We start from the raw sequence: 72,089 nt of genomic DNA, 5'->3' as shown, positions 1-72,089 counted from the left end.
CCTAAATAGCTCAAAATTAACTCCAAAAGATGAAGTCTCAAGGATGAAAGAAATCAAAGAGTATTATTTGTTATGTGCATATGCAAATAGTATGATACTAAATGCTCCCCCACACTTAAACTCAACATTGTCCTCAATGTTCAAAACCGAAAATTCTGATTTCTGACGCAACAGAAAATTAAACTCGAAAACTGTACAAATGGGTATGGAACTAGGAAAAACATCCTAAACAAAAGTTGTTCGCCTATGTCTTTTCTATAACTTTTCCAAAGGTCACAGTGTTTAGATAAATGTTCTGACTTTTATGGCCTCCGGACTGACTGACATGCAATCTGAAAAAGTTCTGGAAAAATACCGAAACTCAAATGTCCAGGACTATCGCTCCAACTTAACAGACTCCGAATTAAGATTTTCTTGTTGGAAAAGAAAGGTGAGTCTGTCCCATTTAAAATTTGTGGTCAACCACTCAAATTGGACTTCGTATGAAGTCTCGAGAGCTATTTTAGTAACAAGTACGCAGTCAGAATTTTTCTGACGAGAATATTTTCGTCAAAACTTTCATTATAGATATAGGACTTTGTAAAGTGTAAGATGGGAATGCAAGATATGACATGCAAAACTAAGAAAACTAAAAATAAAAGAGATAGAAATACAAAACCGGTGGGTTGTCTCCCACTTAGCGCTTGGTTTAAAGCCATCAGCCCGACTATCTCCTTGCAAGATTCACTCCCCGTACACCAATAATATGAAAAGTTGGGGATCCTTCCACGTAACCTTTTTTGGAATTACTAGCTTCACACAAATTTTATAACGATAAACCATAAATGAAGCTATTAACCGATAGAAGTTTTCCCCACGCTTATTCTTGTCCACACTTAGAAGTATATAAAGAATATAGAATTTAGGAACTTCCACGGTTTCTTGTTCTAAAACCTGTATAACATGAGAATCTAATGTTTCTAATGGTGGATACCGAGAAACAAAGTCATTGAACAATGTTTTCGAAGCAAATACATTTAAACCGATAAAAGGTAAAGGAGAAGAATAAATATGCAAACGGTTAGACAAACCTCGCACAATCTCTTGTAGCACGGAATCCTCTTCATCCTTGAAAAACTCAAGTGAATTACTTACCTCTTGTATATCATGGTCCTCTATCAAACTTTGCAACCATTCTTCGTCCGTTTCTGCCTTAACCAAAGTCTCGACATCAACATCATCATTACAATCATTTGCAAGCTCAATTGGGTATTCCACAATATTGGTCATATCGGTCTCATTCTCAACATACTCCTCTTCATTAGACTCGAACCTTGTTGCAAGGAAATTCTGTAAAACATTAGTTTCATAATACTCATGTACCTTTTGAATAGGTGTTTGATCATTATAAAGATCAAAAGTTGAGTCAACTACACTAATGTCATCAAATATCTCCAAAGGTTGGTCATTTTCAACACAATCAACTTCGTCTTCATTTTCAGACTCACCGTCATAAGAATCGTCGTCAGCTTCCCAACCTTTATCACGACGTCGTTTAAGTTTTATACGAATTGTCCTACTAATTTTATCGACAAGCTCTTCCGAGGCTCCAACATCTTCCAACTTGTATAATTTCTGTGCAAGTTTTCTAACGTTCACGCGCTTACCATCATTGGCTACAATAGGTTCTCTTTTCCATGACTCTTCCCTTTGAATGGGTGAATGATCATAACTACGATCTAGAGTCGGGTAAGAGAAAGTGTTGCAAAAATTGGCTTGTGTGGCGTTCTCTCTATCATGATCAAGTTGGTCTAGTCTTTGTTGCATGTCTTGCAATCCATTCATAATATGCATACAACTCGAATGAAGCCAATTAGAAGTAGAATTGTCCCACCTTTGTGCTTGACTTACATACCCACTACAAGGTTGTTGTTGGTATGTATGAAAATCACCATAAGGTTCTCTAGGTTATGCATCATAGCCAATAAATTGGTTTTGATTGTATCCCATAGATGGTGGGTAATTTTCATAGTGGTGAGGTTGTTGAAAACCGAATACATTGCTCCAATATGCTCCGTCCATTGAAATTGGTACCTGAAACAAGATTCTCAACACTAGGTTAAAACCAGAAAATAAGAAAAGCTAAAACAAAAAAAATAAAAAGAAAAAGAAAATAAGAAACCAAAAACAAATGACAATTGTTGTCTCCCCGGCAGCGGCGCCAAAATTTGATCGATGTCGTATGCGTCAAAAATAAATTACACTTTCTCACTACTCAAAATATATAATATAGCAAGGGTAAGAAAGGACCGTTCCCACAGAGAGGACTAGGTTGTCAATATGTTTCGGTTTCTTAGATCAAACAATGGGGGGATTTTATGATTTTATATAAACTAAATAAATCTAAAAGTAAAGAAATAAATAAAACAAATCAAATCAAGTATGTGAAAGCATTGGTTAAGGATTTCGTTTTTATTCACTAACATGTTCTCGTATTAATAACTAGAATTGATATTTAATCTCGTGTTATCAAAATCCCTAGGATACCTTGATCGCAAGAATATCCCGTTAATATCCTCTTGTCATCAACAAACACATTAAAAGATGCGAATATGATTTCTACCACGAAAATAACCTAACGTGTAAAAACACTAATCAAGTTTAATTCCCGAGGAGCATTAAGATTCATGAAATAAGGCTAATCAATGCAATCGAACGTGGAAAGCGCACTAATCCGATTTAGCAAAGGTCATGGTTCACATATGATCATAAGGATATATCACTACAAGCTATAATCATATTTGTGCTACTTATATTCAAGGATTATCACTTTTACGTATAATAAACCCTAAACTAGCAATAGATATGATTACGAGTTCGACCAATTTACAACTTGACAAAACTAACAATCAATCATAGATGCGATATTTTTATTGAATCATAATCGATAATATGGAGACAAAACTAAATTATTGAACAAGAAACATGCTTTGCGAAATCCAACTAATCCGTAACCAATAATAAGATTTAACTCATATTCATGGAGTTCATGACAAGGAGAAAAAGAAGAGTTTCCATGTCTAAACCCTAGAAAAAAAGTAGAAGAAGAGATAGATCCCCCCATTTTACAAAACCTAATACCTTTTATAGGTTTACATTACTTGGTTTCCAAGTATTTAGTTCGGTTCAAGAACCCGGCCCGAAATAACGAAATAGCGAATCCAAATGTTCCCTTAGGCTTTCCAAGGTATTAATACACGTTTTCCACTTGCTAAGTTCACAAACCCAGTCCGCAAACTTCAAATTCCAGCAGAAATTTTCGGAATTAAAGTGTGAAACCCGTCCGCAAACTTTACTGTCTTCGGTATTTGATAAAAACTGTTTTAGACACAACTTCTTCATCCGAACTCGGAATGACCTAATTATTTTTGAATTATTTTTATCTTTCAATTCTATTCAATATGATGATGAGAAATCTTTAATTTGAATTAGTTAATATCAGTATTTGGCCTGTCTCTTGATTTTGAGCGTTTTGCTCCTTTTCGTCGCACTTCTTCCACTTCTCTTGGACTTGGGCACTTGGATACTTGGAAAACTTCTCTTCCTAACTATTTTTAGAACAATCTAGATCCTTTTTGGATGATTCACCTAATTGAGACAAATAAGAGAAAACAAGAGTAATAATACCAAAATATGCGAGAATAATAGCTAAAGCAAGTATGGAATGGACACTAAAATCATATGAATTATGCACTTATTAGAGTTAAGAGCTAAAACCCATGTCTGAATACATTACAGTTTGTGTACTTAGTGTACAAACTGTTTTGACGCAATTCAGGACCAGAAGTCCGCATACCCGTTCGCAAACTTATTCAACTGTCTAAGTCAGGGTACTTAAGTTTGCATACCTTTTCACAAACTGATTTAACTGTTGAAGTCCGGGAACCAAGTTTGCATACCCGTTCGCAAACGGTTTCAACTGAGTTCGGTCCGGAGCTAAAGTTTGCGTACCCGTATATAAACTGTCGGTTTGTGACCAATGTCCGAAACTTAATTTTGTGTACTCGTTTGCAAACTTAAGTGGTACAAGTTCTAAAATAGGTTAAGTATGATTTCATACTCATGAACATATACATTTATACATTAAGGAATAAAATCTTTGTAAACCGTGGATAAATGTTCATGAACTGATTCTTTTGAATCAATATGATTTCGCTTCAATTGTGTCTTGTATACTTCTATGAGAATATAAACAATTGAACAACTCTATGAGTAACACAATTAGATTCATGATCTAGAAGTGTTAAGATGAACAAGGTTAAGATAAAAGTGTTCATATGGATAACTTCGGTTGACTATTATTGAGCCAACTCAATATACACGTTTAGGTACGGTAACCCATATCTAAATGAAGGTATAGTTCATTTTTGTGTAACAAGCTAAATACCATCTAACGTTGGAAAGATATTAGCTTGAATCTTGAATCAGGTTTCACCTAACGATGAATATTGATTGCTTTGTTCCAAAGTTATCAAACCCTGATTTGAAGACTATATAAGGGACAACTATAGCAACTGGGAAACCTAATCCCCACACCTCTTGTATGATACTAGTTGCGACTTGAGTCGATTCTCCTTTAACCTAGTTTTGTCCTAAAACTATTACAGGTTGACTTAAAGACTTCATTGGGATTTTGAAGCCAAACCCAACTATTTTCTTTGTAGTTGCATGTTCTGATCTTACTTTGTTCTATAGTATTGAGTACTATCTTCTCTAATATTTGCTCGAGATTTATCTCCGATAGGTAAGATATAAAAAGTAGTCACAAAGATCTTAGTCTCATTCTTTGTGATTCCACAATAACTTGTTCTACTACCATATAGTTAAGTTATTGTGAGGTGATTGATATTTCTAGGATGTTCTTTGGGAATATAAGACCGGATTATCAATTGGTTCTTGTTCACCCTGATTTATCAAAAGACGAAACAAAACTTCGTAGGTATTTCTGTGGGAGACAAATTTATCTATTAAAATAAACTTTTCTGTGGGAGAGAGATTTGTTTATCAATTCTTCGACTTGGGGTGGTAGCAACTCTTATTATGGGTGAGATCAGCTAAGGGAATCAAGTGCGTATAGTCATGTTGGGATTCAAAGGCGTAAGGAACGCGACTGTAACTTAATCAGTGTGAGATTGGTTAGGGCTCAACTACATTACATTCCAAAGTTAACTTGTAGTAGGCTAGAGTCTGTAGCGTCTTAATACAGTGTGGTGTTCAAATTTGGACTAAGTCCCGGGGTTTTTCTGCATTTGCGGTTTCATCGTTAACAAAACTTCTGGTGTCTGTGTTATTTCTTTTCCGCATTATATTTTTTATATAATTGAAAATATCACAGGTTTTGCATAGTCCAATTAATTGGTAAATCCAACCTTTGGTTGTTGATTGAAATTGATTGACACTTGAACATTGGTCTTTGGTACCGTTCAAGTTGTTTCTCATAATAATCAGGCTCGCGGCTTTCTATCTGTTTGATTTGCTGATTACATTGAGAAACAAAGATATAACTCTTGGATACATTTTCATTGATTGACCTGACTGTGTAGTTGATTCTCTTGGAATTATATTGGAGTTAGTCCATACAGATTGCTTAAACGAAATATTGGATGTGGTTGTTAAACCCCCGTTTTTTCAATCTTTATCTTGAAAGAATCGAAAGAGTTGTTACCAAACAGATTTGTTGTTCTTTTAATGTTTGGAATACGATCCAAATGAATTTTTCCAGTGCGTGCACTCATCGAAGTCGAAAGCGCAAGGATATTGAGGAAACTAAGTGAACTAGGGGTAGTTGCTTAGTTTCAACTATACGAAGTTGGTTTAGATTTTGTTTTCAACTATACGAAGTTGGTTTAGATTTTGTATAGCGGCTTAATTCTGAGAGTATTAAATTCTGAACTTGGTCCCAGGGTTAACAAAATCTTGCTGTGTGATTTACTTTTGTTTTTCCGCATTTACATTGTTTATATAATTTAAAGTAAATTACACAAACATTAAGTTCAATATACTTGATAGTGATCATATAGAGTTTGGTTAAGTCCGAACCTATTATCAAGCATCACAATTTGGTAGTCGTATTATCTCGATCTCGTATCAATAGACAATCACACAAAGTCACTATTGTCTCGACTTTGTCCATAGACGATGACTTTCGGTAATAAGACTTATAGGTGGATAATTAAAAGATTATGGTGTATTTGGGTACCCTCATCTTTTCAGTGGGAAACTAACTCGTATTGTTATTTAAGTTTTCGATTGTTAATTCGATTGACTAACGGAAAAGTTAAATCTTGATTGCACCTAGTTTATTTATTTCATGGTCCTGCTCTTCAACGAAGAAATCTTCATCTTCATCGATGATTTCCTTGACGAAGGAAGATTCATTACTGGTTACAAGAGATTTGAGAAAATCACTCCTATTTTGGGAGTATATGTTTCTAAAGAAGAAAAACAAACTAAATGGTTGGGATTTAATTCCGAGAAAAACCATTATTCCTCTGATTTACTCGGATCTTATTCATACTTATATTTGTCTTATTCCATTAATCCTTCTCTTTCTCTTGTCGGATTTCTCGGAGTTGTACTTTTACGGTATGTTCTTGTTACTTTGTATTCTCTTATTTTCGATCTTAAACTCATTGTAACCTCGAATTTCTATTAATCAAAAGGTTCCTTGTTTATCAAAAAAATAAAATAAATAAAGATATAAGGTTACTCAAACTAAATCAATAGTCAATGATTTCAGATATGATCATTATTGATTGAAGATCTGAAGATAGGACTTGTGATCATCTATCGTTAATAGACTTCGTTCCGTGCGTGATTGATCATAATGGAGTCAAGTTTTTTTGTGCAGGTACATTGAAGACTGAAGATTTGAAGATAAGAAGATTTTATGATTGGTATTTTGATCTTTGTGATATATACTTATGTTGATGGTGGATCTTTGACGAAGGTGTTGATGGTGGTTTTTAGCTTAGGGTTAAAATCGTAAAAACTTATATCTGACGTGACGTTACTAGGACCACTAGCGCATTTATTGAATCATTCAACACGCCTACGTAAGAATTACTAGGGTACCTTTTTTTTTACATATGTATGTATCATGTTCCACGGTATAACCCTTAGTATTGACCGGCATCACCTTCGTACACCAAACCCTAAATTCTTACACCACCGTGCCAATGGCGAACCATGACAGCCACATATCCGCGCCAAGGCATGCCAACCATGCCAGCCGCACCACCGTGCCAATAAAAAACCATGTCATCCAAGTCTTCGCGCCAAGGAATGCCTACCATGCCAGCCGCATGTGCCAATGGCATGCCGTGCCATCCACATCTCCGCGCCAAGGCATGCCAACCATGCCAGCCGCACCACCGTGCCAATGGAAAACCATGCCATCCACGTCTGCGCCAAAGCATCCCAACCATACCAGCCGCGCGGCCGTGCCAGCCACATCTCCTTGCCAAGTCATGCCAGCCGCACCACCGTGCCAATGGCAAACCATGCCAGCCACGTCTCCGCGCCAAAGCATGCCAACCATGCCAGCCACGCCACCGTGCCAATGGCAAGCCGTGCCAGCCACATCTCCGCGCCAAGGCATGTCAACCATGCCAGCCGCACCACCGTGCCAATGGCAAACCATGCCAGCCACGTCTCCGCGCCAAGGCATGCCAACTATGCCATACGCACCACCGTGCCACAGGAAAACCATGCCAGCCACGTCTCCGCGCCAAAGCATGCCAACCATGCCATCCGCGCCACCGTGTCAATGGAAACCCATGCCAGCCACGTCTCTGCGCCAAGGCATGCCAACCATGCCATCCACACCACATGTGCCAATGGCATGCCGTGCCAGCCACCTTGCCGCGCCTAAACCATGCCATGCGAGCCTTCCCCTCACGGCTGCCAAAACGAAGGCGTACGACAATCAATGGCACCCTTCCATCTTAGATGCAAATCTTAACCGTCCAAGGTCACCCAACCAATGCATGGTAACGTTTGGCCCAACGCCAAAACCCTAGTTTTGGCCACGCCTAAACCGCGCCAAGGCATGCCGACCATGCCACATGTGCCAATGGCATGCCGTGGTAGCCACCTTGCCGCACCTAAACCGTACCATGCTGGCCTTCCTCTCACTGCTGCCAAAACGAAGGTGTGCGACAATCAACGACCACCCTTCCATCTTTGATGCAAATCTTAGCCGTCCAAGGTCATCAACCAACGCATGGTAACCTTTTTCCCAGTGCCAAAATCCTAGTTTTGACCATGCCTAAACCGTGCCAAGGCATGCCGACCATGCCACATGTGCCAACGGCATGCTGTGCCAGCCACCTTGCTGCGCCTAAACTATACCATGCCGGCCTTCCCTTCACGGCTTCCAAAATGAAGGCTTGCAACAATCGACGGCCACATTTTCATCTAAGATGCAGATCTTAGCCGTCCAAGGTTACCAGCTAACGTAGGGAAACCTTTTGGCTCGACGCCAAGCCCTAGTTTTGGTCGCGCCCAAACAATGCCAAAACCCTAGCTTTTGGCCACGCCTAAACTAGGCCATATTAAAGCCATGCCGGCCATGCTTTCATGCCACTGTCTACCAAACGAAGGGTTGAAATAATCAATAGATAACTTTCCTCTCAAGATGAAAAATCTCGACCGTCGAAGGTCACCACCGATCCGACAAGTCTCCCAAGCTCAACTTGCCAAACAACAGCAACATGATGCATGTTTTCCACGAAAACACTCGAGACATCAACACATGTCACAAACTGGGGGATGCTCATTGGGTATTGGTTTGGCAGTTTACAACGTGCCTGTTACAAGACAGTGTCATAAGGATGAGGCGGTTAGTAAATACAGGGAGTAATGGTAAAACGCTTTCTTTTATGGAACATCAATTAAAGGCGTTACCGGTTACCACCTCCTCCCATTTACTCATCTGTTTCCAGTTCTTTCGAGACCAGAGTACGTTTCACTTCGACTTGTATAAATAGGTCTTACCTATTTCCACCGAACAACAAGTTCTGGTGAGGAGCATACAACACTCAGAAAACGTTTGCTAGCTTTTCCATCTGTTAGCTTCGCACTTTCTGATGCAAGTCACAAAACAACTACTCTTCCAGGATCAACTATTCTGGTCTCAACACTCTCTTTTCTTCCCTCCCCAAAACCAACCCTTCTCCTCTTCTTTGTGACCGAAGCAAGTCTGGAACGACCATTTATTGGTTTAGTCCGGATTTGTACAGATTGATATCTTGAATCTAAAGTACTCCCTTGCAGTATATTGTTTAGGGTTTAGACTCATTTCTCACCCACACACCCGAAATTACCGAAATAACATAAACAGTTTTCACCCTCAAACAATTGGAGACCACAGTGGGAGATTGATCTTTCAGTTATAATGTCAACTTTCAATCCTCGATCTCATATTTCGACCCAGACGTCAGGACGGTAGAATCCAAACGACCCGCCCAAGGATCGACGGCTCAGTTACTAGACGACCCGGTTACCAGTCATGACACGACAAGAGATGACTGGGGACTTTCCAAAGTCACGACGGTGCTTCCCACAAAACTCGGTCTTACACCAGGTAGATTCCTTTTCATCAGGAGATCCGAAAAACCGAGTAAGTCTTGCTAGATAAAATACATGGTCTACTACTTCAAATCTTCACAAGGGAGATAAAAAACCGATAGCCATATTTTTCCCGTGTTTCATGCTTTCTACTATCACACAATATTCACAATTCCATGACTTCCCTGGGGTACTCATGCCACTTATATTGATAACCAAAAACATCAATATTCTAAAACATTTCATTCCAAATAATAATCCAAAACCCTCAGGGGTAATACTTGTCTATCAACCCAAAAATCCAGAAAATCAAAACCATAAACCAAGCGCTTTGTTTGCCTTTCAAAAAAAAAAACAGTCACCTACCCGTACGTGCCTACTTTGCATAATAATGATTACCCGTCACTGTTCATGAGGTACCCGACGTTACTACGGTGATATTCGAAGAGGAATTGTTTATGACGAAGTGTTTCTACAAGTTTATGAAAGGCATACCCACGGCTAGGGTTTACACCAGTTCAGAAGAACAATATTTCTACAGATTTATGGAAGGCATACCTATGGCTAGGGTTTGCACCAATACAAGAAAACAAGAAAACAAATTGAAAGAGAAACACTGGAGTACATAGATGGAATATTCTTTCCCACTTTATTGCTACCGCGCTACCGCTAACACCAGCACGTGAGAACAAAGATACGAGATAAAAAGGAGAGCCAACCCCTTTCATATGCATAACACTTTTGGAATTTGAATAAGGAAATGATTTCCTATTTGAGCTACTTATAGAAAGAGGAAACTGGGCCCGCAAGAACAAGTCCACGCCACGCCAATCCAGCGCCGTGCCAAGCCAACAGTCCGCGCCATGCCCAGTCGACAGTCCGTTCCATACCAAATCCAATCCAGCGTCCATGCCAAGCCTGCGTCCACGCCAAGCCAGCATCCATTCCAAGCCGATCCAGCGCTAACAACTTGCATCTTTCCAGCGCCAGCAGCTTGCATCCTTCCAGCGCTAACAACTTGCATCTTTACAACAGCTTGCATCTTTCCAGCGCCAGCAGCTTGCATCCTTCCAGCGTTTCTCTATAACGCCCAGTAGAAGGGAATCAACAATCTAATTTCATTACACGAAAATATCAGGAATGACTTCTCCAAAATCGGAGCAAAGAAAAATCAGCAACCCCCCTGAGTTCACAAAGACTCTTTTCCATGTCAGGAGATGCATGATTTCTGGGGACTTCGCCCGCAAAATCGTGCAGTCTATGATGAAACATTTATGCGAGATTCTATATTTCCCCAAGGCGCAACGTCAAGGCATATTTGCGGCCCTCAACCGCACTGCATCAGGGAAGCAGCTGTTTCCAACCAGAGAAGCCGTTCCCAGACCCCAACCTCTCCTGGAAAGCACGATTGATAGATGAAACTGGGGAATCCTAACCATTGTTCGCTTGAAGGGTGTCCAGTTTGACAGCACACTGATTAACACAGCTGCTCCGCTTCAACATCCTCCAGCAGCGACTCCGCTTCAACGATCACTCCGACAGCCGCTCCTCTTCAACGCTCGCTCCAGCAGCCGCTCCGTTTCAGCGTTCTTTCCATAAGCTTCTCTAGGATCCGAAGATGAGGCTTCAGCATTCGGCTTCTTAAGTTTCAACATCTTCTCCAAGAGCTGAAGCTGCTTCAACGACGCTTCTTCCTGCAAAGGGTTGTACCACCATGCTCCCCATGTCAAGGATCATGATGACAGCTAACCAATCTTCGTAGTCATGGAAATTTTGCTCGCTTATGCATCCATCCAATCCTTTTACTTCCACGGATGCCCGTACAACTCCAGTCAATCCTTTTACTTCCACGGATGCACATACAATTCCATCCAACCTATTTTGTTACCACGACAATGTAGTCTCTTCTGATTACATCTGCTACCAAGAATTGTATCCGCTCATTTGTTGATACCAGCAGAGCTTCACCACATCAACAATCACTACAAATATGGAAACATGTAAACCATACTTGAGGACTGAGGATATACACGGAATCCCTTCACTGTCAAATCTCAGAAGACACAGTCAACCAAAAGGCCATAGCCGCAACAAGGTCATATACTCTTCAAGGGTGCAGCGCAAGAATATCATCACCTCTCTGTCTAGAAGACGCCTTCAACACTTTACGAGTACGCGGAGGATCCCAAACCTACTCAAAGGAAAACAACTTCAGAAACTGAAGAAAAATGCGACTAAGGACTTCTCTTCGCAGTCCATCGACGACCATCAAAGACTCATGAGATAATTCCAGAGACGCGGCTGAAACATTTTCTTGAAGAAACAGAGGGAGCCATGATAAATAACATAACTCTCTCATTCCTACATCTTCGCTATACAGAATATTTCGTCCATATGATATCCTGAGCATCCCAGCGTTGCATCCAGAAGAGTACGATAAGCTTGTATCAAATCACATGGACGTGGATTCAAGGCTATGCGGTGAAAATAGGATACACATGGGGACTACCAGCATGAGACGCTTTCACTCCCCTCAACCAGGTTATTTCTGATTTCAACATCATCACTGTCAAAGTTTCACGAGCCGCAAGAATTTCTCAACACGAAGCCGTACATGTACATCGAAGACTTCAAGAACACGCCACAAAGATACATTCACATATTCATCCATGCCATCGGATCAAACCGAAGTATAACTAGGGACTTCTTACCACATCTCATTCCATAAGATAGTCCAAGATTTAGAAGATGGTTCGAAGGATGTCGCTTGGAATAAAGTCCTGGAAGACTTGATAGCAGCACATAGGCGACGGAACGTCTCCTTATTTTATCCGGGGGCGCCAGAAGTTTTCGACCATACAAGAATTCACAGCACATCATCATCACGATTATAAGGTCCAGGCACTGAACAACCTAAAGCCGAGAATGGACCGACACCGCAACCACAATCTCCAAGATTAACCCTGAAATGATCGTTGCCGAGAATATATTCTATCCATCCATCCCAAGAATGCAATGGAGTTTGGTAAATTTTGGAATCCACTGGAGAGACACTGCAGACGAAAGCGCGGACACAAACGAGCAACAGAAAACAGAAGAAGGTCAATACCTCTTTTCATACGGACGGAGTTTCTAGAGTTTTTCACAGAATAAAGTTCCCTTCTTTCTCCATGAACGGGAACAAATGACTCGGCGCGACTATGCTACCCTGGGCCCTCAACATCCCTCCTGAATTCTTCCTGAGTTTCAATGTCGGGCCGTTTTCACCTTCTAAACGAGCTCAAAACCTAAATATCCCCGCGTAAGGAGATAGGAAATTCTTTTCCGGTCATATGGAGGGGTAAACCATCAAAATCTGAGTTCGTACGAGAATTCTACAACGAATTTAGTAAGGAGCGCTAATTAGGGTTTTGGCATCCCAAACCCTGATTTCGACAAAGTTGCCAGGCGTCATCACTACCATTTGATAACCTAAGTTCCAGCGTCATCACCATCGTTTGGTAGCCGAAGTTCTGAAACCAGTTTACACCATTCTGCGGACTGAAGACAGTTTCCACCATTCCGCTGACCGAAGCCAGTTTCCTCCATTCCAAGCCGACCAAAACATGCGGCTCCCATTCCAAGTCGACAATCTACATCTCACCACTTCACGGTCTTTCCAGCAACACCACAAGTAGAATCTATGCAAGGCCGCCAATACGAGAATCACGAACTCTCCTTACCTCTCAAAAAAGGTTAGTCGGGTCTTCTTGACCATCTTTTCACGACTTGTCATTCGATTTTGTCCTCGCCTGTCACCATCTTATGCTTACCTCGCAACAATGCTCCTGTTCCGAGCTAAGCAGGGGACTTAATGTTGATGGTGATTTTAGCTTAGGGTTAAAATCGTAAAACCTTACATCTGACATGACATCACTAGGACCACTAGCGCATTTATTGAATCATTCAACACGCCTACGTAAGAATTACCAGGGTACCTTTTTTATTTACATATATATGTGTCATGTTCCACGGTAGAACCCTTAGTATTGACCGACATCACCTTCGTACACCAAACCCTAAATTCTTACACCACTGTGCCAATGGAAAACCATGCCAGCCACGTCTCCGCGCCAAGGCACGCCAACCATGCCAGCCGCATGTGCCAATGACATGTCGTGCCAGCCACATCTCCGCGCCAAGGCATGCCAACCATGCCATCCGCACCATCGTCCCAATGGCAAACCATGCCAGCCACGTCTCCGCGCCAAAGCATGCCAACTGGTGGGCCCGGGAAAGCATATAAAATTGAGTGAAATGAAACGGGCCTACAGTAATACCGCAAGTGCACGGTCGTCAGTTGTAGCTCGTGCAAGTACGGGTCGATCCACAAAGACTGGGTGTGTTTGGAGTTCTCTAGCTATTTTGGGCTCTAATTTGTTGTTGGTTAACTATGAAGCCTTTTGGGCTTTGGGCTTAGGGTACCTTTGGATTATAGGCTTGTTTGATAATGAAGTGAACTGAGCTTGGTCTCAGTTGGTCTTGAAGTGCACTAGGCTTGACCTTTGAAGTGCAATGGAATGGACTCAATTGATTTGGTCTTGGGCTTTTGGATTAAGCCCACAGTTGACTGAATTGGGCTTCTAGATTAATCCAAGACTGAACTGGGCTTTGAGCCTTAACCTAAACTGTGGCTGGGCCTTGGGCAGCAGGACAGTGGCCAAGGCAGGAGATGGAGAAACAGCAGACAGCAGGAGTGGAAGCAGACAGCTGCAGTAGCAAAGCTGGTTGAGGTAGCAGCAGCAGCAGCAGTGGAAGGGAAGCAATGCAGCTGTCAGACCAAGATAAGGCTCTAGGCCATGACACTGGCCAAGGCAGACTAGCACAAAGGCTAAGTCAAGATATCTAGCTCTAGGACCAAGCTGAGACAGGGCAAAACAGGGTCAAGGAAGTGCAACAATGCAGTGAGTTAACATGAGAGAATAAGGCATCAAGCCAAGACAATGACATAAAGAAACCATGAAGCATAGGGCAAGGCTGCAGTGCTTATGTACAAAGTAAGGTTACAGTGACAGTGGCAATGGTGTTGCATATTTACAATGTGGTAATGGCAATGACAGTAGAGAAGTGACAATGCAGCTGGAGTATTTACAAAGGCCAAAAACAATTATGAAACTAAGGTGGCATTTACAATGAATGGTGACATAGTGCTAATGTGATAGTGCAAGCCAAGTAATAACAAAACAGAGATAGTTGCAAACCAAGGCTACAAGCCAAGGGCAGTGGGGATGGTGAAGATAAGCTGACAATGAAGTAAAAAAAAAGGAAAAAAAAGCAAAGCCAAGGCAATGGCTTTAGGCATTCATCTAGAGTGGGAAGAGAACCAGCTTGCTCACAGTCACTAGTGAGCACTAGTTTCTCCCCACTGCTCAATCAACTCAATGCTCTAAGGCTCTAACCTAGCATTGACACAACAGTAAACTAATCCTAACATTTGAGAAGCTAACAGTTGACACTAAAAGTGAACTAACATTAAACACAAAACTAAATTGAAATTAGAAACAGACAGAAATCATAAGAACATAAATTAAATGAACATGGAATTAAACATGAAATAAAACAGAAATTGAAAATTAAATAAAATTGAAATTGAAATTAAAATTAACCCTAAATTGAACAGTGATGAAATTAAACCTAATTGGTCACTTGGCTAGTCCAAGAACAGTTTTCTACAACACCCCAGCTCTCAATTTATAGTTCTATACATTTTCCCCAAATTCCCCCCCCCCCCCCCAAAACAGTTGAGGCTAGGGTTAGGGATTACTCACCTAATTTTACACAACCACTCCAGTTTGATGTCGACCCATGCTTCTATTTGTCCTCCTCTACCTCTCCATGCCTTCAATTTCTCTCTAGCACACGTTAATCCATCAACCCATAACCTAGGGTTTAGGTTAGGTAATAAGTTGATGGGATAAAGGGCTAGAAGGATGGGGGAAGCTATCAATCGCGTGTAGGATGATAGGGTGGCAATGTGTGAGCTCGAGGTGGTTGTGGCAGGGCGTTTGGTGGCGCGGCAGGGAGAAGGTGGTGTTGCAGGTCTGGTTTGGTCAGGGGAGAGGAAGAAGAAGGTGGAGGTCGATATGGGTTAGGGTAGGGAGCTGTTTGGCTAGGTCATAGGGTTCGAGTATTAGTGTGTTAGGCGGGTGTATCAAGATGGGTGTACCGCGAGCTGAAGCCGCTGGATATGGAGATGGTAGGTGGATCGGACGGCTAAGAAAGAAGCAGCTTATAGCGACCGTAGGATGTAAAATACAACGAAGTCTACGGTGCGAGATTAGGTTAGGTGTTGTAGTGTTGAGCGGAATCATCGGGATTTGATGCACAGGCATAGGAGCGACCGTAGGATTCAACTGCAATCTAATCTGATGGCTTGGAATTTAGGCACTATGGTGTTTGATAGGAGCTTCAGATTTTGATGAGCGATGAAGGAGCGACCATCAGATGATGAGATGGATCCAATCCGACGGCTGAAGATGGAGGCGGTTTTGGTTATAGAAAATGGGTTTGGGTAAGGGTTTTGGGCCTTGGGTATGCCAAGCCCATATCTTCTTTAAGCACAATTCTTCCTTCTTGAGCCCATTTCTAGTCTTTTGGGCTTATGCGCACCATTCTTCGCGGCTTCCTTGTGTAATCTCTTCCGGCTTTTCACTACTTTTCTGCTCTTTTCTGCTCCGCAAGTCATCCGACTTTATTTATTACCTAAAAATGCAAAATTAATTAATAAAAATATTTATTCTTGAAAACAATAAAAATGCAGAATATGGGATAAAATGTAGAATTAATGCGCAAAAGATGAGTTAAATGCCAACAAAAAGGGATAAATATATACAATATTTGGCACTCATCACCAACCATGCAAGCCGTGACGCCGTGCCAGCCACATCTCCGCGCCAAGTCATGCCAACCATGCCAGCCGCACCACCGTGCCAATGGCAAACCATGCCAGCCACGTCTCCACGCCAAAGCATGCCAACCATGCCAGCCGCGCCACCGTGCCAATGGCAAGCCGTGCCATCCACATCTCCGCGCCAAGGCATGTCAACCATGCTAGCCGCACCACCGTGCCAATGGAAAACCATGCCAGCCACGTCTTTGCGCCAAGGCATGCCAACCATGCAATCCGCACCACCATGCAAATAGCAAACCATGCCAGCCACGTCTCCGCACCAAAGCATGCCAACCATGCCATCCGCGCCACCGTGCCAATGGCAAACCATGCCAGCCACGTCTCCGCGCCAAGGCATGCCAACCATGCCAGCGGCACCACATGTGCCAATCGTATGCCGTGCCAGCCACACCTCCGCGCCAAGGCATACCAGCCGCGCCACCGTGCCAATGAAAAACCATGCCAGCCACGATTCCATGCCAAAGCCATGTCGGCCCCGCTACATGCCCCTGGCTTCCAAAACGAAGAGTTGCAACAATCAATGACCACCCTTCCATCTGAGATGCAGATCTTGGCCGTCCAAGGTCGCCAGCCAACGCATGGTAACCTTTGGCCACGCCTAAACTGCTCCAAGGCATGCCGACCATGCTACATGTCCCAGGCATGTCGTGCCAGCCACCTTGCCGCGCCTAAACCATACCACGCCGGACTTCCCATTACGGCTGCAAAAACGAAGGCGTGCGACAATCAATGGCCACCCTTCCATCTTAGATGCAAATCTTAACCATCCAGGGTCACCAACCAATGCATGGTAACCTTTGGGCCAACGCCAAAAACCTAGTTTTGGCCACGCCTAAACAACGCCAAGGCATGCCGACCATGCCACATGTGCCAATGGCATGCCGTGCCATCCACCTTGCCGCCCCTAAACCATACCGTGCTGGCCTTCCCCTCACGGCTGACAAAACGAAGCGTGCAACAATCAACGACCACCCTTCCATCTTAGATGAAAATCTTAGCCGTCCAAGGTCTCCAACCAACGCATGGTAACCTTTGTCCCAACGCCAAAACCCTAGTTTTGGCCACGCCTAAACCGCGCCAAGGCATGCCGACCATGCCACATGTGCCAATGGCATGTCGTGCCAGCCACCTTGTCGCGCCTAAACCATACCATGCGGGCCTTCCCCTCACGGCTGCCAAAACGAAGGCGCGCGACAATCAATTGCCACCCTTCCATCTTAGATGCAAATCTTAACCGTCCAAGGTCACCAGCCAATGCATGGTAACCTTTGGCCCAGCGCCAAAACCCTAGTTTTGGCCACGCCTAAACCACGCCAAGGCATGCCAACCATGCCACATGTGCCAATGGCATGCCGTGCCAGCCACCTTGCCGCGCCTAAACCATACCATGCCGGCCTTCCCCTCACGGCTGCCAAAACGAAGGCGTGCGAAAATCAACGACCACCCTTCCATCTTAGATGAAAATCTTAGCCGTCCAAGGTCACTAACCAACGCATGGTAACCTTTGGCCCAACGCCAAAACCCTAGTTTTGGTCACGCCTAAACCGCGCCAAGGCATGCCGACCATGCCACATGTGCCAATGGCATGTCGTGCCAGCCACCTTGCTGTGCCTAAACCATACCATGCCGGCCTTCCCTTCACGGCTTCCAAAACTTGCAACAATCGACGACCACATTTCCATCTAAGACGCAGATCTTAGCCGTCCAAGGTTACCAGCTAATGCAAGGCAAACTTTTGGCTCGACGCCAAGCCCTAGTTTTGGTCACGCCCAAACAATGCCAAAACCCTAGCTTTTAGCCACGCCTAAACTAGGCCATATTAAAGCCATGTCGGCCATGCATTCATGTCACTGGCTACCAAGCGAAGGGTTGCAATAATCAACGGCTAACCTTCCTCTGAAGATGCAAAATCTCGACCGTCGAAGGTCACCACCGAGCCGGAAAGTCTTCCAAGCTCAACTTTCCAAACAACAGCAACATGCTACATGTTTTCCACGAAAGCACTCGAGACATAAACACATGTCACAAACTGGGGGATGCTCATTGGGTATTGGTTTGGCGGTTTACAGCATGCGGCGGACACTACGCCCGTTACAAGACAGTGTCATAAGGATGAGGCGGTCAGTAAATACAGGGAGTAATGGTAAAACGTTTTCTTTTATGGAACATCAATTCCAGGCGTTACCGGTTACCACCTCCTCCCATTTACTCATCCGTTTTCCATTTCTTACGAGACCAGAGTACGTTTCACTTCGACTTGTATAAATAGGTCTTACCTATTTCCATCGAACAACAAGTTCTGGTGAGGAGCATACAACACTCAGAAAACGTTTGATAGCTTTCCCATATGTTATCTTTCCACTTTCTGATGCAAGTCACAAAACAACTACTCTTCCAGGATCAACTATTCTGGTCTCAACACTCTCTTCGCTTTCCTCCCCAAAACCAACCCTTCTCCTCCTCTTTGTGACCGAAGCAAGTCTGGAACGGCCATTTCTTGGTTTAGGTCGGATTTGTACAGATTGATCTCTTGAATCTAAAGTACTCCCTTGCAGTACATTGTTTAGGGTTTAGACTCGTTTCTCACCCACACACCTGAAATTACCGAAATCAGCAGAAACCGTTTTCACCCTCAAACAGAAGGCTAAAATCGTAAAATCATAATTTTGTATATTTCTAACCTAGATTCAGACAAATATATAAAATTTATATTTTAGAATTTAGACTAGAAATCTCATGTCACGAGAATCACTGACTGAGTATATACTTCTTCAGACCACGCATAAATATGCAATCATTGAAGCCTCTCAACCGAGCTTTCAATATTTTGCATATTTCATCAACAATATATATTGAGCAATTCCAATATTCACTTATGTATAGAATCGAGAATGATAGTACATCTCCTAAATGGATTGACCACTAGTATAGAGCAATAACATCTTCAGGATGTCGCAAATGTTCTGTAACTATGCGGAATAAACATTCAGAACTAGTACATGATGCTTCTACTATCTCATGCCTCGATTTTCGAATAAATATAATGCTCCTAGACAGGTTGCCTGCCAGTGTAGAGCCATAAATTAATCAATTCTAGTGCATTATTCATCAAGTGAATTCTTAGAAAATATTATATTTTCATCATAATATTTCATTACTTCAATTCACGACTTTTCTCAGCTGACATGGGTTAGTAATAAATATTCACTTTTCGGGCATATGGGACACCACCTAGTAAGCTGTGAAATAATGGTACGGTGTACTTAGCAATAATGCACGAGCACCCAAAATATGGATGAATGCGAAAATATGGAGACCTATGCAAAATAGGAAGAGACGCACGGACCGGGCCTACCGGCCGTGGTCGGTCTCGTGCCTCTCACTTTTATTTGTTTTTTTATTATTATTATTAATAATAAGTGAAAATATATAGTAATTTACAAAGATGTGGCAGGGAGAAGCGCAACAAGTTGCGCCCCAATACCTTTTTGAATAATGATACCCAACCTATGAAAAAGAAAACTTCCTAAGTTATTATTTTAAACCCACTTCACTTGCACAGTGGATTGCGTGGTCACCAAACCGATCCATAACACGTTTACAACATGAACAAGTACTATCTTTGGCGAATAGAGGTATACCAAACGGTACTGAAGTACCAACTTGAATTGTCGCGGCTCTAAGGTATGATTAAAGCCTTGGACAGGGACTTCCTTGAGGTAGTCTTGTGCATGAGATTTCTTATTGCATTTCCATAAGATGAAGTCACGCTCGTACATAACAAAGTTAGACGGTATATCCTTCATAATAACATCATAGTAACGAGTTTCCAGTAAATGCATGGGTTGTGGGGCGACTTCGTTAATATTGAAAGATGAAGGAGATAAACTACATATACGAATATAATGTTCCAGCGCTGTCTGAAAGTGATAGCTAAGGCCAGGAGTACCTTGTAAAATTGTATTCTTGAGATGATGGATTTGAAAGAAAGAAGCTATGTAGCCATACTGAGTGGTGTCTCTCATAGAGTATACGCCTCAGCCACCATCTTTGATTGGGAGAGTGGCAATACGTTGTTGTAGTTGGTCGAAACCTGCACCATCACTCGTGACCAAGTACTGCAGGAACTGAAGAAGGTGTTCGTCAAACTGAACTTGTGCTGCCTGCATGCACTGTGGTCGGGTTGTACGCATCGTAAAGTATAGATTTGAAACTCCAGCATAGTTGCGAAGGAGTAAGAGTTCATCCTGAGGGTTTCTTAACTTTTTAACACAATCCATTAGATGAAGTGTTTTAGCAACACGAGACTGAATAATCTCACTGCAAGCTCTTAGTTACGTCCACATTATTATTATTATTATTTTTTTATTTATTATTAGATAAATAATATTACATTAACTAGTTGGAAGCCTAACAAGCTAATCTCCAACGACATACTACTACATTAATGGAACAGGTTGCTGTGCTAGCCTACCAACGAGCCTCATGGGTAACCTAGACAAAGGAGCCGAAGCGGATGGGGGGGAGGGGGGTGATATTGTGTCACAAGGGGGCAATCTAACTCTACCTTCCATGTTAATTTCTGCAATATTACACTATTGGGGGCTCGAACCTGGGACCTCCTGGAACGCATGAAATTTTGGGGAACGAGGATGACCAGCTGAGCTAGGTGCCCGTTATTATTATTATTATTATTATTATTATAAAAAAGCGCCGTCAAGGCTTTTATTAAGATCAAAAATATTTACACAGGGTTGGTTGGGAGGCGGGCAACAAGCTGCGCCCCAACACCTTTTTGGATAGCCAAGCCTATCCTCTGGAAAAGAGAACTGCCTACTTTGTAATTAGCATCATAGTTAGCCAAGAAGTTTCTTAACTTATTCAGAAAAAAACAAAGTCCTCGCCCAATTCTCCTAAAGTCGAGAAGGATAGAACACCAAAAGAGTAACCCTGAGATGTGCAGATGTCCAAATATTTGGCGCGCTTGCGATGGATGGCCGCAGAGATCGCTCTTCCCGGGGTGAAGCTATGAAGACCACCTCCAGAAAAGGGTGAAACTCCTGTGACGTCGAACACATGTATCGACCGGAGTCCCAAGTATATACCATAATGTCTATCGGTTTAAGTTCTTTTACACCTGCAATGAGTCCTAAGGAAGCTTCTTTTCGAGCAGCGACTCCTGCTTTAAGACATATATCAAAGATTATATCTCGCACCAAGTCGTGGCGGAATTTGAGGCTGACCTCATTGGCGCAGTGAATGGAGTGGTCACCAAACTTATCCATGACGCCTCCACAACATGGACAGGTATAATCAACAGGGAAAAGAGGCACGCCAAGCCGATGCTGCAAAACTGCCCTGAATTGCCGCAGTCTGATGGTTTGATTAAGCCCATGGTTTGGGATTGCCTTCAAGAAATCCATAGCATGTGCCATTTTGTTACACTGCCAGAGAACAACATCTCGGGTTGTTAAAACAAACTTAGATGATATTTCCCTCTTGATAACATCGAAGTAACGAGCTGCCAGTGCTTTCATTGGATGTGGGGCAGTGTCTTTGATGTTGAACATAGAGGAAGATAAACCACACAAGCTCATGTAGTTATCGAGTGCTGACTGGAAAGCTATGCATGGCGATGAAGTGTCTGTGGTGTTTAAGATTGTGCTCTAGATACTTTGAGTCTGAACATAGGAGGCTAAGTAACAATATTGGCTGGTGTACGCCATTGTGTATACTCCCAAGCCTCCGTCCCTGATGGGTAAAGTGGTCATCCGCATCTGAATCGGGCCAAAGCCTGCGCCGTCTCCAGTGATGATATGCTGCAAATATTGAGCCAAATTGTTGACGTAATGAGTTGTAGCTGCTTTAAGGAACTGCGGATTGGTGGTACGCAGTGTAAAGTAGATCTTGGAAACCCCGGTGCAGTTACGCAGTAAGAAAAGCTCGCTGATAGACGCATTTATGTGTCTATTTTTGTTCTCAATGTTCTGCATTGCTAGTGCTTGATTTTGTACTTATTATGGTGTTTTTATGTTTGTGTAGGTGTTTTTGGAGAAATACACTTGTGTGGAAAAAGTTGCTCAAAAAGTGCTATTTGGACCTCCGGAGGACATTTGCAATACGGACCCCAGATTTGGCTAAAGGGCATCCAGGGTTATGCATAGCCCAAATTCATCCTTAACACCCAATTTTAAGGGGCACACTACCTGCTATTTGCACCCCCAGAGCGCCACCTGCTATTCGTACTCCTGAGATTAAATGGCAGAAACTTCGTGGGTAATTGTGATTTTTCATAACAGGCCTGTTATGGGTGTTCGTTTGGATCAGAATTGGCTGAATCATGTCATGGAGCAAAACAGGGGAGTACGTGAAAAGGGGGAAGATTTTCACGTGTCTGCTGTTGCTGGGAGAGTTTGGAACGTGCTGGGAGAATGCTAGAGGCGTGTAAGAGTTAAACAAGGAGAGTTTGCAGCTGTAAAACGCGTAAGAATCTAAAACAGGAAAGAAAATATTCGAAAATATTTTCATTCACTGCCGAGAATTTGTGAAGTTATGGAGGAGATTCGATACATCTTTCGGGTATAAATAGAGTCCCTTGGGTCATATAAGGGGGAAGAGAGTTTGGGGGAGATTACAGAGCTGTGAAAGTCGAGTTGCAGAAGAATCACCATTTTTGCTGCCGTGAAGAACACCAAGAACATTAGGAGCGCAACAGCAGTCGTTTCTCAACAGTGGAAACGACACACAGGCGAGGGTCGAGAATCAGTGACAGTACTCTGTTCTATTGTTCTTTCCAGTTTGTAACACTTATAACTGTTGCAAACCCGGTTTTTAATATTTTCTCTCCATTTCATCTTTGTAAACAATTTTTGAAGCAATGAACAAATATTTTGAGCGTGTTTATACAATGATGAGCTAAACCCATCCTCTGGGGCGAAGGAGGAAGCTATTTCACCAATGAAAACTGGTAATCTCTAATTTATGCAATTATTATATGATTATTTTCCTAGATAAATAAATTGATAAAATGGTTTTTGTTAAACAATTGTCATTTCAATTGATGGAGCATGCTAGCCTAGGGTTTTGATGTCCCATACTTTCGATCTACAATTGTTATTTCTAAAAAATCAACTATTGCAATATTAAGAATCAATTTGAATGCATGATTTGCATGATTATAATTAGAGAATATAAATCACTTTGATATTGGTAAATAGTGGATTCCATAGCCCCGGTCTTCTCCATATTTTTCATATCACTTTTATTTAAATTTGCTATATTTTTAGTCTTAAAAATTAAATCTAAAATCTATTGCTTTCACAAGTCTCAACGAACCTATTACTACAACTCAATTTGAAATCACATCAATTTTTGGCGCCGCCGACGCGGATTTGTTTTTAGGTTTTATTTTATTTGTTCTTTTTTACGCGTTTTGGTATTTTTGTTTGCTTTCAGATTTGGAGCTAAGCTAAAGGAAAAGAGAAAGTGCTAAAAAGAAGGGAAAAACCCAAAAAGGAAAGAAAAGAGAAATCCAAAAGGAGTGAAGAAGAAGATTTTGTAAATAATTTTATTTTTATTTTTTTAGAAACTGTAATTAAGGTTTTTATTTTTTGTAATATTTTATTTTTGGACATTTTTTTTTCTTCTTTTCTTTTGGACATTGAACATTGGACTTTATTTATAAAACCCTACGGAAGGGTAGTTTTAAATAAACTGTTTGCAGAGACGGACGTCGATTACGATATCACCTCGGCCCCTCAGGTTCGTACATGACATAGGAGTCGTGGCCCGAGTCGACTTTAACGGTTCATCCCCCGTCTGGAACGGGAGGTAAGAATTCTAAACACCCGCGAATCCCCTATCAGCGGGTTTACTGGATGATTTAGTATGCATATATGTTGAGGACCTGAAATCAGATTTAATTTTCTAGTAAAGGGAAAGGCCTGGAAAAATCAAGATAAGGACTCGGATTTCATCATCGTTTTCTTCTTGCCCGCCTTAGGAACACGTAACCCACGTGAACCTAAGCCTTAAAATTTGGACTAGAACGAGACCGATAGGGTAACGAGCTTATTAGGAAAGTCGTTCGGAAAATATTGGTTACTCTTTTGAGAATACTTTTAAGTTCATGATGGTTTCTATGAGTTGAATACGCCTCCTTGTAACGCCGGTGAGGCCTTGGATATCAAAGCTCCACTGAGCTTCCCTCGTCTCTATTCAACTTACTTTAACTCGGATTGATTCCAGAGAGGTTTGCTCAGATTGTAACGAATTCCTTTTCAAAAGAATAAAAGCTGGTCTAGAAACAATCTAAGGGAGCCATCATGATTTTTGTTTGCTAGATAATAGGATTGTTGTGGTCGAGTCAGCCTTCATTGTGTTTGTTTAGAATTCCCTTGCAGTTAGGATGTCGAACTGGTATTATAATAGCCAATACAACGAAAATCCGACTGATTTTCAAAATGGACATTACTTTGACCATAGTGTGAATAGTGGTTGGGAACGCCAACCTTTTGAAGATTATGGCTCATACCATGGTGAGCCCAATTAATATTCACATGAATACCGGCCATACGAGCAAAATTCCTATAATTCATCTTCTCTAGATGAGGCACGTAAGATACTTGAGTCAATGCGTAAGTTACATGAGTCGACACATAAGTCAGCGGATGATAGACGCATTTATGTGTCTAATATGTCTCTATTGTATGTATTGTTGGTGCTCAATTTTGTATTTATTGTGTTCTTTTATGTCTTTGTAGGAATTCTTAGAGAAATAAGCTCTTGCGGCGATATTGGCTCAAAAAGTGGTGTTTTACACCCGAGGATAGAGTACTAAAGGCACCCTCGAAATGCACCGGAAGCGTCCCAGAAATGTGCCAGAGGAATCCAGAAAAATTACTATTTCCACCCCAAAATTACTATTTCCACCCCCAGTTTGGATAGGGGGACACCATCTTCTTCATTTCAAAAACTGAATTTTGGCGGGAAAATGTGTATGAGAACTGGCAGAAGTTTGATCGAATTTTTTAACGTGTTATAGGGAGATTAAATGGCTGAGACTTGGCAGGAAGATATGATTAAGCCTAAGGAAGATATTTTGGGTGTCGGGTCCGATCGAATTTGGATAGAATCGTCTAGGAAATTCACGAGTTGGGAATAGGGCAGTTCATGTCTGTCACGGGTTAGAGAGAATTTTTGGAGGAATTCGAACGTGTTCTGATGATGCATGGAGGACTCTAACACACTTTTGGACCGTGTAGAAGACAATTAAGGTGAGTTTCCATGAAATTAACAGCTGCAGATACGTAACCGAAATAAAAAAGGAAAAAAAATATTTTATGAACTGTCCGAGTAATGGAAGATTTTTGGGAGTTATTGCAAAGGATTTCGTCTACCTGTTGAGTATAAAAATACTTCTGGGGTAGAGTAGAAGGCGGTCGAGAGTTTGGGGTCGAAAGGAGGTCCAGAGAAGAAGAAATTCGAGTTTTCCCAAACTCGGTTTCTGCTGCTGCTGCTGCTGATGAACACGAAGAACACGAAGAACGGACTCGCAGCAACAGTCGTTTATCAACAGTGAAAGAGACTCACATGCGTGGGTCGTAGGTGTGGGTCTTAGAGATTCAGTAACAATAGCACCTTTTCTGTGTCGTTCATTTTGGACGCCTTTTGTGGGTCGCAGAATCCTGTTTAATACTATTTACTTATCTTTCTCTTCATTGTAAAACACTTTTGAGCATCAATGAAATTCTTTGAGAGGTTTTCCAACATGTTGAGCTAAACCCAACACTGGGACGACGGAGGAGGCCGTGTTTCATCCATGTGGTAATTTAAATTAATTCTTTATTTACTTTTTGCATCAATTTTAATTGAAATAAGATTTTAAATTAATTACTTGGATTTCATTTGATGGAGTATGCTTAGTCCTAGGGATTTTTGATATGCCATGCTTAAGAAATACAAGTAATATTTTATAAAATCTACCTTGGCAATAAACTAGAGTTAATATTTGTTTTGTTTTGAACTATAATCGCCTAGAATTAAATTCTGAACCACTTGAAAATGAAAAATGGCCGAATCTTTAGTCCCAGTACTCTCTACCAATTTGTCAATATTTTTGTATATATTTTTTTTTAAATCTTTACAAGTCCGAGCAACGAACTTTTACTACCACTTTCAAAACTACAACAACGGACACAGATAACTTAGTTATAGACGAAAGAACTGTAACAATGAGTGAACCTTCTTTAGAATATTACCTCAGGAAGTTAGCTGAGTCAACATGTAAGTTAACTGAGTCAACACGTGAGTTTGATGAGTCAACACGTAGGCTTGAGTTAGAGACGGAAGAAAGAATTTCTCGAATTACACTGAATTGCCAATACATTGCTTCAAAAATCAACCTTGAAAGTGAGGAAAAATTTTATTTACATAATCAAGATGACAAGGATAGAATTGGAAGCAATACTTTAGATGAGGTTCAACCATTTTCATGTTATTATGATTATAATGAGGATAGTGTTGATGAAGAATCTGAAATATTTAAGCACAGTAATCAAGAATTTATTACTCCAATTGAGCTTGATAATGATATTTCTGGTTCAAATCCCGATAATTTTAGTTATTATCCACCTATTCAAAAGGACGTGGATTTGACTAGAGATAATATCGTTTTAGACGAAGTTGTACTTCCTTTTGATTACGAAGCCAATGATGGTTTAGAGGAACGAGTTTATTTTGAGTCTAGCGATTTAGAAACAACAGTCTTAGAAAAAGAAAGTGAACTCGTAAAAATGAGTGAGGATGCACCTGATTACAACTTAGAAGAATCAATTGACCATTTTCAGGAATCAAATGATTTAGGAATTAGGGAAATTGTGACTAGTCTGCCTAGAGACACTGAAAACTCTAAGTTTGGGGGTGATTATCACTTTCATGATGCCTTACCTTTAACTCTTAAGTTCCCTCGTGTAGGACTTGACATTTGTGCCTCAACCAACTTACAAGATTATCTTCATACAATTTTTCCTGAACCTAGTTGTGTCCATAAGAGAGCTCAGTTGTTAGAAACCCATCCTCTGGTTGATGTGGTTAACCCAGGATATGATACCAAGATTGACTTTGTTTTCCCACCAAAAACTTTTCTTCTAATTGTGGGAACATATGATTTTCAGATGTGTCGGTTATTAAGTTTTGAGACTAAATCTAATTACTTTAGGAAAATAGGGTCAACACGTTTTCTTAAGGAAGACCACCTCTTTCATTGTGGTCAGCTGTGTGAGTCAAATCTGATTGACTCAGAGGATCCTTAATTATTCAGGCTTTTGTTATGCGCTTCTAAGTTCTTAGTTGAGTATTTCCAGACTCTTCAGCCTGATCTTCAGATACCTTTGAGGAAATCCAACCGATGAAATCTTTTTATTTAGACCCTTTTATAGAGCCTGAACCTGAACCACAACTAGGTGTAGTTGTCTTAAACAAGGGTATGTTCGATGTCTTCTTGGATTGTTGTAGTTTCCTCTTCTTGTGGTTAGCATTTTTTGATCCAGATGACCCACAGTTATTCCGGCTAATGCTTTATGATTATATGAGGTGATTAATTCCTTCCGATGTCTGGCCGAAGACTTTAAACTTAGCAATTCTTAGGAGGTAACCCAATCTCTTGTAACACGGTAATATCTTTCCTTAACTCTTTTTCTTCGAGTGGTAACAGTTTCTCCTTGTTCATGCTTTTAATTTTATCTTAAGAACATTGAGGACAATGTTATATTTAAGTTTGGGGGTATGGGAGAAACTTTTTAGTTGCAATAAATAAACTCCAAAGCCTATAAATTTATGTTTAAAAGGATGGCACTAACCAATCTAAGTGGATGGGACATGTTGGTTGTAGGAGTTGAGGAACCAATCTGATTAGATGGAAACATCTAAAGAGTCTATTCACAAAAGCACAAAGCTCAGGTGTTAAAATGGTAGTTTCGCCATAACTCGTTGAATCCTAATCCCTTCTGTGTTTTATTTCTTAAGTGATTTGGTGGGGCACACGACTCAAGTTGTTACCATTACTAGGTGAAATAGAGTGATTGAGACACAAAAAAAAAAAAAAATGAGACCTGACCATCAGACCAACCGGAAGAAATTCAATAAAGTCGACCACTGGTGCCCTTGTATATGCCAGTTGTGTCGACCTAGAGTTAGGTTTATCGACCACTGGTCCCCTTGTATATGCCAGTTGTGTTGATATTAGTCAGACCGGTATCTCAGTTCATTAGGATAGGTTCATCTTGGCAGAGGCCTTCAGACATATATGGGATACACCGTTCACTTTAAACATCCATTTTTTCTCTTTATCCATCTTCTTGATCTTTTCATGTGATTGGTTGACTCCTGTTATGATGTCTAGAAACTATCTGAGTAGAGCTCTGTCACTTATATATGAATTTTAGTATGTTGAGTGCAAACTCGTGTACATCAATTGGAATTTCGCATCAGGGTACTTCCTCCTATAGTCAATGATTGTATGCCAACCAAGGAGATTCTTTAGTGCCTTCCAAGGTTCTGCGTCTATAGCTAGGATTTGGAGTAATAGGTTTTGTGGGTACACCTATGGTAAACCCTCCGAAGACTATAAATTGGTCACTAGGGCCACCTAGTGAGTTTGGATTTTATTTTCTAGATTAGATTTGCTCGAGGACTAGCAAATAATAAGTTTGGGGGTATTTTGATAGACGCATTTATGTGTCTATTTTTGTTCTCAATGTTCTGCATTGCTAGTGCTTGATTTTGTACTTATTATGGTGTTTTTATGTTTTTGTATGTGTTTTTGGAGAAATACACTTGGGTGGAAAAAGTTGCTCAAAAAGTGCTATTTGGACCCCCGAAGGACATTTGCTATACGAACCCCAGATTTGGCTAAGGGGCATCCAGGGTTATGCAAAGCCCAAATTCATCCTCAGCACCCAATTACTAAGGGGAACACTACCTGCTATTTGCACCCCCAAAGCGCCACCTGCTATTCGCACCCATGAGATTAAATGGCTGAAACTCCGTGGGTAGTTGTGATTTTTCATAACATGCCTGTTATGAGTGTTCGTTTGGATCAGAATTAGCTGAATCATGTCATGGAGCAAAACATGGGAGTTGTCTGTTGTTGCTGGGAGAGTTTGGAACGTGCTGGGAGAATGCTAGAGGCGTGTAAGAGTTAAACAAGGAGAGTTTGCAGCTGTAAAACGCGTAAGAATCTAAAACAGGAAAGAAAATATCCTAAAATATTTTCTTTCACTGCCGAGAATTTGTGAAGTTATGGATGCATCTTTCGGGTATAAATAGAGTCCTTTGGGTCATATAAGGGGGACAGAGAGTTTGGGGGAGATTACAGAGCTATGAAAGTCGAGTTGCAGAAGAATCACCATTTCTGCTGCTGTGAAGAACACCAAGAACATTAGGCGCGCAACAACAGTCGTTTCTTAATAGTGGAAACGACACACAGGCGAGGATCGAGAATCAGCGACAATACTCTGTTCTATCGTTCTTTCCAGTTTGTAACACTTATATCTGTTGCAAACCCGATTTTTAATATTTTCTCTCCATTTCATTTTTGTAAACAAGTTTTGAAGCAATGAACAAATATTTTGAGCGTGTTTACACAATGATGAGCTAAACCCATCCTCTGGGGCGAAGGAGGAAGCTATTTCACCAATAAAAACTGGTAATCTCTAATTTATGCATTATTATATGATTATTTTCCTAGATAAATAAATTGATAAAATGGTTTTTGTTAAACAATTGTCATTTCAATTGATGGAGCATGCTAGCCTAGGGTTTTGATGTCCCATACTTTCGACCTACAATTGTTATTTCTGTAAAATCAGCTATTGCAATATTAAGAATCAATTTGAATGCATGATTTGCATGATTATAATTAGAGAATATAAATCACTTTGATATTGATAAATAGTGGATTCCGTAGCCCCAATCTTCTCCATATTTTTCATATCACTTTTATTTAAATTTGCTATATTTTTAGTCTTAAAAATTAAATCTAAAGTCTATTGCTTTCATAAGTCTCAACGAACCTATTACTACAACTCAATTTGAAATCACATCACTCCCATTGTGGATCCTTAAGTTTCCTCACATAGTCCATAAGGTGGATTGTTTTATTAACTTTGGATAATATTAGGTCACTGCAATAATCTGCATCCAGGCTAACTGGGCCACCGAGGACTTTGACCCCTTTGTTGGCTCTGCCAATATTGAGAGGAAATACGCCGACATCGTAACTTCTGGGGTCGGGAGAAGGCCAGAAAACTTCAGTTTTGCATATATTCAAATGAAGGCCTCTCCTGCCTCCTTCTTCCTGTATTAGCTTCAAGGCTTTGTAAACCTCTATTGTATCACCAACAATGGTGTCGTCATCAAGATACCATGCATTCAATTCCAGGGTGCATAGGCTAGCTATTTTACAGACCATAAGAGCAAAGAGCAATGGACCAAAAGGGCCACCTTGCTGCACGCCCTTGGGTTAAGATAACGTTGCGTCATTGTAATATAATTTAGCTGGATTCGCGTAGCATAATTCTACCCATCTTGATATGCTTGGGAATTTATCGCGAACTTCTTTGATATAGGTGGTTTTGCTAACTAAGTTGAAAGCGTTCTGAAAATCGATAAGCAGCATAGTAAGATTGGACTGTGTGCCTTTCAATTCCAGCAAACGATTGGCAGAATGCATGATTGCTTCTCCACCACAAGGGATGCCCACGCCGAATTGATAATTACCAAAGTAAGTAGTCATGGAACTACTAACTGAACTTGCCACTATCTTGGAACAAAGTCTTCTCCATATGGTACTAATGGCTATTGGACGTATGCTGCCATCAGGCTTGAGAAGAGGAGTCAACGGACCGCTGGCGATATATTCTCCAAGTACTGCAGGACACTGGCCAGATAACCACAGATTAACTACATTCGTCATCTAAGTGAGGAGTTCATCGGAGACAGCGGCGGCAGATCCACTTAGAGCGTCTAGGAGGTGTTGCGCTGGTAGGCCGTCCCTGCCGCATGAAGTCCCTTTTGGGAAACTTCTTATGGCTGTAACAACTTCTCTGGCATTTATCTTCACAGCAGCAGCAGTAATATCGTCAGATGGAATGATTGGTGGAGGGGCGTACGGGTGCTTTTGGCGAAGTTCATGTAGCGTAGCATCGTTGGAAGGTGCAACCCCGTTGGAAGAGAGTATTCGAATGGCTGAGGTGTAATGGCCTTGGCTAAGTTTCTTCTGGCAGGCATCAGTATTGAGTTTGTGTTTATTTTTAGTATATTGCCTGCGTTTGGAAGTATCTTTGTTAACCTCTAAAATCTGGAGTACCAAGGCAAGACACCCACCTGGCTCTCTCCATCTGGAAAGAGCTTGATTAATTGAGGCTATTTGTAGTCGTCTCCTGTTGCCTGACCTCTCTTTAGAACTGCACTTAGGCATATATAGGTTGAGAGTGCAGGTGGGTAGGAGCAGAAGTTGTAGCCATGAAGTTATGTCATTGGGGCGAGATACCACTTTGTCAAGAGCAGCTTTCAAGGTTCTAGAAAAGTTTAACCTGCATCGTGGGGGGATACTTGACACCGTTGCAATTTGTTTCTTAAAAATTGTGTCAAACAACTGGACAGTAGGGTATTCGGATGAAGGCGCAGTTTCAACATGGTCAGAACTGGAAGAGATATCATAGTGATCACTGATGTTTAATACATGGGCAGGTGTACTGGGTTTCTCAACGCCATGGAAAAGGAAATCGGCATACCTCCCATTAAAGGGTCCTGTAAGGACACCGCCTGGGTGATCTCTGCAAGGTCGTTTCCACGAATACCACTGCATGCAGGGAAAACAAAGCCACATTTGCATTTGATTAAGCAGTTTCTCCCAAGCTTTGTAGACCTTGATGTCAGAACGTATTCGATCACTGCAGACGGTAATACCATTCACAATGGAAAAATGTCTATCTTGGATGTGTCTGAAGATGGCACACTTAGCATAACCCCTCCCATTAACGTTATCTTGGCAATCTTCAAAGTGTTTTATGGACAATGGAAAGCCGTGTCTTCATCTGAGTCGCTAGATTGATCAATAAAAGGGGATGACTGGTCTGCAGATGAGGAAGCCACAGAACGGATCAAAGTATTGATCAATCTATCAACATGAATTGATTAAATAGAAGATGCTCGTGTAGTAGGCATTCTCACAGAAGGAGAAAACAACTACCCTAACCGTCTCCTACAGATAATGGTAATGGCATGAAACATTATGCAGGATAAGGCGATAAAGATATCAACAGATGTGTGAAGAGGAGATGTATTGATTAGGGCTAGAATGGCTCGCTGTTTTCTAAAGGTTGTATGTATAATAATTGAAAAGGTAAACACAGGTTTTCAGTCACTATTTATTATTATTATTATAAAAATGGGAGCCATTAAGGCATTTATCATTATTATTTATTCTATAACTCTTGATTTTCCACATTGGTGCAAACTCTTAGTTTTTCATATTTTTTCAAATATTGATCAATTTGCCAAAAAGCTTTTATGAATGGACCTACCTCCAATATGGTGGCTCGTGCACCACTATGGACGGATCTGGCCGGTCCACTTGGCCATTACGACCGGTCGGTCCCAAACTCCTTGATTATTTTGGATAATCCTCCATATCTTGGATATTTTGGTGAATTCTTCTCCATTAGTTGGAAAATTCTCCATACACTGCCCAACTAGTCTCTCCACCGCCAATGGTCGGTCCTCATACCCATTGGTCGGTCGATATTTCTTCACCCACGTTGGCCAACTCTCCATCTCCTGGATCTAGAGTTAACTAAAATTAGGGTTTCATATTTATGACAATTCTGGTAAACAACAATAAAATTTCCATGTTGATCTAGCTATCAATATTTTAATTAATATTTAAATATTCGGTCCTACTACCACGTTTTTGTTGCTCGACTTTTCGAGATGTAACATTATTTGGACGACCATCCATTAGGCCGGCCATTAATTTTTCATTAGACGACTATCGAGTGCAACACATACTATACTCTAATTCATACTTTGTCATTCGACAACTCATGACATATTAAACTAGGAATGAGCACTCTACAATAAATCAACAGATTCGAGCAACCTCATTTGACCGATGTTAGTCGATCCAAATTATCAGAGTGCCTCAGCTGGCACAATAATATTCACAATTCATCATACTCGACGTCTATGCATTATTGTTGTCCTAGCAAACACCTTATGCTCAATCCATGAGTTGCAGAGCATATCACGTTCGTCCATTATGCTCCACTCATCAAGGCTAAGACTCATGGTCTAGCAAAGTTAACAATTGACCAATTAAATACACGTCTGACTCCATATTCATGAGACATCAATCATGTCATATGGGGGGATATTCACTAGGGTTTTGGTCTGGTGGCATTTAACAGGTGCGTATATCCACGATGAGAAATATGAGTAAGTCGTGCAAGCATTTAAGCAGAGTAGTGGATATGGACAATCAACCAAATCTCCCGCGCAATGTGGGAATGGTTCAACCACAATTTCCACTTCCCCATTTTTCCACTCCTCTACAACCGCCACACTTACTAAAGATCAATGAGTTAACTACTTTTGCAGTATAAATAGGTTCATCAATATATGATTTAAGGACGAAACTTGTCTTATCTGAAAAAATAAACTTTCTCAGTCGAATTGTATTCGAACAGAACTCAATCAATATGATCAGAATTCATTGACCTTTATCAAACTTGTAGAAGTCTCCAACACATCCACAGTCCTTCAATCATCATTGACCTCACACAATTCTCAGCTTCTCTCTTACAGATCGACCGTCATACCTCTTTGTGATCGAATTGATTCTAGAACGACCATTATCTTGGTTTAGGACGGAGTATTACAGATTGATCTCTCGAACTCAAAGCACTCCCGTGCAGTACACTTGTTAAAGGTTTAGGAAATTTTCTCAATTGAGGATCTGCATGTTGCACAACCCTCCACTTTTCTCTAAAAAAGTAAATCTTTTTTACCCATCAACAACTTCGTGCACACTTGAGATCCGTCAAGCTTTTTTATCTTGATAGACATTTTATAGCTTGTTGTATAGATCTATGATCAATTTATTTGTATTTTTCTTTGAGATCCACTTTTATATATTACGAAGTAAGATTGTTTTATCTTTCATAATCCATATATCTTGGTTGATCTAACTGATACAAAGAGTTATATTGATTAAACGGAAGATCCTTGAAAACTCAACATCTCTGATTAACTTGATGATCTTTGATATTGATAGCGCGGTTACCGAAAATAAACTAATCCCAAACTATTTAGGAATATGATCCACATGAGTTGAGTGATAAAAGTCTTCACAACGGGTGAAGCATCTTAATATACCAGACTTTATCTTATGATTAACGTGCGTAAACCAGATTGGTAGTAGGCGCCGAGATACTGAAGGAATCGAGTAACTTGGAGTTTGTTTACTTGGTCTCTATGAAGTTGGTAGCAGTCTTTGTATAGTGGATTCATTATGCAAGTATTTAAAACTGGACTAGGTCCCGGTATTTTTTTTTATGTATTTACAGTTTCCTAGTTAACAAAATATTGTTGTATTTTTACTTTATTTTCCGCATTGTAATTATTGTTTTAGTTATAATAAAGTAAACACACTTGTAAGCTAATGCAACACTTGGGTTTGATCCCAATAGTTAGGTTCTGTTTCAGTACCTATTATATATACCTAGTGTTATCTTGTTGAAAAGTAATCTCTTTGATAATACTTTTCTGGATTATATTATAAAAGGTATGTCTTAATTAGGTTGATGTACTTGGTACTCTCGTCATTTCAAACTCTTAGGTTGTAAAGGACACCATCTAAGAAAATCAAGTGCATATAATCTTTCGATGTTCAAGAGGAGTAAAAGACGTAATTGCACGTGAATCGCTTGGAGGATTAATTCGGTCTCAATTTCATCCCAGTCCGAAGTTTGATAGTAGACTAGTGTCTGTATTGGTTTAATACAATATGTTGTCCAAAGCTGGACGAGGTCCAGGTTTTTCTTAAAGGTGTAATTTTCCTCGTTAATAAAACTTACGGGGTCTTGTATTTTTCCTTTTACGCATTATATTGATTTATCTTTATATAATATAGGAGGAACATATATAAGTAGTATGTAATCAATTTAGATAGTTGAAGTCCCCATTAGTGGAGATCAAAAGCAAAACTTTCTCTTGTTGAATTCACATCTGGAAATATAGATTGCAAGTTTCATACTTGTTAAATCCGAACCCTATTATTTAGGATACGAATAGATTGATCTTGGATATTGATTTTTGAGATAGTCCAAGAACTCTTGTACACAATCAGATTCATAGACTTTGATTGTGGAAAAAAAATAGAAAAAAAATATATAGAATCTTATTCAAGGGTATGTTTGACATACTTGTGATTGTATTAGGTTTTGTCCATACAGGTTGTCAAACGGAAAAAGTTGGTGGTGTACTTGGTACCCTCTCCTTTCCAATTGGTATTAGAGAGGGAAAAAATCGTAGAGCTAAGAAGTATGTGTTTGTAAGTGTTCTAAAACCTGTGACTATTCATACTATTATGGATCCCTCTGGATTTGATTATGCCAAGTGTTTGGGATTTACCTCAAAGTATAGATCCTTAGTTGATTCTTCTGAATCCAGAGGTAAAAAAATTATTAAGTCTTCTTCAGTCGATGAAGATATGTCTCCAAGCTTCCTAAAGATCATGTTTCAGAACCTAAAGTGAAACTGCCATAAATTTTAAAGATCTTTGTAAAATACATCAAGTCTCTTGATGAACAACCTCTAGGATAAGTAAGCTCAGTGTCCTGATGATATCAACCAATCTCTTAAGAAATAACGTGATCTCTGTGAAATTATTGAATCTTTTTCTGAAAATATCAATAAACTCATTCAACAAATGAACCTAGATAGAGAGACAATTAGTATATTTGAGGACATTGTCATAGAAAGCGTTACGCGAGAAAAACATCTTGTTGAAACTCACTCTCAACAATGGATAACTGTTGAAAAAACTATTGAATCAGATCCCACATTGGTCTATGAGCAGTGTAACTCTTTGAAAAGGGAAAATACATATTTCAGGTCAAACTTAGCTCAATATTTGATATAGTCTCTGATATTACCTCATGGACACTATCTGATAATTAATGATAAAGTCACCCCTGCTTTTTCTAATAAACGATGGTGAAATATACATCTAAAATCAGCACCAAAGAAAGCTTCTAAGAGAGATCATGTTACAAACACCTCTACTAGTATTTCACGGTTTTTTTTTATCACTGTGGCAATAATCTTGCAATCAAATGCTTCCATAAGAAGAAACATGTTAACAATATTTAAAGATTGCTCTCTTTTGCAATTAAGGAGGTAACTAGTATCTCAGCATATCCAACTGATCGTAGTTGCATGTTCAGCCAAAAACTTATGATAAGAATATACAAGATTACTCACCTCAAAGATTTTATAAGTCAAGTAACTCTTATGGTACAATAAAAGGACAAATATCATACTTCATACTGATAAAAAAGAGTTTACCTACTAAATCTAAATTTTGGATACATTCTGAAAGGCTCCTGTCCACGAACATGGATTCCAAAAGATCCAAAGGTTTCATCGTTGAGTAAAAGTTCTTATGAAAGACAGTTGATTGACAATAACAGGTTCAGGAGGCAGTTGAGATCATCAAAATTCTCCAGGATCATGGCTCCTTTTTAAAAGTCTATTTAAGAAAAGGGAGCAAAAGGTAAGAATTTAATCAACTGGCATAAGGTAAAAAAAACAAACTTGGAGTATCTCCTTAGAATACAAGTGGTGAGATCATTATAACCCCTTCATTAATTATCCTTCATTAATTATTTAGTTATATATATATAGTTGCATCCTTAATACTGGCTTGAGAGTTGTAGACCGCACAAATATCAAAATTTTCCAACTATTATGATAACGAAATTCTTTAATTTAATGGTTCTTTTTTCAAAATTTAATAACTAATTCTTGTAATGGAGACCATATAACAGTTCCGTTTTATCGAGCCTTGATCCTTTAAGTGGAACCACTTTCCAATTAATTGGATTGTATAACGCATTAATTCAAAAAGCCAACTGTCAATCTTCTGATGCCATCTTTGTTGTCTTTATTAGAACACAAATTGAGCTAAACCCAGCTTGACTTGGTGGAACCACACATCACATAGTGAGTCAAAAATGTAATGACTCGATATCAGTATCAAATCGTATTATGCTCCTAAACGACTTCTCCCCGCCTATCTGACTCCTAAGCTCGAGAGGAGAACGAGACTCATGATAATTATATATGTTAGCTGATATGCAAGTTATCCTCTTAGATCTATATATATTCATAATTTTTGATACTTAAACTTAATAAAAAGAGGAAACATGTACATCCTTTCTATTATGATCATAAGTTTTTCTGTTATGATAATTCATGAAAGATAAGTTTTCCTATGATAATGGATACAGTATTAAAAGGCCTTGTTGCATATCCACTACAACTTTCCGTGCCTTGGGTTCGCCAATTGGTTCACTACTTTGTTAGGAAACTCTCTACTAAACCCTTGGCCTTTATAAGAAACTAATGGATTTCCTAATCTAATTCTAACTCTTGGTTATGAAAAAGTATAAAGTTGACAGCATCTTTTCGTATATTTTCATATCTACAAGGATGGGAAGCTCAAACATATCTCATAAAAAAGTAGTTTTTTATGAAAAAGAAATATCAAGGGAGAAATTATGCAAGGATCCTCCAGGAAACGGTGGCTATGAATATGAAAAACAAAACTAGTTAACATCTGTAATGATTACAAGGTAGAAATAACAAATCTTCAAACTATCATTGGATTATATGATATCCGCTAATCTGAAAAGATTTAGATACATAAACAAATTTCTACCATCCATCGAAAAATTATCGAATATGGATATCCGATAAATAATAGATTTAAATACGGGACAATCATTGTATATTCGTTAACTACGGTTGACATCTCTAATCATGACGTTCACGACATTCAGATGGACACTCCACTTCACAAAAAAAGTTCATCAATCCCTCGGGGTATTCAATTTTGGAAATGTTTCTTTTGGAGGGTTTATTAGAATCACTCTAGGTATATTTATGACTGGATTTAGGACAATTCATAAAGTTCTCTTTCTTATTTCCCATGCTTCAAATGAAAACTCTAACTTTTCTTGTCGTTGCCGCCTGCTCAGAACAACTTCTTTGGAGCAGATCTGAGCAGACATTCTACTATGTTGATCCAGAGTGTAACACCCTGTGTTTTTAGGATGGCGCATGCTCAAAGATGCGTCATGACATGAGATGAAGCTTTATCTCAAGCTCCGTTGCGTGTTAAGAGGAACATTGGCCTAGAGCCAATATGGCGCCAAGTAAGGCGCATTGCGAAAATATATTGGTCAAAGGACAATATCACACAAGTGGGTAGAAGTTGTAAGTTGTATTGACCAAAATCCAATCTCGCACCAAAGGTGCTTCAGGCCAGTTGGGTGGCTGGCCTAGAACAAAGTAGCTCCACAATGACGCATTACGCAGATCATTGGCATATAACCAATATCGCAATAGGCCAGATCAGGCTGGCCTTGGCAATGTAAATCCATCACGGCTGGACATTGAAATGGCCTATAGGCCAAAGTCCAAAATATAGCCATCACGACCCTTCATGGGACCTAGCTCAGAAAATGTGCAGGCATCATAGCCGGACATTGGAACTGGCCTGTGAGCTAGAACTGAAAGTACATCCATCACATCCGTACATTGCATTTGATCAGGGTAGTAATGTGCATCCATCACGGCCTTGGGACTTGGTGAAGTCATTTTGCTCCCCTAATCTAAGTTTTAAAAATGTCAAGTTATAACATCTATAGGGAGGGGTGGTTGGTTGAAGGTGCATATGCGGACCATGCATCAAGTAAGCTTCATAGCTTAGCTGCAAGAGTATAAATGACGTGTAAGCCTCATTTATAGATCCGTAGCCTTTCCAATTGGGCATAGGATGCATAGGCATCACTATGCAATATCGCGGACTAAGTATGCATCACTTGGATGTATTTGACAGAACGACCTATACGGACTAGGCCATTACCATTATTGTTAGGCCACAGCCTTACAATATAAGTTGGCTTAAGTTACGGTCCCTTCGAGGATGAACTACGGTTTGTGATTTATCCTTTTAGAGTGGTGAAGGGTACGTAGGCACCCGCAGTGAGTTGCAACATTGCTGGTCCAACACTTTGTCGCTCATATCATCTAATTTAGAGATGATTGCAGCATTTTTGCCTCTCATATCATCTGGATCGATAGCTCGACACAAGAGATGATTGTGGCCAAAATTTATGAGGAAAGTTGCATTCCATTCCTTGGATGCTCATACTTCCTATTAAGATATTCGATTAAGGCATGTACCAATTGCGCATTGGGCATGTCCACAAAAGTAAGCTACATCGATATGCAAGTTAGCAGAGCTTGCATAAGCCTAAGGAAAGTACGACATGAGCCTGATTGATGCACTCTTTGCACGAGCAAGGCAAGTGCATGATCTCATCAATGCGTAAGCTGTAAAGGGTTGGAAATGGGCTGCAATAGCCTATGCGTAAGTGCTAGACATGCATTATGCCTGAACAAGACTCGGTAGCCAGTGATGCATGTAAAGTGCATCGACCATAGCCTTCAAGGATTATACCCTTGTTCTTTGGTAAGTTGGATAGGTGTGGAAGCTAAGTTAGCTGCATCATGCTCCATGAGCATGCTTGTAAGGGCAAATGGACGTACATTTTTCCTAGCTTTAAGGCCCGGTAAGTATCTTAATAATGGACCACCGGGAAATTTATGGCCTACGCGCTCAGGCACGCCAGACGTAATTTTCCGGTCCTTCATACAGAGCCTTCTTTATGTATTATTTTTTTTATGTACTATTTTAGTTCTCGTCATTCATGGTTTGGGTTTTTCTGTGGTGCAATAGTGGCTTTGTTTGTTTTTTGGATTTGGGTTGTTAATGCATCTATGGTATGGGAAGAGATCAAAACTTACTTTCAATCTCAACTTCGGCTATCAAGGTAGTGGAGTTTCAACATCAACTCCGTGGGTTTTGTTTAGATCGAAATTTGATCTAGTTCTGGGATTTTCGGCTCTACAATGTTGTTCTCACTGATGGTTTTTGTGTTAATTTTTGTAACAAGATTCTTATATTCGGGTCATCTTACTTATCCCGAATTTGGTGAAGATCTCTGCATGAAGAAACATCAGTTCCGACGATTATTCTAGTGAGTTATTTCTGTTCCGGCAGACAAAGTTTCTAATAAACCTACCTTACATGGACATCTTATTTGGAAGAAAAAAAATTAAACTTGTTTTAGAGCTGTAGATCAACATACCTCAACGAGCCAAGATCTCCCATGTGTAAGCAGGTGTCACTGTTACTACTGTTAGTGGTCTCTTCCGTGTCACTATTATTGTTACTGGATTTTGGTGTACTTGATTTTGCGAAGGGAGATTCTATTAGGCAAGATTTGTCACCTAGTCATGTTTGAGAGTCACTTGGAGTCGGTTCTGGTCCTGTTGTTCTTAATTGGGATTTTCACAAAAATAGGCCCGTTTTTTTGTGCTTTTCATTTCTAGGCCACTTTTTTTATTTATTGCTAGACTAGGCAAGTTTTGACCAAAAGTTATGGATGGAAAGTTAGCACCGTTAGGTGCACTTAAAAAGACCTAAAAGTCCTTTGAATCGGTTATTTCGACCCAACCAGCTACTATGACTCTTTATACGTCATCACCCAGTGCGTACGTGGCACTGCTTACGTGGCAAGGCCCACGTGACACTGCTTACGTGGCACTCTTATCTTCTTCTCCATAAATCATAAATGAACGTCTCCACAACCACATACTTCTGCTTCTCTTCATTTTCATAACTGAAAAATGGGTGGTGGTATGAATGATAAAGCAAGTTCTTCAACTAGTATGCTAGTGTGTTTAATGTGTGAAATGGAAGAAGATCATGAAACAAAAGCATGTCCATGGGTTTATTTCAAGGTGCAAACATGTACCTTGTAATGGAGTAAGAGCTTTGTTGAGGTCTAAAACAGATGTAAGTAATGGAAATTTGTTCTTGAAATGCTTGAATCCTACCTGCAACTACTTTGAGTGGTTTTCTCAAGCTTCTACCCATTCTTCAGCACTTCCAATCAAGCTTCCATCAGGTCATGGTTGTATTGCCTGTGGATAAGACAATCACAGTTTTACAAGTTGTCCACTGAAGTTTCAAAAATGCTTTAAAGACAACTGCAGCTCTCAATTAGAACTGAAGATATGCAAAAATCAACATAATTTCAACATATCTTACCTTGTGTGCAATAAAAAATCCTGTGATGCATTCAGATGGGCTTCAGATGCTCTTGTCATTGAAAACAAAGATACAATGAAGGGTAAAGTGTATGAAATATGCAAGGAATTTAAGAAAAATCTGAAAATGTAGCCTGCAACAATTTTATAATAAAATTTCTCCCATTTCAGAACTTGCATTGTCTTACAAAAGCATCCATTCATCCATTCACAAAAGATAACCAAAATGAAACATAAATAGTATCAACCATATTGTTCAAATCCAGTCACAGAACAAAAACAAAAGAGACAACCAACCCATCAGACTTTCATGTACTTCTTTGGTTTCTTCTTTCTCTTTGGATCTGCAACTATGAAGGTGACTTTGTTGTTGACAGATCCAACATGTTGATTAGTCTGATTGAAAGCAGGTTGAGAAGAATCCTTTCTCTTTCTCCCTTTTGCAGCACCTTGTTTAGAAGATTCTGAATTGTTTTGGTTCTTCATTCCATCCTTAGCAGTAGTAGATGCACCTGCAGAAGCACTAACAACCGGTTTCTTTCTATTGTACTTCCTTTTTGGTGGTTCAGGGACATGAGTAGATGATGTTGATCCATCAACACAGGTTCTAGGTTTTTCTCCATTTGGATTCTTTCCAACCTCTCCACCAGCACAAGTTATTGCATAGTGACCATAAACTCCACACTTCTTACACTTTCTCATTTTCTTCACACTTCCAGCTTCATCAGAAGAAGGAATCCTCTTCTTTCTTGGCCTTCCAGATTTTCTTATGATAACAGGAGGATTAATGAACTCTACCAGTATATTCTACACAAAGAGAGGAAGAAAGAGAAGATATTTTTTAAGATAGATATGAAACCCTTAAAGGTTGTGTATTATATAAAGCATGTATGAAACCCTAAAAGAATCCAAGAATCTTTGTTATTATTAAATATTTATTGCACAATAATCAATATATTTTTCTTTAATAAAACTAGTGGTGTTACCCAGTCAATTTCAGCTGACAGTGGTTCAAACTCTGGAGCATATGTCTTTTTGTAGTATTCCACACTGTATATAGGGTCACAGTAGCTACAACATGAAATCAGGGAAGCATATCCACAATTATCAGTTTACAATCAAGCTTGAGCAAGGAAAAGCAAAGGGAATATAACAAATCAAAACATTGGAGTGAAAAGAGAGTGTGACTTACTCAACCCAGTTTGGTCTCAATGGTATTAAAGCAACTATAGCATGTTGACAGGGAAATCCCCTCAGCTGCCATTGCAAACAACTACAACTCTTTTTGGAAAGATCCACAACAAACACAGCATCATGAACACTCCTGACCTCATACACCCTTCCCCTTACAGCTCCAGTTAACTCAAACAGATGATTTAAGTCCTGCATCTTTGTAATCAGCTTCATTGCCTTTGGAACTATCTCACCATCCTGCCAGTTTTCACTTTCATTCCTCCTCTTGAAGAAAAGACCCATCACCAGTTTATTATACATTTGTGCAAGTGTAATGATTGGATTATCTCTAAAGGGCTTGGCCATGTTGTTGAAAGACTCTAAGAAATTATTGTTGATGTGCTCACACTTGCTGTCATTTGAGAAATGAGACCTAGACCAGCTTTCAGGTTTTTGATCTATGAGATACAGTGCAGCTTTTTCATCCTCAGCAAATAATTTATCCATGTGTTGCTAAAAACAAACATGACATAAATAGTATCAAACTCATGTATGTAATACTTGAAATTACATTATATTGTTTTGAGAAATGAGCATACCTGATAGTGTCTCTTCTTGTAACATTTGGCAGTATTCCAGAAATGAACATGTAAGCTGTATGACTTGAAATACTTCTTGAAATTCTTCATCAAATGTCTGTCAATTTATCAATAAGAAACAGTTAGTCATTGAACTTATATTATTAGGAAATATTAAGGATATAAAAGTTAACCTGAAACATAATCTGTGCTCATCCAAGCAGAAGTATTTGTCACAAGCTTCACTAATCCCCTTCTGCTTGTCTGATATAATGGTGAAATGCAAGTCTTCACCCAGTATAGCTTTCAAGTCTTTGAGAAAAATCTTCCAGTTCTCAATGGTTTCATTCCTACACACCATTATACCAAGAGGTACTAAACCATTCTGACCATCTAGACCTGTTACAACCAGTAACACACCACCATACTTCCCATACAAATGGCAAGCATCCAATCCAATGATTTTCCTACATCCAGCCAAGAATCCTTCTATAGCAGGCTTGAAGCAGAGTGTCATTGACAAGAATGTGTTGTCTGTGCTTCCATATGAGAAACTAGCTACACTGCCAGTCATTTTTTCCTGCAATTACAAGTTCAAGCCCATCATTCTTGTTGGTTTCTGATACAAATTCCCAAAAAAAAATGACTCAGTTAGAGCCCTTCAAACAAGAGGAAAATGTGCATAACCAGTTATGTAGATGCATAACAAGTTATGCAGTACAAAAAAAAGTGCATAACTAGTTATGCAGATGCATCAAAGGTTATGCTTATCATAAATCACTGCAGATGCAAAAAAAATATGCATAACTAGTTATGTAGTATAAAAAAATGTGCATAACAAGTTATGCAGATGCATCAAAGGTTATGTTTATCATAAATCACTGCAGATGCAAAAAAAAAATGCATAACTAGTTATGCAGTACAAAAAAATGTGCATAACAAGTTATGCAGTACCAAAAAAATGTGCATAACCAGTTATGCAGATGCATCAAAGGTTATGCTTATCATAAATCACTGCAGATGCAAAAAAAATATGCATAACTAGTTATGTAGTACAAACAAATGTGCATAACAAGTTATGCAGTACAAAAAAAAGTGCATAACTAGTTATGCAGATGCATCAAAGGTTATGCTTATCATAAATCACTGCAGATGCAAAAAAAATATGCATAACTGGTTATGCACTGCATAACTAGTTATGCAGATGCATCAAAGGTTATGCTTATCATAAATCACTGCAGATGCAAAAAAAATATGCATAACTGGTTATGCACTGCATAACTAGTTATGCAGATGCATCAAAGGTTATGCTTATCATAAATCACTGCAGATGCAAAACAAAATATGCATAACTAGTTATGCAGTACAAAAAAATGTGCATAACCAGTTATGCAGATGCATCAAAGGTTATGCTTATCATAAATCACTGCAGATGCAAAAAAATATGCATAACTAGTTATGCAGTACAAAAAAATGTGCATAACAAGTTATGCAGTACAAAAAAAATGTGCATAACCAGTTATGCAGATGCATCAAAGGTTATGCTTATCACAAATCACTGCAGATGCAAAAAAAATATGCATAACTAGTTATGCAATACAAAAAAATGTGCATAACAAGTTATGCAGTACAAAAAAAATGTAGTTTTCACTTCAAACAAACATAACAAATAAACATAACAAACAAACAAAGAATAAGAAAAACAAAAGATTACAAAACAAATGACAGTTTACCTTCTTCTTCTCTGTCAGAGACCAAGTCCCCATAATGGTCCTCTACAAAACCACAGAGATAAGGGCATTAGTACTAAATAAATTAAAGGATTATACAATCAAACACATCAAAGTTTAAAAAGAGACAAAAGCAATCACATACCTTCCTTGTCATTCTCAACCTCCACCTCCCCAAAGTTTGAATCACCAGCATCACTATCAACATTATCATCATCACTTGCAGCATCATTATCAACATTATCACCATCACTTGCAGCATCATTATCAACATTATCACCATCACTTCTCTCACTTGCAGTACCATCTGAAAGATACCCATTCTCAACTTTTTGTAGAAACTTATTGTAACTCTTGATATCTTTCTCCTCACTGTCATTGTCATTCATCTTCAGGACATCCTCATCATCAGGGTTACATTCATCTTCTTCTACATTTTTCAAGTGGATGACATACTCATCACTTTTCTTGTACTCTTGAGCAACTGCAAACAAATCTTCCACCACTTCTGCCTGTGTTGTAGCTTCAACCCAAAAGTCATGATTGAAATAATCATCTAATCTAGGTATCTCATTACCTTGTTCAGCTCCACTAGACTCCAAAACAGGATTACTCTCAGCTACACTTGCTTGTGTTTGTTGAGTAAACTGTGGAATATAAACATCTCCATCATCATTCTCAGCTACACTTGCTTGTGTTTGTTGAGTAAACTGTGGAACTGATACACCTCCATCATCAACATATTCATCAGAAACATCTTCTTCACTACCAGCTAAATCAACAAACACTTTAGTAGGATTCTTCTTCTTCATCCTTGGTATTATTTGACTTCTTCAAACTGACTTGCCATGCCATCTCTTAGGTGATGAACCACTAGTAAAAACTGGTTTAGGTGGAGTCTTAGAGACTGGCTTCTTTGGAGTCACATTCTTTTTGGGTGTCATTTGTGGTGGAGGAGGCTGTGAATCTGCAGTAACCTGAGATACATCTATCTCACCATTCTCATCTAGTGGCATCACTTGCAAATACAATGTAATACAACCATGTTCATCTTCAATTGCATTTTCCCAGAAAAACCAAAATTCTACATCATTAATGATGTTTGATGGTAGGCATGGATCAACAAACCATAGAAGGTCCAATGTCTCCCTACTGGTTAATCTCAACATAGGACTAATCCTAGACTTTAACTGATTTATACCCATATCTTCTCTGGACAAACCCTTAAACTCAAAACACATAGCAGTGTTGATTAGATCCTTCATCTTAATATTTCTGGTTGGAAATATGTCCTGTTGAACCTCTTTAACCACTTTAACCACTTGCTTTCTACAATTAAGAACAACAAAATATATATCATACAAATTTATGGAAAACCCATCTCAGATAAATTCTAGAACCATAAAAACCCTAGAAATCAATTATCACACAAACCATAAAAAACCCTAGAAATCAATTTCAGGTAATCATTATCAGCAGAACCCAATTTTGAAATTAAGAAACCCTAGAAATTTATCAGTAGAACTTCATTATCATCAGAACAAATTCGAACTTCATAAAAATTCTATGAACATAGAAAACCCTAGAAATTCGACAAACCCAAATAAATCAACCTTACAAACAAAACCCATAATAAGTTCATCACTGAAACGTTAAAATCAACCGAGAAACCTCAAAAAACAGATTAGTGTTTTTTGTTACCTCTTTGTAGAACGCTTCTTCCTTCTCGTCATCTTCACCAGCAGGAAATCTTCAATTTGTTCTTCGAATATCAACTAACAAAACACTGTTTCACTGATTTATCTAAAAACCCTCTCTGAAGAACCCTCTCTGAAGAACAAAAGAGAAAAAGAAACTAAATGAATCGATTTCTCAATCCAAGAATCTTCTGTTATTCCTTACACCTTCCCGCGCTGTCGATAATAACAATGAAGAACTATCTTGGCCGTTCAATTCATCCTCGAGATTTCGTGTTACTTAGATTTGGCTCTCAGATAGCAACACGTGGAGATCTTATCGAGACAGGTGGACATCTAAACGTGTGTGACTGACACACACATGTGAAGGACATTTCAGTAATCTTACCACATGTATGAGATCTCCCTATATGATATTTTGGCGAGATATTGACAAGTCAACACGATAAATTGACCGAGATGGTTAAAGTGGATGGAATCCGTTTAACTTGCCTAGTTTTGCAAGAAATAAAAAAAATGACCTACAAATGAAAGTGAGGGTCCAGACGAGATCTACTTTTGCATATAATCCTTCTTAATTTGTATACTGGTTCTATTAAAGAGAAAGTCGGAACCACTATAGTGGAGTCGCAGTTGTTTTTAGGGAGTTGGGGGAATCCCTTTTCCTAATTCAGAGTCAGACACAACCTATTTCCCTTCCTCTCTCCAAAGATAAAAAAATCAAGAGCAAACCCCTTTTGAGTTCAAACTGATTAACAGTAATGGCAGATAAACTAGTACTATTAGATACATGGCCAAGTCCATTTGGAATGAGGGTGAGAATTGCCTTGAAAGAAAAGGGTCTCCACTATGATTACAAAGAAGAAAATCTTAGAGAAAAAAGTCCTCTTCTTCTCAAAATGAACCCACTTCATAAAAAAATCCCTGTTTTGATTCATAATGAAAAACCCATTTCTGAATCCTTACTGATCGTTCAATACATTGATGAAGTTTGGAAAGATAAATCTCCACTTTTACCTAATGATCCATATGAAAGAGCTTCAGAGAGGGTTTGGGCTGATTATGTCGACAAAAAGGTTAGATCTAATTTTAATTTCCTCGCATAATTTACGAATCAATTACAGTTTTTAAAATTAGGGTTTACGAAATGCAGGTATTTGAAATTGGGAGGAAGTTATGGATGACTAAAGAAGAAGAACATGAGAAAGCTAAGAATGATTTCATTGACTGTTTGAAGGTATTAGAAGGAGAGCTTGGAGATAAGATTTACTATGGAGGTGACAAAATGGGGTTTTTAGATGTGGCTTTTGTTCCTTACTACAGTTGGTTTTACTCTTATGAAACTTGTGGCAAGTTTAGTATGGAAGAAATTTGTCCTAAATTGATGGAATGGGCAAAGAAATGTATGGAGAAAGATAGTGTCTCTGAATCACTTCCCGAATCACAAAAGATTTATCAATTCGTTTTGAAACTTAAGCAGAGGTATGGAATTGTTGATTAGGGTTTCAGATTAAGTATCGTTACTGTTATTGTCTCACTTATGCGGCATGCTTAAGATGATGTAGAATGTGTTTTATTTAAAGAGTACTGAATTTCAGCATTTGGTTTCTAAGAATGAAGTTGGTTACATAATTTACCTAATTGATAGAAGAGGTAGAATCCAATGCTAAATGTTTTAAATTTGTTAATAAATCCTTTTAACAGTTACTCATAGCAATTTTTTGAGTATATTACTGCAGTGAAAGCGTAAGCCTTAACATTACTGTCTGAGTAGTACTCAACATTGTTGTATTGTATGAGAATAGGCTGGGTTGTCTGGTTTAAACCTGAGAAACTCATGCCCATTTGTGTGTTTGTATTAGGCAAATTCACAATGTTATATCATAAGAAAATTCAGCCATATACCATAAATATTAATGTGCGACTTTGTTGACATGTATGCTGGAGACACATGATAGGTTTAGGAGTTGAGACTTGGCTCTATTTCTTAGCGTCAGGGTGTTTGTTATTTTGATGCATTTGCTCAAGTAAATCAGCAAGGTCGTAAACTTAGAAAGATATACAGGTGTACGGAGGGCAGAGAAACACCATGTGACAAAGCAGCTTGGATTTGAGAACATCTTGTATGGTGACAAGGCTCCATCCAGATTATGTCTCAGCTCTCGTTGATTCTTAATATTTTCTGGCCAACTGCAGTACTTATTTCTTTAAAAATGAGAGACGAGGTGAATGTGGGTTTTTCAAAGCTAGAAGATTTGTGTCAGTTGTGTTTTCTTTGTGCGATTATGTATTAGCTGAGTATTCGACTGAAGTAGAGGTCGAAGGAGAATTGAGTTTTTGGGAGAGTGACTCTTCCCGTAGTGGGCATTTTTCAACCACACTAGTCACTGGGAAGGAGTCCATAGCCCCTTGTTCTAATGGTTTGAGATGTAAGGCGTTGCTGGATTCCTTGCATCTATGGACATTGGTACAGGGAGAAGGAGAGTGAGAGTGCATTGTGAGAAAGGTTATGTACAAGTAGTACGAGTTTCATGTCATGCTCGGTAGTTAGGTTACATCCAGACTGATTTCCCATAAATGCGTCACTGTCAATTTCCAAGGCTCATTCGTTCTTACGCTGACCAGCGGTGCCATTGGTTTGCTCCGAAAGTCCTTGGCCTGAAGAAAGGGTGGTAGTATCTAAAATTTAAAGGTGCATTCAGCGAGCTGTTGTTCATAGATGCTGCAATGGTAATTTAAAGCTAGGCGCCAGGTTGGAAGTGTCAGCTTTTAAAAGGCAAACTGAGGCTTTCCCCGGATAGAAAACCAAATGATTTCCTTGACCCGATCGAATTCAACCTCGTAATAATATGATGAATGCAATGACGCACATATTGTTTACACTTACCGACATGATCAAGTGATTATCCCCAAGAAAATCAATATTATACTACTACGATAAGACAAAGGTTGACGAAGAACATGGACTCACTCGATTAAAAAACTATAAGCACGTCATTCAACTGCATCGCAGAAACTAGATTCTTTCATTCATCCCTTGTATTGTCTTCCGTAATTCGTTGTGTATTTGAGCTTTTACAGAAACACAGTGAATCGATGATGAGTGATGAAATAGTTCTATTGGATTTTTGGCCAAGTCCATTTGGGATAAGGGTCAGAATTGCCTTGGCAGAAAAAGAAGTTAAATATGAATACAAGGAAGATGTTAAGAGTCATCCTGATGACTCTCCGAACAAGTCTCAACAACCATGACTATGACTTAGTATCACTCTAATATTCATAGCCTATAATAACGGGTTGCAAAGCTATCCCTATTTTATATGTTTCTTAACAAACTTTGTAACTGTGTTGAGCAGAACACCTTGTTATAAATAAACAAGCTCTCCATACACATTAGGTGTGGAAGCATTCATCCTCATTATCATTTTTTAACTTGGTATCAGCCTTGATCCAAGCCATTTTCCGCAACATATCAAAAAAAAAAAATATACATATCATTAGAACCCTAACAAAAACCAATTATGGCAGAAACCACAAATACTCTTCGACAGGTGCAGATTCATCACCTTGTCACTTTGAAGCACACAGAAACCAACCACATCCTATGGAAGGCTCAATTCAAACCTATTCTAAAAGGGTATGATCTTAATGGATTTGTGGATGGAACAAAACCAGTTCCTGCTAGAACTTTACCTAACAGTGAAGCTGTAAATCCAGAGTTCACAGCATATGAACATCAGGATTCTTTAATTGTGGGATGGCTGAATTCCACATTAACACCAGAGGTTCTAAGCAATGTAGCCCATCTTGCAACTGCAAAAGAAGTATGGGACAAACTCGAGTCTGAATACGCACCAAAAACATTTCATCATCAGATGAATCTGAAGAAGCAACTACACAACATGTCGAAAGGTAACAAATCACTAAAATCATATTTAAATGATGCTAAATCTCTATTTGCTCAACTGGCAGAATCGGGTTGTGCTGTTACAACGAATGAGAAGAAGCAGGCTATCAGTAATGGTCTTAACCAAAGCTATGATACAATTGTCACCGCTTTAAGTACGGTTGAAAATATGGATATAGACACTTTCTATTCTCATCTTGTCACCTTTGACATGCGTCAAGAACAACAACTATCCCTGTTACAAACTCCAGTTGCAAATGTGGCTGTAACTAACTCTGCATCTGGATCCAGAGGAGATTCAAGAAAATTTAATACCCAATATAGACCTCAGTTCAACAACAATCAACCAAACTTTCCCCAACAGCAATATCAAAGGAATCCTCAATTCATAGAAAAGTGTCAAATCTGTAAGAAAAAGGGACATCTTGGAGACAAATGTTGGTTTCGTTATGAGAAACCATCCAGCCAAACCAAACGCACTCCTGCAGCCTATATTGCTTTACCTGGTGAGCATGCAGAACAACAATGGGTGACGGATACAGGCGCTACTCACCATTTAACGGCTGATATGCGAAATTTATCCATTCCACATGAGTACAATGGCACTGAACAAGTTCATGTGGGGAATGGTAATGCACTGGATATCTCTAATGTCGGTAATGCCTCTTTTACAGTTAATTCAAGAACTTTTAAGTTGAATAATATATATCATGTTCCTAAAATTCGAACTAATTTGTTATCAGTCTCTCAAATCTGTAAAGACAATGATGTCTACTTTGAATTTCACCCAAATTTTTTTTGTTGTAAAGGACATGTGCACGGGAACGCTGCTGTTGAGAGGCTTCACTAAGAATGGACTGTATGTTTTCGACGGATTTAAACTGCTGGAGAAAGCAATAAAACCGCAGGCATTGACTTCATCTACTCTACCTATATGGCACCAGCGTTTAGGTCATCCCATGCTGAGCACTGTGTCTAAAATTTGTCGTCAGTATTCCCTTCCAATAAAAAATAAGTCTTTTGACTTCTGTCATTCTTGCCATGTGAGCAAAAGCAAGAAGTTACCTTTTGTTCCTAGTAGTACTGTTTACACTAAGCCATTAGGTTTAATTGTGTCAGATATTTGGGTCTCTCCCTCTTTATCAAGAACTGGATATCGGTACTATATATTATTTATGGATGTGTTTTCTCATTATACCTGGGTATTTCCTCTTGTTCAACGTTCTGATGCTCTGCAAACTTTCATTCTATTTCGTAAACAAATTGAAAACCTTACTGATTACACCATTAAAGTCTTTCAATTTGATAATGCACTTGAATATAAGAAATTCACTTCCTATCTCAATGATTCGGGTATCCAGCATCGTTTCTATTGTCCACATACTTCACCCCAAAACGGCTTAACAGAGAGACATATTAGACATGTGACTGAATCTGGTTTAGCTCTACTCTTCCATGCACATATTCCTACTTCTTTCTGGGCGGATGCTTTTGTCACTGCCTGTTATCTTATTAACAGACTTCCTAAATCTACTTTAGATACAAAAACTCCATTAGAATTGTTGTTCAACAGGCTTCCTGATTATTCCTTCTTAAAAGTGTTTGGCTGCTTAGCGTATCCATGCTTGAGGCAATATAACAGCCATAAACTTGAACCGAGATCCCTTTCTTGTGTCTTTATTGGTTACAGCAATGCCCATAAAGGGTACATGTGTTTACACAGAGAATCAAACAGGATTTATATTTCTAGGCATGTTCGTTTTGTGGAAAACTACTTTCCATTCTTACCTCTCAAGCAACATTCTCCGGAGCCAAATCCAGGTATGGAAAACTCCAGCACTAGTGTTTTCTTTAAGCACCCTTTTCACAACTGTTGTATTCCTGTGCATCAAAGTGTTGTTTCAGAGCAGTATGGTAATCTACAAGCAAATGAGAATATAAGTGCTCCATCACCAGTAGCGTCTTTTGGTGGTACATCAGATACTGCGGGGTCTATTTCACAAGTGGGATCTCCGACAAACAATAACTCAATAGTTGAGTCTTCATTACAAGCCTCAGCTTCTACTGCTCATGCAGACTTGCAGTCTGATAATGCCAGACATCCAATGGTGACGCGGGCAAAGTCTGGTATACATAAGCCCATCCAGAAACTGTGCCTAGCATCTTCTAAACACCCCTTGGCTGATGAAGACTTTATGGAACCAACATGTTTTTCAACTGCAAGAAAAATTCCAGAGTGGAGAAGTGCGATGGATATCCAGATAAATGCATTGATTCAAAATGGTACGTACTCTCTTGTTAAATACGAAAAAGGCATGAATGTTGTGGGTTCAAAGTGGGTGTATAGGGTAAAGCAAAATCCAGACTGTACTATTAACAAGCATAAATCTCGTTTGGTTGCCAAGGGTTATACACAACAGCAGGGAATTGACTATGGTGAAACATTCTCGCCGGTGGTTAAACCTTGTACTATTCGGCTTGTGCTGTCTATTGCTGTGATGCGCAACTGGGATATCAAGCAGTTGGATATGGAAAATGCATTTCTGCATGGCGACTTGAAGGAAGATGTATATATGCAGCAGCCTCAAGGTTATGTGGATGAATCATATCCTAACCATGTGTGCAAACTGCACAAATCCCTCTATGGGCTCAAGCAGGCACCGAGGGCATGGTTCTCTAAGCTAAGTAATTACTTAGTTCAGTTGGGGTTCAAGGGTTCTATTTCTGATAGTTCACTTTTTATTCGTCATTCTCATAATAACACTTTATATGTTCTGGTGTACGTCGATGATATTATTGTAACTGGTTCAAGTACTGCTCAGATTTCCAAGTTGTTTGAGGATCTTGCTGCTATGTTTGCTCTTAAGGATTTGGGTGATTTGTCTTTCTTTTTGGGGATAGAAGTGCTTAGAAAGGGGAATGAATTAATTCTTACTCAGCGTAAATATATAACGGACCTTCTGCGCAAAACAAAGCTGGATGGAGTAAAACCGGTGAACACTCCTTTGGCAGTCAATGCTAAAATCCAGAGGCAAGGTTCTACTAGATTTCATGATTCCACATTGTATCGAAGTGTTGTTGGTGCACTTCAATATCTGCATTTAACAAGACCAGACATCTCTGTTGATGTCAATAAGGTGTGTCAATTTATGCATGACCCTTATGACGAGCATTGGGATCTCGTAAAAAGGATTATTCGATATCTCAAAAATACAATTGATTATGGTTTGCATATCAGTCCGTCGAAGGATTTTTCGTTGCAGGTCTACACTGATGCGGATTGGGTTGGGAGCCTGGATGACAGACGATCTACGAGTGGATTCTGTGTGTACTTTGGGGGCAACTTAATTTCATGGAGTGCAAGGAAGCAAAAAACGGTATCAAAGTCCAGCACTGAAGCGGAATACCGTGGCATTGCTATTGCCACTTCGGAAATAATATGGATCCAATCTTTACTTCAGGAGCTGGGTGTGCAGTTCTCACCACCTATCCTTTGGTGTGATAATTTAGGGGCAACATATTTAACCTCTAATCCGGTCTTCCATGCACGTACTAAACATATCGAATTGACTACCATTTTGTTCGGGAGCGGGTAGCGGAAAATCTACTCAAAGTCAGGTTCATCAGTTCAAGAGATCAGGTCGCTGACATCTTCACTAAAGGTCTTCCATCACCCAGGTTTCATATACTCCGTGCCAAGTTGAAACTTCGCCAGCTACAGTTCAACTTGAGGGGGGATGTTAAGAGTCATCCTGATGACTCTCCGAACAAGTCTCAACAACCATGACTATGACTTAGTATCATTCTAATATTCATAGCCTATAATAACGGGTTGCAAAGCTATCCCTATTTTATATGTTTCTTAATAAACTTTGTAACTGTGTTGAGAAGAACACCTTGTTATAAATAAACAAGCTCTCCATACACATTAGGTGTGGAAGCATTCATCCTCATTATCATTTTCTAACTGAAGAATATCTCAGAGAAAAAAGTCCGTTACTTCTGAAAATGAATCCAATTCACAAGAAAATTCCTGTTCTGATCCATAATGGAAAACCTATCACTGAATCCCTTAATATCGTGGAATACGTCGACAAAGTTTGGAACCAAAAATCTTCACTCTTGCCTGCTGATCCTTATCAAAGAGCTTTAGCAAGGTTTTGGGCTGACTACATCGACAAAAAGGTATAGATTCTTCTAAAAACCATGTATTTGTTTGCTCTCTTCTTCTTTTTCTCACTGCGTCCATGACTTTAACGTCCAATCAAAATCTATAAATTGTTTGCAGGTTTATGATGGTGGGAAGAAAATCTGTATGAGTAAAGGTGAAGAACTAGAGAAAGCGAAGAAAGACTTCATTGGTATCTTGAAGGTATTAGAAAGCGAGCTCGGAGAGAAGCCTTACTTTGGTGGTCAGAGAATGGGGCTTGTAGACGTGGCTTTGATTCCATTTTACAGTCGGTTTTACTCGTACGAGAAAGTTGGGAAGTTTAGTATCGAAGAAGTGTGTCCCAAATTAGTCAGTTGGGGAAAGAAATGCATGGAGAATGAGAGTGTTTCTAAGTCGCTACCTGATCCAGAGAAAGTCTTTGAGTTTATGTTGGTACTCAAGAAGTGGATTGGAGTTGACTAGATATGCTAAGCACTTTGGAGTATGAAATCAATTTCATGATATCTTTTTTTTTTTAAGAAAGGGCACCTCTTTTTCTGTGCGGAGGGCTCTTCTCTATGATATTAATGTTCAGACTGTTCGGACTTGGCAAAAACAAAAAAGTTCAGAATGTGAACACGGGAAGAGCTAATAGGTTAAATATTAGGTTAGATTGTTGATTTTGATTGTTTAAGTAGGTCAGATTTGATCAAATTTGAATTTAATTTCAGAAATTTAAGTTTTTACGGCTAAGAGTTTATATGTTCCTAGTGTGTACACATATATCTCACTATCAGACACGTGTATATAAAGAGGTACGTGGAAAGCATGCAGGCCAAAAACATCAAAACATGATGGGTCACGAAACACCAAATAAACCCCGAGGAGTTACTTTATCTCATCCCCAAAAGAGAAGCCAAGATCAACGGTGGAGAGAAAGTTAGCTGACACGGACTGACAGGGGCAGAAGACACTTGTCTGACACGAGCAGACCCCTCAACTACCCACATTAAACACTCCGAGCATTGTACGTGTCGACCAACCTGTGGAACGAGCGAGGATGCCTCTGCGGGATCAAGGGGGAAACGCAGACCTCCGCGCGATGGACGCAAGGACACAAGAAGATAAGGTTCCAACGGTCTTCAGAGATGGGTCCCACGTTCTAACCTTATAAATACCCAATCTCCACCAAGAGGAAAGGGGATCGAAAACATCAGGAAGGGAAGGAGAGAGAGAGAGAAATAGCAAAGGTAAGTTAATCCCTGAGAGGAGAGAAACATGTAAACCCCAAAAATCATTCAACTATTCGTGTAACCGTGAAGAACATAGTAGAACAACAAATCCCGTGGATGTAGGCCTTAGTGCTGAACCACGTAAACCATGGTCTTATTTACATTTCAGCACTTTACATTCATTTAGCTCCGCACGTGTTTGCTTATATGTTTTGTTTTCCTCAATACTTATATCCCATGCACAAACGCCACGCCTGGAGTGGTTGGAGGAGGCCATGATAAACCCGAAGGTTTTGAGCCAATGAATCAACACCAGGGTACCATCATCATAATCTCCCTAGATGTTAAAGATTGATTGTGAGCGTTCAGACACGCGCGTGGTTCATGTGCTCACAATTTGGCGCTAGAAACAGGGACTTCGTCCCGGTAAAAGATTTATCTTGTCCTGTGATTTCATTTTAATTTGGCATATGATTGCTCTGATTTTTATCAGCTCGGACCGTATAGATCATTCGTCAACTGTATTATGTTCAAAAACCCACCTTTGGTCTTCGATAAGAGTTATTGTTCTAAGCGGGTTATTGTTCTAATCCATCGGATTTACAATTTTCGTAGTTTTTATACTAAGGATCGCTTTTAATAAAACTCTAACCCGTAGTTTATAGCCTGCGGGTATTAATTCCCTCTTGAAAAATTGTATTTCGCCAACTAACCCGCTTCACGCGGATATTCCCGTTTCTGTTGTTTGAAATAACTTATGCAGAGAGAACGTGTTGCGAGTAAAGAAGGCAAGTTTACGCGAGATTTCAGTATCAACAAAAGGGCACGTGATGGAAAAGACGCAGGAAGCAGGAAAATCCAAAGCTTTGTCAAAAGAAACGCCCAGGACAACCCCGATCATCACCCGAAGCAAGCAGAAAGGAGATAAAGCTAAAGTGACCAATCGAAGGCAAGATACTGCAGAAATCACTTCACCCATGAACGCTAATTCAGTTGCAGCGGCGGCTCTCAGAGCAGCAACGATAAAGTACGGGGAGGCTGCGGTAATTCCGAAGGCTGCGGAGGCTAGCAATACCTTCACCATGAGTCAACTTAATCAACCAAGAGAAAGGGTGGATGAATCCAGAACATTCCAACCCGCGTACCTGCTAACCTTTGGAATGCCACTAACAAATAATCAGAATCAAACCATACCGGCGGCTCTGGCACCGCAGAGGGGCGCTCACTCCAATTTGGAAACACCAGCAACAGAAGCTGAACCCCTGCCACCTTTAGTACAGACCATGGAGAAGGGCGGCACCACGGCTGTAGCGGCACGCGCTGGGACTCCCAATCAGGGGTCCAACCAATCACACCGACTAATGGCTGAGCTAGAGGAACTGAGGAAGAACCAGCAGGTTTTCGCAGAAGCTGTAGCTCTGTTGGCCAGAGAAAATCAAGATTTAAAGGAGCGGATTGCTCTAAGCATGAAGACCAGCCAACAACTTGATGAAGCAAGCTCCAAAGCACCAGAGCCAATCCAAGACTGTAGAGTCGTCCTAGCGGCCAATGAAGACGTGACAAGGAGACGTAGCGTATCCGACCCGGATTATGACTATGGAGAGTCAGACGGTGATGAGCTGAAGAATTTAGAGCACCAACGCGCAATGGAGGAACTACGAGATGAGATGATGGCAGAGATCAGGAAATTAAAAAATAAACAAGGTGGGGGAAGGTTAGAGGAGGTCATGAGAGAAGCTAACTCCACGCCCCTAACGCATCGCTTGGCCAACACCCCTATTCCACTGAAATGCCCTATCCCGACGTTCGAATGCTATGATGGATCCAGCGACCCTGCTGCACATGTTCGGTACTACAACCGTGTCTTAGCTAGATGGGGTCAGAACGACGCCGTACTCTGTAGATACTTCCCGTCAAGCTTGAAGGGATCGGCGTTATCATGGTTTGATAATCTTCCACCAAACTCCATCCACTCATATGACCAACTCGCAGAGAAATTCTTAAGAACATACATGTACAACAAGACTGTAAACACCGGGATGGATAAGCTCTTTTCACTAGCAATTGGCTACAAGGAAACCACGAGGGAGTACACAAACAGATGGCATAAGATCTGCCAAGCCATAGGGAGCGTGGACCCAGTGGTAAGCATCAACTGCTATAAATGGGGCTTAGACCGAATGAGTCCCCTATTTGTTGAAATTCACGGGAGCGTGCCCAAGACAGAAGGAGATCTCCGAATAATTATCGAGAAACACGCTCGACTTGAAGAAATTCAACGGGAAAACCCGTGGGCATATCCGCAGAGGTCTCACCGCACCAATTCAGCGGAACAAACCAATGGGGCCAAAAGGGGTTGCTCGGATGAGAGACCTCACGAAGATAGGAAGGAACGGAGGGTTGAACGAAGTACAGGCGACCGAAAATTCGAAGATCAAGTTTACACGAAACTCAACGCTAGCTATGCTCGTATCCTACGAGAAATCAAAGGGAGGGAAAACTTAGAGTGGCCATGGTCTAAGGGAAAGCAGCCCCCGAGATCCGAGAAGTCTAAAGATTACTGTGAGTATCACTGTTTCAACGGACACCAGACCGAAAAATGCAAGAACCTTAAAATAATGATCCAAAAATTAATTGATGCGGGAGAACTCAAACATTACATACGAAAGAAGGTTACCGAGGACAGATCCAAACGAACCAAACTAGTCCAACTTCCGGAAGAAAACCGAACAATCAACACCGTCTCGTGTTCCGAAGCCACAGGACCCTCACTCACAGTGCAGATTGGAAAAAGGTTACGGAAGCAATTCGAAGACCGCTGCGAGTTATATAAGGTCGATGGGATAGCGGTGGACGAACACGAAGAATGGATGGAATCTCCTATCATCTTCGATGCCGAGGATATCGAAGAATATATGGAAGACCATAACGATCCCTTGGTCCTAACATTACCAGTAGCTGGATGTAACCTCAAAAAGATCCTCATAGACGGGGAAGCTCTGTAAATTTCCTATTCTATGATGCATTCAAACGGATGAAGCTCCAGGATGAACAGTTGATGACCTCTTATCACACCATCTACGGATTCAATGGAGAAGCCACGAATCCCTTGGGAGACATCGTGTTACAGGTCAACGCAGGGCCCATGAAACTGGATACCCGATTCAGTGTGGTGGACACCCCTTCCCCCTACAACGCCATTATTGGACGACAATGGGTGCACAAGCTCAAAGGAGTTGCGGCAACGTACCACCAATATCTCAGATTTCCAACACCTGAGGGAGTAATGGAAATCAAGGGAGATCGGATCACTACGCGAGAGTGCCAGGCCACTCAGGATCATATCAACGACGAGCAAGAAGAGCAGCGAAAAATCCGAAGAGTAAAAAATCAAGAAACCGCGAAAGAGAAGGCCATAGACCTGTTCCTCAAGGAAACTACAGGGAAGGGCTTGACGAAAGATGATAATGTCCTAAGCACAGAAACAAGTACTTCAACAACCAGCGAAGAACAGAAACACGCTAAATAGCAATTAAAGAACGTCCCAGTCCTCGGAAACCCGAAGCCTGTGTTCACACCAGTGGAGCCCGTAAAGGAAATCAACATAGGAACGGAAGAAAACCCGAAGATGATCAAAATCGGGACCATAATGGACGAAGGAAGGGAACATTCCTTAACCAAATTACTTGAGGAATACGCGGATGTGTTCGCCTGGAAGCTAGGAGATATGCCGGGGATTGACCCAAAAGTAATCCAACATGAACTACGCATCAAACCGGGCACACCCCCGTTCAGGAAGAAAATACGAAAAGTGGCTCCAGAATATCATGAGGCGGTATAAACAGAACTTCGGAAGCTACTAGATGCAGTATTTATCAAGGAAGTCAAATACCCTAACTGGATCTCCAACATGGTCATTGTTCCTAAGAAAAATGAAGGGGTTAGAATATGCATCGACTTTACTAATCTCAACAAGGCATGTCCAAAGGACAGCTATCCCCTGCCGAGCATAGATCAACTGGTTGAAGCAGTTGAAGGGTACGAAGAACTGTCATTCATGGACGGATATTCTGGTTACAACCAAGTAGCCCTGGCAGAAGAAGATCAGCCACACACAGCGTTCTATACCCCACATGGCCTTTATTGCTATACCAGAATGCCTTTCGGGCTCCGAAACGCAGGGGCAACATACCAAAGGATGGTCGATGCTATCTTCAAGCCATGGATTGGAGGAACCCTAGAAGTCTACGTGGACGACATGCTCGTCAAAAGCAAGCTGCGTAAAAATCACCACCAGGACCTGAGGAATATCTTCGAAGCAATGAGACAGCATCACATGAAAGTGAATCCGGAAAAATGTACTTTCGGTGTCACCTCGGGGAAGTTCCTCGGGTATCTGGTGACGAAAAGGGGCATCGAGGTAGACCCAGCTAAGATTCAATCCATAGTAGAGATTCCGTCACCAAAGAATCTGAAGGAAGTGCAGAAGCTCAATGGGTCCATAGCAGCGTTGGGCAGATTTATTGCACGGTCCTCGGACAAATGCAAACATTTCTTCAATATTCTTAAAAAAGGGAGCAGGTTCGAATGGACCGCTGAATGCGAGGAAGCATTCCAAAAAATCAAAGAACATCTAGCTTCAATCCCAATCCTGCAGAAACCAGACCCTGATGAAGTTTTGGCACTGTACATAGCAGCAACAGAGGACGCAGTCAGCGCGGTATTAGTCAAGACCAATACAAAGGTAGAACAGCCTATCTATTACGTCAGCAAGACACTCAATTCCGCGGAAAGAAATTATACTAAGATTGAACAACTCATCCTCGCACTGGTATGGGCTACCCAAAAACTGAGAACCTACTTCCTAACTCACCTTGTCAGGGTACCATGCAAAGCACCATTGAAAGCAGTCCTCAAAAGCACGAGAAAACTGGGCCGAATAGCCAAATGGAACACCCATCTGGACCAATTCAACATCATTCATGAAATTCAACATTCTCAGAAGTCCCAAGTGCTGGCAGATTTCTTAGCAGACCTCCCCCTAGACAACGACGAAGAGATTAAGGGAATACCAGAAGCCGAGGAAGAAATCAAGGATCCAATGGATATCCTCGAACCTGCGAGTCATAGACAATGGGAAGTCTTTGTCGACGGATCTAAAAATAAGGAAGGAGCAGGAATAGGTATTGTCATTATCACCCCAACTGGAGAAAGGATTATACAGGCACTTAGATTGGAATTCAAAGAGCATACCAATAACATTGTTGAATATGAAGCTGTCGTACATGCCCTACGTATAATAATAGAGATGGGGGTAACCGATGTAAGGCTGACAAGTGATTCACAACTTGTCATACGGCAAATTGGGCTCGAGTATAATGTGTACGATGACACTCTTTCAGCTTACATGGCCTTGGTCCAAACATTGGCATCACAAATCCCGAACATTAAGTTCCGGCACTTATGCAGAAGAGACCTCAGGCACGCGGATGCCCTAGCATATATATCATCCATGCTGAGGGATAAAAATGCCGAAGGTATTAAAATAGCGAGGGTATACGAGCCTTCGATTGCATCTCAATTCTCCTTCGCTACCAATCAAGATGTGATGGAAGAAAATATCGAAGACCAGGTAGGAGAAGACATCCATAATGACTTTGATGAAGAAGACATCCTGTCAAGAGCAAATCAAGACGAAGACTTCAGCAACGAAGATGACTGGAGGGTGACAATACAGGCCTTTCTCGAAAAAGGAAGCTTACCTGCGGATCGGAAACTAGCTAGGAAGGTGCTCTCCAAAGTGGGAAGATATGATCTTCGGGAGGGGGTCCTGTATAGAAAATCCTTCCTTGGACCATTACTACGCTGCTTGTCCCGGAAAGAGGGGCATCGAATTCTAAATGATATCCACTATGGTGACGCGGGGAATCATAGCGGCATGAGATCACTGGCTGACAAGGCAAAAACGCAAGGATATTACTGGCCGACTATGATACAAGATGCTGCGAGGATGTCCCGAGGATGTGAAGAATGTCAGCGCTTCGCGAAAAAAATCCACGCGCCGGCAACAAGGTTAAACTCTGTCGATAGCCCGTGGCCATTTGCAAAATGGGGCGTAGACATCGTCGGGCCTTTCATCGAAGGATCAGGGAAGAGACGATTTTTGATAGTAGCCACAGACTACTTCAGTAAATGGGTGGAGGCTAAGGCCTTGGCCAGGATCAGAGACGCGGATGTGTTCACTTTCATATTCCAGAACATCATTTGCAGATTTGGTATACCTGCGGAAATTGTATCTGATAACGGTAAGCAATTACAGGGAAAAATATAGACATGCTCTTCGAAACCTTCAAAATAAGAAAGAACAAGTCCACCCCCTTATACCCTCAAAGCAACGGACAAGCGGAAGCTACCAACAAGACCCTCGCCCTTATACTCAAAAAAAAATTAGACGAGCATAAGGGAAGATGGTGCGAACAACTGCACAATTTCTTATGGGCATACAGGACAACACGAAGATCCGCTACCGGGGAATCCCCGTTTCTTCTAACTTATGGAGCTGAAGCAGTCATACCTACGGAAATCCTCATGCCAACCACGAAGACCGAAGCTTGGGAGAAAAACCTCACAACAGATATGATGTTAGAAAGGTTGGACGACTTGGAAGGAAGAAGGGAAGTAGCATTGCAAAAGATGGAAAATTATCAACGAAGACTAGCAAGGGAGTACAACAAAAAGGTAAATCTACGGAATTTTGTAGAGGGACAGTATGTGTTGAGAACAATCCCACGGTATCAGCAAGAAAAGAAATGGGGAAAGTTAGCACCTACATGGGGAGGACCTTTTATGATCCACGACATTGCGGGTAACGGTTCCTACCACCTTCGTAATCTAAAAGGAGAGGTCCTCCGGCATCCTTGGAAGGCTAAATGGCTCAAACCATACTTCCCATAGAAGCAACGCAGATTTGAATCTGCTTGGAGTGTACCAGAAGAAGAAGGGAGCCTGACCGCTCCACATGTTTCTATCTCTGGAAGAGGAATTGCAGACCTCAACTTATCAATCAAACAAGCTTTCAAATTATCAAGTCAGTGGAATCTACCTACAATATTGGGGAAAGTAGTTAATCTACAATCTCTCAGGGCTCCCCCATCAGTGTCCATAAGTGTAGGACCATGGGGAAGGCACCCAGCAGAAAGAGATACCCAACCAATCTTAAGGCAACGGGTCGACGGAATGGGTGCGTAAATATTTTAATCCCATATCCTAGAACGTTTCCCCGGCCGCCACCGTCTGGGAATCCTCTGGCCCAGGATTCGCCAGCGGGGTGACAGGTCTCAAGACGATCACGAAGGTACCTTCCTTCAGTATCGCACTCAAAAACACTTAAAAACTTTTGTTTTGATTTTTCACAAATACTTAAAATAAAAACAAAACAACATTGTAGGTATATCAGGAAGAGGATTCATTTCATAAAGCGTGATTACAAGAAGTGAAAGCCCAAAGTCAAGGATACACAATCAAAAAATATTCCTTTTACAGGATCATCAGCAAAAAATATCCTTGTTACATGATTACAAAAAGTATAATGATGCCGCGGATCCTACAAAACGCTGCGATCTCTACCTAAGTGGCGGCCCCATCGGCAGGATTATTCCGAAGACTTGATGGGACGCTCCCACCAGAAGAAGGGCCCGAGGAGCTGGGAAGGCAGAAGGAACGGGACGACGAGGATAGTTCTTCACGAGACCATGTTCATTCCTTAGGCCAAGTTCTATCCTCTCCAGCATCTTGTTCGTCTCCTCAGCCAATTGACAACGAGCCTTGTGTTTAATAACTGTTGTCCGCTGTTGGGCTTGGGATAATAACGAAGATAGCCGATTCACTTCTCCAGAAGCAGCACCAACGGCCTCCTCGCGGGTTGCTGCTAAATTCTTGAAGTGATTGGTCTGTTCTTCCTGCTGCGCTAAGAACGATTGAGCCTTTTCAAGTTTTTCATTTGTGACGCGAAGGCGTCCCTCGAGCTCTGAAAAAGACAACACCATGGAGTTAGCGTAGAAAAAAGACAAGGTCACACTCGATGAAATGGGATTATACCTTCGACACAAGCCGAAGCCTCTTCATACTCATTAACAACCGCATCTCGCGCTTCATCAAGATGATCATATTCCGCGGATAATTTCTTATAGTCTAGTTGAAGGTTGGTGAGAGTAAATTGACAGGCATCTAATTCTACCTGCTTCATCGAGTCCATATGACGAAGGTGGTCGACCTCTTTATTTATCTCTGAGACCCCTTTGCTGAGTCTGTACATGCACACTTCGAGATTCCTCTCAGACTCAGCATGACGAGCTACGTCGGAACGAGACGCGGAAAGAGCATTGCTGAGAGCGTAGACTTCAGCACGAGTATCATCTCTTTCTCTGGCAAGACAGAGCATATTATCCTGGACCCCTGAAAGAGGAATGGATCGAGCCGTCTGTAATTCTTCTTCCAACCGCTGAATCCTAGATTCCAACAAGGAAGTACGCTCACGGGCTTCCCGCATACTATCACGGGTCCACAGCAGTGTGCCATTAAATAAAGCACGATCATGGTTGTACAGATTTTGCATGTCGACCATCTGAACATGCCGCGTGCGCCATACCTCAGCCCGAGCATCCCATTTCTTAGCTTCACTCTTAATTTTCTCAACCAAATCTCTAATACGAGATTTTTGCCGAACTCTTTCGTTTCGAAGCCATATCAGCTCGGGGACGCCACCCACTGGAGATAGGGTGGGGAGACTCAGACAGAACAACAAAGAGATAAAAGAATGACGGCATACGGCGAGGGAAAAGAACCAAACCTGTGAAAGTGGAAACTTGGCTACGAGTTTGCTCTAACTCCGCGCGCACTGCAACAAGTTCTGACCGAAGATCAGCCTCTGCTTCACCCAGCTTTTCTTTCTCCTTAAGGCTTTTCTTCAGCTCTTCAATTTCCACCTCAGCCGCAGATAATTCCTTTTCTCGATGACGAAGCTTAGCCTCGAGCTTCAGAGATTTCTCTTTGAAGAACTGATACAGCACGTGGTTACAATGCTCGCTCCTCATCATCTACACATCAAGATGACAAACATTATTTCACCGAAGCGTCTGATCGTCACGTAGAAGTGTGTACGAAAATTTACCTCAAGCACACGCTGCTGCGGAAAGCCATATTGATACCCGTCGGCGATAGCCATCATATCGGCAACGGAAGTAGGAGGCTCCGGCACGAGGGTAGCTTCGGGAACAGTCAACCTTTTTCCCCAGGCTTCAGACACCTGCGCCTTTGAAGACATCTCCATCATGCGACGGGTATACGCGGTGGATTCCTTTTCCCCAGCGACCACAGGAGCGGGATGAGAGACAAACAGAAGATTCTTTTCCTTAAACCAATCTATGATGGCGTCCTCACCCTCATACGTCGGCGACTGGGGAAGACTATCGGCGGGCGCGTCAACGACAGATTTTCCTTTCTCTGACTCGACCCCCTCAGCATGCTCCTCCGCGCCTACATGCACAGCAGGCTCCTCCGCACCAACATCTTCTACAGTAGCATCCCCATTACCATCACCACCAAGAACATCCCAATCATCATTGGGGGAAAGTAAAGAGAAGTCCTCGGGAAAATCGAGGGCTTCGTCAAAGAACTCCCCCGTGGAATACATCCGATCAAAAGAAAATTCTTGAGAAGTGGGAAGGGTATCCGCGCCATCACCAGCAGGGACGGAAACATCCCCGATGACAACGTCATCAGCCATCACAACTTTATTCCTTCCTTCATCACCAGCGTGACCAGCGAAGACCTCTTCTCCGACATTGATAGGGGAGGTACCAGTACGTTCCTCCCCATCTGTAATCTCGTCCTCAGCAAACTCTTCGTTCACTGGACTAGTAACCTCTTCTTGGGCCTCAACCTCGCCCATCACCGTAGTAGAAGACTGCTTCGGCCTAATCTTTTTCTTCTTCAATACCTGAAACCAACACCACAAAAAGAATTATTTTTCCCGTCTGATGGAAGTTCTAAAAAATAAGCGCAGCTAGAATCTGCGTACCTGAGCAGCTGAGATATTCTTCGGTGGGAGTATAGCACCAGAACCATCCTCCTCGTCTCCCTCTATGATGTCCAGGGCATAAGGAAAATTCATGCCCGCGAAGTTCAGACGCCAGGGGCAGAAATCTCCATAGCGAACATGAGGAGATTCGCGCGGCTTACTATTCTCGGTAGGCCGCCAACCGCGGGGACCGGGGATCCAACTGTAAGCCCACAGACCAACTATATCGATAACGGTGGCGTGCCACTCGTAATCATGATCGCGCTTGATCCTCTCTCGCGCGGGGAAGAGTTTCCGATGACTGGACGCCTCCGTGCCAGGAACATACTTCAGCTTGGCATCGCTGACCTCATTTAACAGACGAATCTCGCCTCGAGGAGCAGGGAGATTCCGAAGGCTGACACTCCACGGCTTGCGATTCCTACTATTGACGTAATCCCCAAAGGATTTATTGAAATTCTCAGGAGTATACCATTCCTTCTCCATGGGATTGGGAACGTAACAAGTCATCGACGTTTCCCCCTTACTCCGAAGATAGCATTCCTTCAGGGCGCGGAGATAATTCCCCGATAGTTGGGATACGGAACGGCTATGAGTATTGGTGGAAGAACCCTCACGACTAACGAGCACGTCGTAGTAGAAGGAATCACCGGATTTGTACAACGGCAGCATCAGACCAGCCTCGAATGCCCCAACCGTCGTTAACAAATGAAACTCATCGAATTCGTACTTGGAGATAAGCTCATACGTAATATCATCCTCAGGGGCATAGAAACGAACCCCGAAGGCTTGAAGCTCATGCTTTTCCTTGAATATTTCAAGATCGATATGCTTGAAGGTTACTTTTTTCCTGCTAACAGAGACACTGCGTATCAAGGGAGCAGCCTCATCCTCCTCGGCGGGGCCGGATGAACTAACGAACGCTTCCGAAGCTTTTCTCTTCACGGGGGGATTCTTTGAAGATTCAACCCTAGGAGCTACGCTCTTCGTATTCTTCCCTTTAAAAGTTGGAGAAGACCGTAGATGATGCTCCGGCACTAACGAACGTAGAGGAGGAATGTCGAAAGCAACAGCGCGGGGCGGAGCCTGCGTACTCCTAGTATCATCACGAGGACGAGCCACTGAGCGATCAAAGACTCTTCGAGAACCAGACGGATTTATCGGGGGAATATCTTCCCTAGAGGACGAGGCTTTCGCTCCAGAAGAAACTCGACTCCGACGAACATCATCTTAAGAATCTCGACGCGGAGGAGATCTCGATAACCCAGAATCAGGAGTCTGATAAGTAGGCCGCGGACGGTCAGACATGGCTGCGGAAAGAATAAAATTAAGAACAAGTTATCACCAAAATCAAAAAACACATCCATAGCAATACAACCACGATAACGTAGCAACCCTAAAAGTAGTATACATGCTCAATATTTCACTCTCGAAGTAATGGCTTCCTTAATTTAAGACGAAGAACAGGGGAAAACTAGTATGCAAGCATCAGAAGAATTTCTTCATCACAAACAAGGAACAACAGTAGCAGAAAATTCACAAGTCAACACAGCATAAAACGGTGGAAATAAAGAAAAGGAAAACTTACCGGCAAAAACAGCAGTAGAAGAAACAAACAGGAGAAGCGGGCGTGGTTAATGCTAAGGTGGAGAGAATTTAAGATCACATGGGCAATGAAGACTGACAAAAAATTCAAAATCACAAGTGCAATAAAGACTGACAGAGAATTTAAGGTCACAGGTTCAATGAAGACAGACAGAAAATTTAAAGGAAGAATGAAAACTGAGAGAGTGTTTAGGAAGAATGAAATTAAATTTTCTTTCTATCCTTAAAATACCCGAAAGAAAGAGAAGGAAATTAAGGGAGGAATGGGAAAACGTGCCCGTTACATAAGCAGTTAATGCACCAATAAAAGACGTGCCCAAGTATCTAGGAGAAGTTATTAGGAGTGAGAAGAATATGCGACGATAGTTTTTCTTCAAGGCACCCATTAGTCATTCAAGCCCAAAGAAAAGGGGCAAATTGTGTACACATATATCTCACTATCAGACACGTGTATATAAAGAGGTACGTGGAAAGCATGCAGGCCAAAAACATCAAAACATGATGGGTCACGAAACACCAAATAAACCCCGAGGAGTTACTTTATCTCATCCCCAAAAGAGAAGCCAAGATCAACGGTGGAGAGAAAGTTAGCTGACACGGACTGACAGGGGCAGAAGACACTTGTCTGACACGAGCAGACCCCTCAACTACCCACATTAAACACTCCGAGAAGTGTACGTGTCGACCAACCTGTGGAACGAGCGAGGATGACTCTGCGGGATCAAGGGGGAAACGCAGACCTCCGCGCGATGGACGCAAGGACACAAGAAGATAAGGTTCTAACGGTCTTCAGAGATGGGTCCCACGTTCTAACCTTATAAATACCCAATCTCCACCAAGAGGAAAGGGGATCGAAAACATCAGGAAGGGAAGGAGAGAGAGAGAGAAATAGCAAAGGTAAGTTAATCCCTGAGAGGAGATAAACATGTAAACCCAAAAAATCATTCAACTATTCGTGTAACCGTGAAGAACATAGTAGAACAACAAATCCCGTGGATGTAGGCCTTAGTGCTGAACCACGTAAACCATGGTCTTATTTACAATTCAGCACTTTACATTCATTTAGCTCCGCACGTGTTTGCTTATATGTTTTGTTTTCCTCAATACTTATATCCCATGCACAAACGCCACGCCTGGAGTGGTTGGAGGAGGCCATGATAAACCCGAAGGTTTTGAGCCAATGAATCAACACCAGGGTACCATCATCATAATCTCCCTAGATGTTAAAGATTGATTGTGAGCGTTCGGACACGCGCGTGGTTCATGTGCTCACACCTAGCCGAAATTCGGCCTTAGGCTAGCACTATTTTGTTGTTTATAGCTGGGAAATGGTGAATTCTTAGTTGTAAGTAGGCATGCACACGACACACGATTATTGAGCATCCGTAACTGAACGGTTATCCTGTTTTGATAATCGGTGATAGCAATTGACAGGTTCAGTTCATTTCGGTTCTGAGCTGACTCGGTTCCGTATAAAATGGTCGATTTTAGTAAACTGACAGGTCATCCTCAAGGTTATTTTTGTTTTTCATAAACTCAAAAACCTATCAGAATCATGAATACTTGTAAAATTAAATTGTGAGTTTGTGACATATACATACACGAACCAGAGAAGAGATGATATCTACACAAAAACTAAAAGGAGAGGGAACCAATTACACCACCAATTTTTTCGTCCGGCAACCTGTATGGACAAAACCCAATACAATTGCAAGTATATCTAATAAAAGATCCTTGAACAATATGTATGTAGAGTTTTTCTTTTTCTCGCCCACAATCAATATGTCTAGACTCAAAAGCCCGCGAACCTGATTGTGTAAAAGAGTTCTTAGACGATCTCACAAATCAATATCCAAGATCACTCTAGTCGTATCCAAATCAATAAAATCTGAATTCTAACTAGTATGAAACTTGTAACCTGTCCTTCAAGATACAAATTCAACAAGAACAAATCTCGTTATTGATCTCAGTTAATAAGGACTTAACTATCTAGATTGATTACGCACTACCTGTGCGATTCCTATTATAAAGATAAAACAAAATAAAGCGGAAAAAGAAAAATACAAGTCACCAGAAATTTTGTTAACGAGGAAAATTGCATCTACAAAAAAAACTCGAAACCTCCCATCTTTGAACACCAAACCTTATTAAGCTTCTACAAACACTAGCCTACAGTCAGACTCCAGATTAAAATGTGATGAGACCGAATTAACCCTCCAAGCAACTCAGCTGCAATCGTGCTTTTTACATCTCTTGAATATCGTAAGGTTCTGCGCAACTGATTCCCTTGGCTGACATACATTACATCCTAATAGTTGCTTTAACCTAAGTGATGACTTTTGATACCAACATGCCTCTGACAGATAACCCTATTTTATTTCCCTTTTGATTTTTCAATCTAGGCTTGGAAATTTGTTTGCAATTAAAAAGGAAAGCAAACCTCACGAATCGAAACAGTTACACTTAGTTAGCTGAAAAGCCTAGATTACTAACCATCTCTCAAGAACAATCCATACAAATCAAAGAAGGGTTAGATATCTATCTTGAGGAATCACAAAATCTGAGACGAAGAGAACTTTGTGATTTCTATTTATCTCGTTTCTTATCTGAGATTACGATAACCTCAAAGATCAATAATAACAAGATCAAGATACAAGAACTATCAGGTAATAGATAGTCCGACCTAGCTTCACGAATTCCTAATTGAAGTCTTTGAGTCGTAACATAGAATACAGTTCATGAAGAACCTAGGTTATAAAGGATGACTCTAGATTAGAAACTAGGACAAAGAAATGTATGGTGCCAAGAAATCCTTTGCAAGAGTCCCTATATGTATAGATCTTCAAGGCTCTAGGTAGATTTTGATTCAAGCTAAGATAACTTGAGACCCAAGAGAAAACTTTCTCAATTTAGATGAAATTCTTATTAAGAATTCATGTAAGCATGTGAGAAGTCCCCATGAAATTACACATAAGAATATACAATATGGTACAAGATTCTGGAACCGTGTACAATGATAGTTCGAATTGAGATAGATGCCTTTTGAATTTAGAAGCATAAATGGTGTTCAATAACACTCAAGACTTAAACCATGATTCACAAACACATAATGATTCAATGAACAAAGTTGTGTTAGAACTGTTTATGAGAGTTGTACCAACGCCGAACATATTTGTGAAAATAATTTATGAGCATCCGCTTAGTTCAGATAGGGGTAGGTATACCTACCGGGTATGCACACCTATGGGAAATCCGTGAACTCGGGATGTTGGGGCATGCATACCCGTTATGTGTACCCTTGGACATTCACAAACTCAGTTCCAATGGGTACATGTATTGGGTATGTGTACCTTCCCACATTCTCGAACTCAGAACCATACTGTACGCATACCTTTCCAGTATCCAGAACTCAGTATGTTGTGAAAACTCTCTTTAATCAATTTGAAACATTCCCAATCGCCATAGATAGCAAATATCATTGCCTGGGCAATTTCCAAATGATCAACTTGAAACAAAAATAGTTTATGAAAGAAAATTGTTCTTAACCAAGACTTTTAAGGATCCAAAACACCCATTGGTTCAATCATATTTCGAGAGATTTATCAAGAAAACCCTGACTTAAATCATACGACATAGTCTCATAAGATAGAATGGTAACTGATGTGAATAAAAAGGATGGTTCAGTCTTCGCATGCCTCTTTGTTGATGAAGTTTTCCAAATGTCTTCGTTTGTTATTCAGTCTTCAATCTACGAGGGTTATTCGGTGATGTTTGATACCCAACTACCATACTCTAATCCTAGTCCAAGACTACATTTTAATATACTAGAAATCAAGATATAGTTTTGCACATCTAACATTTACAACAAGCTTAAGATAGCAAATCTTGTGAGTTCGATCAACAATGCTCTAACACAA

The 72,089-nt window shown here is 40.6% G+C and overlaps 2 protein-coding genes across 5 annotated transcripts; both read left to right on the top strand.

The window, feature by feature from the left end:
• The first annotated feature begins 47,819 nt into the window (after positions 1 to 47,819).
• Positions 47,820 to 48,933, top strand: LOC113287336 (probable glutathione S-transferase). The gene is made up of 2 exons (XM_026536057.1): positions 47,820 to 48,276; positions 48,354 to 48,933. Exons 1-2 carry the CDS (start codon positions 47,962 to 47,964, stop codon positions 48,699 to 48,701), a joined length of 663 nt encoding a protein of 220 aa, XP_026391842.1. The 5' UTR covers positions 47,820 to 47,961; the 3' UTR covers positions 48,702 to 48,933.
• A 1,363-nt stretch (positions 48,934 to 50,296) lies between these two features.
• LOC113287337 (probable glutathione S-transferase parC) lies at positions 50,297 to 55,740 on the top strand. Of its 4 annotated transcripts, XM_026536061.1 has the most exons (4): positions 50,297 to 50,404; positions 54,356 to 54,363; positions 55,091 to 55,292; positions 55,396 to 55,740. In XM_026536061.1, the coding sequence occupies exons 1-4, from the start codon at positions 50,297 to 50,299 to the stop codon at positions 55,738 to 55,740; spliced, it is 663 nt and encodes a 220-aa protein (XP_026391846.1). The 4 variants fall into 4 exon arrangements, with proteins under 4 accessions (XP_026391846.1, XP_026391844.1, XP_026391845.1 ...); XM_026536059.1 differs by lacking the exon at positions 54,356 to 54,363 and having other exon boundaries at positions 50,297 to 50,405; positions 55,084 to 55,292; XM_026536060.1 differs by lacking the exon at positions 54,356 to 54,363 and having other exon boundaries at positions 50,297 to 50,411; positions 55,093 to 55,292.
• The last annotated feature ends 16,349 nt before the right edge of the window (positions 55,741 to 72,089 follow it).

Source organism: Papaver somniferum, chromosome 6 (genome assembly GCF_003573695.1).
Source record: "Papaver somniferum cultivar HN1 chromosome 6, ASM357369v1, whole genome shotgun sequence".
NCBI classification, from domain to species: Eukaryota; Viridiplantae; Streptophyta; class Magnoliopsida; order Ranunculales; family Papaveraceae; genus Papaver; species Papaver somniferum.
Note: the sequence above shows the minus strand (reverse complement) of the source record. Positions and strands in the feature narration are given on the sequence as shown.

Bases quoted from the DNA above. Each gene is read 5' to 3' on its own strand.
- LOC113287336 (XM_026536057.1), top strand. From the start codon at position 47,962: ATGGCAGATAAACTAGTACTATTAGATACATGGCCAAGTCCATTTGGA. The intron at 48,277-48,353 runs GTTAGATCTAAT...TACGAAATGCAG, and splicing joins CTGATTATGTCGACAAAAAG to GTATTTGAAATTGGGAGGAA.
- LOC113287337 (XM_026536058.1), top strand. From the start codon at position 50,297: ATGATGAGTGATGAAATAGTTCTATTGGATTTTTGGCCAAGTCCATTT. The intron at 50,412-55,080 runs GTCATCCTGATG...TTCTAACTGAAG, and splicing joins ATACAAGGAAGATGTTAAGA to AATATCTCAGAGAAAAAAGT. The intron at 55,293-55,395 runs GTATAGATTCTT...AATTGTTTGCAG, and splicing joins CTGACTACATCGACAAAAAG to GTTTATGATGGTGGGAAGAA.